General features: G+C 43.5%; 2 protein-coding genes across 7 annotated transcripts; both read right to left on the bottom strand.

Annotated features, from left to right (window-relative positions):
* Positions 1-3,281: 3,281 nt before the first annotated feature.
* On the bottom strand, positions 3,282-14,099 carry TCEANC (transcription elongation factor A N-terminal and central domain containing). 2 transcript variants are annotated; one of them, XM_045582273.1, is made up of 5 exons: positions 14,008-14,083; positions 11,944-12,273; positions 11,417-11,535; positions 10,983-11,058; positions 3,282-4,651 (listed from the first exon to the last, which is right to left on the bottom strand). In XM_045582273.1, exon 5 carries the CDS (start codon positions 4,641-4,643, stop codon positions 3,585-3,587), a length of 1,059 nt encoding a protein of 352 aa, XP_045438229.1. In that variant the 5' UTR covers positions 4,644-4,651; positions 10,983-11,058; positions 11,417-11,535; positions 11,944-12,273; positions 14,008-14,083; the 3' UTR covers positions 3,282-3,584. The 2 variants fall into 2 exon arrangements, with proteins under 2 accessions (XP_045438229.1, XP_036295925.1); XM_036440032.2 differs by lacking the exon at positions 11,944-12,273 and having other exon boundaries at positions 14,008-14,099.
* A 6,225-nt stretch (positions 14,100-20,324) lies between these two features.
* On the bottom strand, positions 20,325-47,935 carry EGFL6 (EGF like domain multiple 6). 5 transcript variants are annotated; one of them, XM_045582269.1, is made up of 9 exons: positions 47,779-47,935; positions 36,639-36,745; positions 36,060-36,152; positions 33,851-33,970; positions 29,971-30,090; positions 29,386-29,520; positions 28,040-28,162; positions 24,431-24,754; positions 20,325-22,293 (listed from the first exon to the last, which is right to left on the bottom strand). In XM_045582269.1, the coding sequence occupies exons 1-9, from the start codon at positions 47,850-47,852 to the stop codon at positions 22,283-22,285; spliced, it is 1,107 nt and encodes a 368-aa protein (XP_045438225.1). In that variant the 5' UTR covers positions 47,853-47,935; the 3' UTR covers positions 20,325-22,282. The 5 variants fall into 5 exon arrangements, with proteins under 5 accessions (XP_045438225.1, XP_045438228.1, XP_045438226.1 ...); XM_045582268.1 differs by lacking the exon at positions 20,325-22,293 and adding an exon at positions 22,341-22,534; XM_045582272.1 differs by lacking the exon at positions 28,040-28,162 and having other exon boundaries at positions 24,654-24,754.
* Positions 47,936-61,724: the final 13,789 nt, after the last annotated feature.

The following is a 61,724-nucleotide window of genomic DNA, read 5'->3' as shown; positions in this document are numbered from 1 at the left end:
ATTGAGCCACACCAGCATGGCCTCTATGAATGTTTAAAAGAGAAAAAAATCAGCTGCCACCACACAGAAGGCTGGTTGTGTTTAAACAATTACACCACTTGCTTAAACACTGCTTGCCAGGCCTCAAAGAAGTCCTTTCCTTTTCAATTCATCTTTTAGAGAACTGCTGGGAGAGTCAAAGGCTGAAGCAATGGCCTTCCTCTGACTAACTCCTGTTTTTACGTAAGTAGATGTAGGAGGTGTGCAGGAGGCGGCTGATGGATGCTTCTCTCTCATCGATGTTTCTAACTCTCTATCCCTTTACCTTCCCCTCTGTAAAAAAAAAAAAATCAATAAAATATATATATATATATATTTTTTTTTTTTTAAAAAGATGTGGAACTTCAGACCTAGAGGGGTTCAGAGTATGCCACCCCAGGATATGCCATCCTGATAGAAGGATCATTCTGATCTGAAAGCAAATGAGAAAAAGCAGACAGAGGACGAGCTTCCTGCTCTCCCTGAAAGCAGAACAGAAATTCCCCTCACAAATTTTGTACCAGGAAGCGGGTAACAACCTTATCGCTGGAGACGAGATGGCACTGAGACTACCAAACAAACGACTAAATAACCACTACCTCCCAATAGGTTCTCCTTAGATTTACTTTCCTTTGTCTTATCTACAAATTTCTTGTTCTTTGTTAAAATGCCATATAAGCCCAAGTTCTAACCATCCTTTTGAGTTCCTAATCACTGAGTTTCTTCTGTATCATGTAGCAAGTGGTAATAAATTGGCTTTCTCAGGTTAATCTGTCTTTTTCAGTCTAATTTGCAGCCTCCCAGGTGCTTTGTCTGAAGCATCCATCTTATATAAAAACTGCTGTTTGAAATTTTAACCCTGCTATTTGGCTTCTGTAAATGCTCGCTTGCTTAAATAATAAGGAAAATAAGACTACTCCCACTTCAGAGAGGCCATTACACCTTCCCCAGACAAGGTTATCAGTGCTGGTGCTAGGCCAGGCCTCTGGTTGAGGTCTCAAGGCCCAGCACATACGGGCTCTTTAAGAACTTGCAAAAGGGGCCAGAAATACCCCCTATTTGGGAGACAAAGAAGGTAAAAACATATAAATAGGGAAAGTTCCTGCATGTTAGGGCCCAGAATTTGAGAGACATTTTCCTTTGGACCAGCGTGTAATAAATGTAACTCCATCTCTCTAAGTATTGCTTGGTTCTTCTCCGGTTTTCTGTAACACTTTGTCTTCTCCATACAGACCTAAAACACATGCCCTTGAGAACATGAAGACTCCCTAGCATTAGAAACTACATGTCATGGTTGAAGAGTTTACACACCTGGAGAACTTTGCAAAGAAAAACCCCCATAACTCCTTCAACGAATCAAGGACTCAAAATAAAACACTGTAGGGTTATAGGGTAACTTTCATGGCTTAAGGGAGACCTGTAAACTGAGAAAAGAGAGGGGAAAATAACAAAGCTCTAGTTACACAATGTTAGAGCCTAAAGCACATGTGTCAAACACAAGGCCCGCGGGCCAAATCCGTCCCGCCAGGCCTTGCAATGTGGCCCGCACCGCGCTGTCATCACTGCACTCTGCTGCGTTTCCATCACAATGACAGTTTATGACTGTTCAGTAAACCATTCGGCCCGCGATTTAGGCTGGATTTTAGATTTTGGCCCCTTCTCTGATTGAGTTCGACACCCCTAAAGGCACTATTTAGTCCTGCAAATCTGGGAACACATTTCTCAGAAGTCAAAGTAACCTGGCCGGTGTGGCTCAGTTGGTTGGAGCTTCGTTTACTGCACAGAAGGGCTGCAGATTTAATGCCTGGTCAGGGCACATACCCGGGTTGTGGGTTCGATGCCTGGTGGTGGTGCATATGGGAGGCAACCGATTGATGTTTCTCTCTCACATCAATGTTTTTTTCTCTCTCCCTCTACTTTCCTCTCTCTATATAATGCAATGAAAAACATGTTCTTTGGTTGAGGATTAAAAAAAAAAAGTCATATTGAAGCAGTTGCTTACAGTGAATTTGGAGGAAGAAAATCTGGGAGCAGCTCGAGTTGGGCTATCTGTGCTGTGTAGCTTGGGCAAGTCACAGCCCCTCTGTGGACCTGTTTCATCACCTATAAAGTAAACAGAACAACAGTCTTTGCTTAGAGCCGTGAAAAGGGTCAAGTGAGAGCCTAGGTATGAGCAGTTCTCAACTCTGACAGCGTCTCAAAATAACTTGAGAAATTAAAAAGGAGCCTGGCCCCTGTGGCTCAGAGGTTGAGCATCATCCCAGGAACCAAGAGGTCACTGGTGCCATTTCCGGTCAAGGCACATGCCTGGGTTGCAGGCTCGATTCCCAGTAGGGGCGTGCAAGAGGCAGCCTATTGATGTTTTTCTCTCTCAATCCCTCTCCTTTCCTCTCTAAAAATCAATAAAACGTATTTAGAAAAAAAGAAATTAAAAAGGAAATGTTGATACCTGGGTTGCAGCCCACAAATTCAAATGTGATTGTTCTAGAGCCGTGGTCGGCAAACTTCGGCTCGTGAGCCACATGTGGCTCTTCCACAAAATACCACAGCCTGGGTGAGTCTATTTTGAAGAAGTGGCATTAGAAGAAGTTTAAAAAATTTGGCTCTCCAAAGAAATTTCAATCGTTGTCCTGCTGATATTTGGCTCTGTTGACTATTGAGTTTGCCGACCACTGGTCTATGGTTGGCTCTTAGCTTCGGTGGAGTTTCAAAGTTCCCCTGTGATTCCAATATGCAACCACTGTTGATAACTACTGGCCTATTGCTCAACTAGTGCTTCTCAAACTATTTTGGACAGGATCAACTTTTAGTGATAATGGTGTGGACTTCAGCAAACGACTTTCTTAGGGTTTTTAAAATATATTTTTTATTGATTTCAGAGAGGGCGGGGGAAAGATACAAACATCAATGATGAGAAAGAATCATTGTTTGGCTGCCTCCTGTATGACCGAGCCTGAAGCCTGGACATGTGCCCTGACTGACTTATGGGTTCATAGGTTGATACTCAACTACTGAGCTAGACAAACTGGGCTTCTTAGGATTGTATAGGGTTTTAAAAACAAGCATAAAAGGGTGATATAAATAAAAAGTTTCACTCCAGTTATCTGTTGTTCAGAACCTTTATTTATTTTACTTAAAAAAAATAATTTTATTAATTTTGAGAGAGCCGTGAAAAGGGAGACAAAGGGAGGGAGAGGGAAAGAGACACATCGATGTGAGAGTGAAACATCAATTGGCTGCTTCCTGCATGCATGCCCCCTACCAGGGACAGAGCCCACAACCCGGGCAAGTGCCCTGGCAGGGAATCCAAGAAGATGCCCAACCAACTGAATAAAGCTGTTATTTAAAAAGTCATATACTTTACTTAATCACACGTGAAAAGGCCCAAAATAGATACACAACATTTTAGACTGGGATTTCCTGAATGGCAAGATTTAGGTGATTTTTGTTTGTCCTCTTACTCTTTCCTGATTTTCATAATCGTCAAGTTATTAGTCTAATATCAATTCCTGGCAAAATCTATATACATTTAGGATATGGGCCAGGCCCAGAGCACTTATTTACAATTACAAGCACACCCAGTTGCTATGGTACCACTGTTCGCCACATTCATTACAGATTACATAGGTCATCATTTGTTCATCTGGGGTTGAATTCCGCACCCAACTCGGGAGGAACAGTGCTCCTCTGTCAATCACAGTGACCTTGCAATTGAACTTCTCACAGCGCCTGCATTTGATTTTCTCCGTCTGGGTGCCCTCCATCGCTTGCGGAAGGCAATGCTCCTGGATGCCAGACTCCGTGTACAAAGCTCTCAGCTGTTTCAACTCCTTGCTTGCCATGTCCATGACGGTCATTTCGGCAAACTCCCTTGGCGACATGGTCCCAGAGAGCAAGTCTTGTTGCAAGTGAGAATTTTTGGGGTTCTTCAGATTGGCCACTTTGCTTCTGATACAACTTTTATATCTTTTGAGGTTCTTTGGATACAGGGTGAACACATGCTCTTCAATCTCTCTTGCAAAGTTCTGCCACAGCTCAGCTTTGGGCTCATCTGTGGAAGAGCTAGCTAAAGCTTCATACAGAAGCTCTGTGCATTTCGTTCTCACGGGCACTGCGGGATGTGGCAACTCACTTGATCTCTGCTCAGTGGATTGAGGGTCGCCACCCTTGCCATGCTCTTCCTTACGTTCCATTTCACTAGGGCTATTTTCAGGCACAATCATTGCAATGGCTTTTGCTATAGCATCTTGGGAAGATGGCAGAGAATCAGAACCGGGGCCTCCCACTGTCTCATCTGGACGTGAGCCATAAGAAAGTCCTGAAGTTTTGGCCTCTCCACCCTCAGGGAAGAATGTGGGGCTGTCCCTGGGTTTGAAAGAAGGTTCCTGATACGCAACTTTCCATTTTGACAGCAGATGCTTGGCTTTCTTCTTCAAAGTCACGTTGGGGCAGTTTTTGAGGACACAGTACACAGCCCTGACCACATCTGTCTGCGGGAGATGCTCCTTGGTCACGTGCAGAGTCTCTAGCTCCATCAGGTGGTTGCCAAGCTCCTCAAAGTTCCCTTCAGACACCAATTGCTCAATAAGGGAAGCTCCGGCAGCTAGCTGGGCCCAGGCAGACATTTTCACAGCTGCAAAGAAAAGAGTTTTCCATTTGTGTTTGCCAATCACAGCTCCCTGATAGTAGCGTGGCACTTTCTGCCAGTGACCTATGTGGTGTTTGCTAAAGGAGTTGGGTAATAAAAATGGGTGTGGCATGTTAGAAAAAGGGATCTGCAGCGTGGCATGGTTTAGTTTAAAAAGTTTGATTCTCAGTTGTTTGTTTTTTCTTAAAGCAGCACTGTAAACAGCTTCTGCATGAATGGCTGCGGAAAGATCTGCTATAACTTTCGCCACCTCTAATTTTACAAATCAGTGAGCTTCCCGAATCAAGATTTGTCACTTCCTGTGCATGGAACCTGGAGGTCATGCTGGGGATGAAATCATGCCAGTGTCAACATCAACAGGGTATGGCTGAGCAAGTCTGGAAACTTCTTCCCATATTCAGCTGTATAAGGGAACTACTTGCTCATTTTATAATTTTTTTTTTTTTTTTTTTTTTTTTTTTTTTTAGAAATTAAAAAAATATTTGTATTGATTTCAGAGAGGAAGGGAGAGGGAGAAAGACAGAAACATCAATGATGAGAATCACTGATTGGCTGCCTCCTGCATGCCCCGCACTGGGGGTTGAGCCCACAACCTGGGCTTGTGCCCTGACCAGGAATCGAACCGTGACCTCCTGGTTCATAGGTCGACGCTCAACCACTGAGCCATGGTGGCCAGGCTAATTTTATAATCTTTACATGGTACTTTTCTGAATATAACAAAATGAGAAACAGGGAAAAAGATGTCCCAAAGAATCTAAAGAAGTCATGAGCTAACACAGGTGGGGAGGCAGCCAGAGCCAGGTCTGATGGGCCCTCCTGTGCTGACATCTGAGTCTTCTGAACAACGGGTAAAGGTTTAGACCAGTGTTTAGCAAACTGTGGCTCGGGAGCCACATGCGGCTCTTTGGCCCCTTGAGTTTTTAGCAAAGGCCAGCTTAGGAGTACCCTAATTAAGTTAATAACAATATACCTACCTATATAGTTTAAGGTTAAAAAATGTGGCTCTCCAAAGAAATTTCTATCATACTGTTGATATTTGGCTCTGGTGACTAATGAGTTTACCGACCACTGGTTTAGAGTAAGCGATCCATAGGATTTATGACATTGGACTAACTGGTCCTTAGGCTGGAGTTAGGCTCTGTTAACTTTTTTCTTTTCTTTTTTTTTTTTTTACTTTTTAAAATTTATTTATTAATATTATTTTTAAAAAAATATTTTATTGATTTTTTTACAGAGAGGAAGAGAGAGGGACAGAGAGTTAGAAACATCGATGAGAGAGAAACATCGACCAGTTGCCTCCTGCACACCCCCTACAGGGGATGTTCCCACAACCAGGGTACATGCCCTTGACCGGAATCGAACCTGGGACCTTTCAGTCTGCAGACCGACGCTCTATCCACTGAGCCAAACCGGTTTTGGCTTTTTTTTTTTTTTTTTTTTTACTTTTAGGTGTAAAAAGTTGCTTGCTGATTATATCTGAGTGAATCTCATCCTGGGCAGGCAAATGTGTACTCGACCTCACCAGTCTATGTTTGTCTCCACATAATGTACACCATCTTGCCTACATGACACTTGTGGATCTACGTAGATCTGCCTATTTGGCTAAATGTGAACATAAGCACCTTGAAGGCAAGGACCCTTTTAAAAAATTCATGGATTCCTCCCTGACTGGTTTGGCTCAGTGGATAGAGTGTCGGCCTCAGTTCAATTCTGGTCAAGGGCATGTACCTTGTTTGCAGGCTCAATCCCCAGTAGGGGGCATGCAGGAGGCAGCTGATAGGTGTTTCTCTCTCATCAATGTTTCTAACTCTCTCTCCCTTCCTCTCTGTAAGAACAAATCAATAAAAACATTCATGGATTACTATTTTATAGCAATTGGTATTAAATGACCATCACTGAACATACACAGGCTAATAACACTGAAGCGATTACAGAGAATGAATGTAGTCTTCCTAGAAACCATCTGACAAGTGCTGTGACATGTAATGTCCTTTTGGACAGCAAATCTACTTCTATAAATTACTTTAAGGAAATGAGAGATGTGGAGGCTGGATATCTAATAATTTTCTTCAAACTAAGCAACGAGAAGGTCCCAAATGGTTAAATATGAATGTTCATAGCAGCATCCTACACAATAAAAGCCTAATATGCAAATTGTCCCCTCAACCAGGAGTTTGACCAGAGGGTGGGGCCAGCCCACCAACCACCTGCAGATCCCCCGCCCCTGCTGGCTCTGGCCATGATTGGACCCCCTAATCAGGCAGGACCAACTGGTCAACCACAGGAAGGGAGGCCCCAGCCAGCAGCCACTAGGGACCCTACCTGTGCACGAATTCCATGCACTGGGCCTCTAGTGATTCATAACAGACAAAGAGTAGGAACAACCCAAATGTCCATCAACTGATGGATGAATACACAAAATGAAGTACATCCATATAATGGAATTATATTTGGCAATACAAAGAAATGAGATTCTGCCTGGCTGGTATGGCTCAGTGGTTGAGCGTCCACCTATGAACCAGAAGGTTACAGTTCAAATCCTGGTCAGGGCACATGCCCAGGTTGTGAGCTCAATTCCCAGTGTGGAATGTGCAGGAGGCTGCCAATCAATGATTTTCTGTTACAATTGTTGTTTCTCTGTCTCTGTCTCTCTCTCAGTTCCTCTCTGAAATCAATAAAAATATATGAAAAAGAAATGAGATTCTGATACACACTACAATATGGATGACCCTTGAAAACACTACGCTATGTTAAAGGCACAGAGGATCACATCTTGTATGGTTCCATTTGTACGAAATGTCCAGAATAAGACAAATTCATAGAGACACAAAGGAAACTGGTGGTTGGCTAGAGCTGGGGGGTGGGGGCAACAGTGGGTGGAATGAGAAGGGGAGTGGCTGTTAATGGTGTTTTTCTTGGGGTAGGTGGAAAAATCTTCTCTAAAGGTGATTGTGGTGACAAAGTTGTGCAACCATCTATATACTAAAACCCACACATATCATTATAATTAACCTTCTTAACCCATTTCAAGTGGTGAGTTCAGTAATGTCGAGTTCATCCTGTGTTGTGCAACCAACCTCTAGAATGCTTTTCATCTTGTACACTGAGGTGTACATGCCAAATAGGGAAATTGTATGGTACATAAATTATATCTGAATAAAGCTGTTATTTAAAAACAACATATAGAGTCTGAACCAAATTTTACTCAAAACTCACATGTGAAAAGGCTGAAAATATATACACAAAAATTTTAGACTGGGATTTTCTCAACGGCAAGATTTAGGTGATTTTGTTTGTTCTCTTCCTCTTTTTGGGTTTTCTATAATGACTATGTATTATTTTCATAATCACAAAAGTTATTAGTCAAATATAATTTCATGATAAACTCTCTATACATTTAAGATATGTGTCTAGCCCTGTTGGGGTGGCTCAGTGGTTGAGTGTTGACCTATGAACCAGGAGGTTACGGTTAGATCCCTGGTCAGGGCACATGCCTGGGTTTCAGGCTCTATTCCCCAATAGGGGTGTGCAGGAGGCAACCAATCAATGATTCTCTCTCATCATGGATGTTTCTCTCTCTCTCTCCCTCTCCCTTTCTCTCTGAAATCAATAAATATATATATTTTGAAAAATATTTTAAAAATATATGTGAGTCTACTGAAAATTGGCCATGTAAGTGGGCCAACCAACCTTCCCTCTGGAATTGGAATACCTTGAAGATGCTCCATCAACATGGCTTTGCATTCAGATTAGCATTCATAGTTTCCTCAGGAGTCTACCCTGATCCTAACAGTTGACTCTCCCCTCAAACTTTACCACCAAATATAAGAATTAAGTACCCTTTAAAACATTAAGTACTCTTGCCCACAACTATGAGGTTCCTTTTGGTGTTTCCCTGTTCAAGATTCCCGAGTCTTGCATTTTTACCACCAGAATGTAGACAACCTTGGCAGTTTTGTGTGTGTGTTTTCCCCCCTAGTCATTTAATAGTCATGAAATGGGCCATCAATTCAGGATCTTAAATGCCTATTTTTCTAATTACCCATTCAATACTTCACGGCCACTACTTGTCCTTTTTTAAGATTCCACTTCCCCCAAAAGCAAAGGCTCAGTAAACAAAGAACAGGCAATACAGCCCAGAAAAATAAAAAATACACACCCTCAATTGTTGGATATTTGTCTCAAAACTGTCCGCCTGACACCTTGGGATCTGGAGGAAGTCAAGCAGCCACGTCATGATGATGAGATCTCAAGCCCTCCCCCACTTGCTGGAAAGTTTCCTAAGCAAGAAGAAATATTCATCCTGCCTGCCTTCTATATTCACTCTATATGCATGAACACCAAAGAAATCAGGATGGAAATTAGCTGGAGGTTAGCAAGGTGGTTAATAAGAGACAGGTCTACAGTGCCCTCATGGCAATTAGGCAATATTTAACTCAGGTCAGAATTTCTCAACAAAGGGTCAGAATCTCAAGGAGACTCTCAAGGGGAATTCAACTGCAGCTTCAGGGCGTCAGTGCCATGAGAGCACAGTCTGGCATCCCAGCAAAACTTGTCCCTTACTCACATAAACCTACAGAAGTGAATGCATTCATGTGTAGGCACTTTGCTCTTCGTTCCATATGTCTCTCTATTTAGCTCTCCTCCATATTTATTCATTTTCTATTTTTAATTGTGGTAAATTACAGACCACAAAATGTGCCATCTGAACCCATTTAGAGTCTCCAGTTCAGAGGTGTTAAGTGCATTCAGTGTTGTGCAACCAACCTCTGGAACCTTTTCTTCATCTTGCAAAACAAACTCTGTGCCCTTAAACACTAACACCCCATTCCTTTCTCTCCCCCTTCCCTGCAGCTCTGGGAAACCATCATTCTACTTCCTATATCTAGGAATTTCACTACTTTATATACCTCATATAAGGTGAATCATACAGTATTTGTCTTTTTATGACTGGCTTATTTCACTTAGCATAATATCATCAAGGTTGATCCATGTTGCAGCATGTGCCAGGATTTCTTTCCTTTTTAAGGCTGAAAAATATTCCATTGAGTACAGAGGCCACATTTTGCTTATCCATTTATTTATTCATAGATACTTGGGTTGCCTCCACCTTTTGGCTCTTGTGAATAGAGATGCTATGAACACAGGGGAGTACAAATACCTCTTCGAGGCCCTGCTTTCAATTCTTTGGGTATATACCCAGAGTTGGAATTGCTGGATCACCTGGTAATTCTATTTTTAATTTTTCAAGGATCTGCCATACTGTTTTCCATTCTCCATTTTTTTTAAAAAAATGTATTTTTTATTGATTTCAGAGAGGAAGACAGAGGGTAAGAGAGACAAACATAAATAATGAGAGAGAATCATTGATCTGCTGCCTCCTCTTGGCCCTCTACTAGGGTTCCAGACTGCAGCCTGGGCATGTGCCCCTGACTGGAATCGACCCGGGGACCCTTCAGTCCGAAGGCTGACACTCTATCTACTGAGCCAAACTGGCTAGGGTTCTCCATCTTTTTAACAGTATTTAAATCCTGTCAAACTTTCTACTCCCCCAATTCCCCTTCCCCCAGACAATCAGGTGAATATAAAGCACTTATTACCCTAGGGCCGTGGTCGGCAAACTACAGCTCACAAGCCACATGCAGCTCTTTGGCCCCTTGAGTGTGGCTCTTCCACAAAATACCACGGCCTGGGTGAGTCTATTTTGAAGTGGCATTAGAAGAAGTTTAAGTTTAAAACATTTGGCTCTCAAGAGAAATTTCAATCGTCGTACTGTTGCTATTTGGCTCTGTTGACTAATGAGTTTGCCGAACACTGGTCTTAGGTGACCCTGTGGGTCGCCACTTAACGATGGTCTTAGGCTCTACCCGTGGGTCGAGACTTAACAATGGTCTTAGGCTCTACAGTTGCAACCCACAGGTTGAGAACCGCTGCTGTAGAGCCTAAGACCATCGGAAAACACATATTTACATTACTATTCATAACAGTAGCAAAATGACAGTTATGAAGTAGCAACGAAAACAATTTTATGGTTGGGGTTACCACAACGGGAGGAGCTGTATAAAGGGCCGCGGCATTAGAAAGGTTGAACATATCTTACCAAGATATCCCCTCCTTCTCCCGCTTAGAGCCCTACAGGGATTCCCTTCTGCTCTCAGGATGGAACCAAGGTCCTTGGCCAGGTTACGAAAACCCCCCTTCTAGCCCCCCTAAGCCCTCCCCGTGCCCAGCTGACCCACCGACCGAAAGCACGGCCAGCTTCCCAGCTCCGGGCCTTTGCTCCAGCAGCTCCCTGAGCCTGGCCTGCATCACTCACCATGAGCAGTTCTCAATCCTCACTCAAATCCGAACCATCTGGAGAAAGTCAGCAGCAAACACATCAACGCCAGGCCCTTGTGGGATAGAATGATATCGTAATAAATTAGAATCTCCGAAGGCAGGCCTGGGGATTCTGTCAGCTCTCCAGCGATTCTGATTGAAACCAGAGCTGCTGCCACTGCACAGGCATAACCCCTGCCCGCAGCAGGAATGTCCCAGGGTCGCTGCTATCAACACCCCGTCCTGCTCCTAGACTGAATGCAGGGAACCTCTCTGACTGCGCTTTTTCTAGATGAGCCCCATTAAATCAGGAAATATTGAAAACATCTGCTGGGCACAAAGAATCGAGAACATTCTCTATAAATTACACGTGGTGACTGCCCTGTTTTAGGTGCCAGGGTGCACCCAATTCCCGTATTCATTTCCTCTTACCACGTAGCAGCAGAAGGCAATGCATATTTACTGAGCAATTCCACCTGCCGTTCACTCATGTCCTCTCCATCCTCACAATAAGGGATACAGGCTTCTCTCCATCTTACAGATGAGGAAACCTGTTAAAAACATCAGGTATTTGCAGATTTTTTCATGCTGCTTATCACATTAAATTTTCTTTGTTGTCTGTCTCCCCTGCAAGACCCTAAGAATGACGTGTTTCACTCCCTGACACACACTGGGCAAACCCCTGGCCAATGCTCAGAATTCCTCAACAAACGCTTTTTGTTACAACCAGGAGGCTCTGACCCCTCTGCTTGTGAGCTTCACTCTTTTCATACAGCTCACCTGCTGGTACCCATGGCACCTGAGCCCAGGGCCCCTCAGCTTCTTCCACAAGAGACTAATCTCATCTCAATTTTAGTATAAAAAAATCATTAACAGCCCTAGCTGTTTTGGCTCGGTGGGAAGAACGTTGGCCTGAGGACTTATGGATCCTGGGTTCAATTCTGATCAGGGGCACATACCTCGGTTGCAGGCTCGAGCCCTTCCCTCTGTCTCTTCCTCTTCCTTTCCACTCTCTCTAAAGAATCAATAGGAAAATATCCACAGGTGAAAATTAATAACATGGGTTTAAAATGAATGAATGAGTGAATAAAAAAATAAAAAAATAATCATTAACAGAATTCTAGTTAAAAACAAAAAGAAACATGGTGTCTACTGCAGGCTAATCAAGTGGGGTCCAGGAGTCAAGCCATGTGGGATAAGGAGGTTCAAGAAGGCACAGTTCCTGGAAATGAGGTATGTTGAGCATGCTGGGTAAGCTTCATGACCATTCTGTGCCTCATTTTCCTCATCTACAAAATAGGGGAAATCCAACATCCTAGGATTAATAAGAGAATTAAACGACATAGTCCTTATAACATCCTTAGAACCACTGTGTCATACAGTAAGCCTGAGTGCAATTACACAGGACTACAATGAAGAGCTTTACGTATAGCTACCGTAATACCAGGCACTGTTCTAGAACAGGGGGTTGGCAAACTTTTTCTTTAAAAGGCCAAACAACAGATATTTTAGGCCTCGCAGGCCGTCCGATCTCAGTATGCACGACTCAAACTCTGCTGTGCTTGCAGCACAAACAACAGCATTGCCAGTGCCTGAATGAATGAGCGTGGCTTTGCTCCAGCCAATCTTTTTTCCAGAAGCAGGCGGGCTGGACTCAGCTGCAGGTCCCAGTTTGCTGACTCCTTTCTAGAACATTGCTGTCCAATAGGAACATAATGCAAGCCACAGATAGGATTTCTTTTTGTTTAAATATATTTTTATTGATTTTACACAGAGAGGAATTGAGAGGGACAGAGAGTTAGAAACGTCGATGAGAGAGAAACATCGACCAGCTGCCTCTTGCACACCCCACACTGGGGATGTGCCCGCAACCAAGGTACGTGCCCTTGACCGGAATCGAACCCGGGACCTTTCAGTCCGCAGGCCGACGCTCTATCCACTGAGCCAAACCGGTCCCGGCCACAGATAGGATTTAAAATTGTCTAGCAGCTATGTTAAACAGACAGGTGAGCCCAGCTGGTGTTGCTCAGTGATTGAGCATCGACCTATGAACCTGGAGGTCATGGCACATGCCTGGTTACAGGCTGGGTCCTTGCAATGTGGGGCTTGCAAGAGGCAGCCGATCAATTATTATCTCTCATCATCGATGTTTCTAGCTCTCCCTCCCTCTCCCTTCCTCTCTAAAATCAATAATAATTAAAAAAAACCCAGACAGGTGAAATTAATAATACATTTTACTTAACCCAGTTTATCCAAAAATACTGCTACTTTAACATGTGATGTTAAAAAAAAGATTGAGCTACTTTATATTTTTCATACTAATTCTCAAAAACTTCGCTGTTTTATGCTTACTGCACAACTCAATTCGGACCAGGCACATTTCAAGTACTCAATTGTCTATGTAGCTGGTGGATATCAGTTGTAGAACATATGCTAATACAGATAATGCTTAGATACATACCTATACCTCTAGTTTCTGAATACATACCAAAAACAGATGTATATAGCGCCAGGAAGAGTATGCATATAAGAGCTTGTCATTGGTAACTACAGTAGGTGCAGGTGCACGCATTTGGCCTAAACCCCAAAGAGTGGAAGGCCAGAGAAAATTTTCCAAAAGTTTACAGATTAGCAGTAACTTAGATCTGCTGAGAACTTTAGATCTAAGATCTCATCCAGCTACACAGGGAGCCCCTTCCTCAGGAGAGACATGCCCAATGTCCTTGGGGGCTGCTTGGTTTCTGAACTGTCAGTACTGCGTTAGGGGCCTCCCCAGCAAAGGTGCAGGGCCAGCGAATGAATGGAAGGGACGACCCAAGGGCCGGCTCTGGCCCGGGTTTGGGTTCCAGCGGGTGGGGTGCAACGACAAGCAAAGCCTGCAGCAAACCGTTCTGGGGTGACAGCCTGGCACCCAACACAAGCAGGGGCGGCCCCGAGGGATCTGCCGCCCTGGGGGCGGAGGGGACAAAGGAACGTGCGGGCCTGCCCCGCCCGCGCACCCGGACTCCCCGGGCGTGGCTCACCTAGAAGAGCCGGCTGAGCGCAGAGCCCTCCGTGGCCTCCGAGTCTAAAGTGAACTTCCGGTTCCCAGGGCGGGACCACCAAGGTTCAGCCAATCAAAGCCCGCGGACTGGAAAACACTGCCCGGAGTCAGCGCTTGCGTACTCGGGAAATGGCGCCTGCGCACAGCGATCAGCGGCCCGGGGCCGGTAGGAGGCGGCTGGCCCAGGGCCAACAGTGCAGCATGGGGCCCGGATTGGAAAAACGGGTGCGGGTATTGCTTTTCAGCAGCAATTTGTGGAACTACCCTGCCATGTTCCATTGCTGCTTCCAGTCAAGACAGTGCTCAGCTAAATGTCGATTTAATTTAAAACTTTGGACAAAATGTTAATTACCCATTTAACGCAGAGATGAATTCCACGAGTATTTAATGCACCCCTAGCATGCAACAGCTAATGCGAAAGGAGTAGACGTTCATTATGTAGCCATGACCATCCCGCACTAATCCCTGTGCACATCTTCCCTGCAAAGGTTCAATAAAACCAAAGCGATGGCACAACTAGAGAATGTGGCTCCCTTCTTTGCTGACCCCTCCTATAAGACAATTTGGGGGAGGGTTCAAGGAAGCAGGGGCTTGCTCTAGGTTGCATGCTGTCAGGAAGCAGGGCAATTCTAAGAAGGAGCAATGCAATAAACCTTACCTAGAAGAAGGGAAGACAAGACCAAGACTAAGGCTGCAATTAGGAAAAAAATTAAAATATAAAGAAGAGCAGCAGTAAGTCAGTTTTAAAAAAACCGTTGAAATACTGCAGGTCCTTCTGGATGTAACCTAAGAAACTTTAGTTTCAAAAGTTGATTGCTATAAGATTGTTTCTATCACAAGAACAAAGTGAGACATCTGTAAATCAATTTTATTGCACAGGCTGGGCTCTGTAGGGTGAATGGAAGAAGAAACATTTTTCTCTCACCATTCCCCTTTCCTATGGCTCCTCTACGGCTGGATCTTGAGGCTTTTCCAATTCCTTTCAAGTATAAAGAAATCATCTTAGCCCTGACCAGTTTGGCTCAGTGGATAGAGCGTCGGCCTGCAGACTGATGGGTCCCAGGTCAAGGGCATGTACCTTGGTTGTGGGCACATCCCCAGTGGGGGGTGTGCAGGAGGCAGCTGATCGATGTTTCTCTCTCATTGATGTTTCTAACTCTCTATCTCTCTCCCTTCCTCTCTGTAAAAAAAAAATCAATAAGATATTTAAAAAAAGAAATCATCTTAGTTTTTAGGTTACTATTATAAAATCCATTTTAACCTAATGTAAAAAATTCAGTTACTCATCCCATTCAAAGCTCACCCTTCCCTCAGCTCAGGTGTAGCTTGTAATTCTGGAACAGCAAAGAGAAACACATGTGAAGGGCTAAGCAAGCCTGGCTTTAATAACTTCTTGGTATAGCTCACAGGATGGAAATTTAGAGGCAATGAAACAATATTTATACTACTTGGTTACTGGGGATGCTTCAAAATTCCATTTAATCAGAAAAATATAGGAAAAGTACACACAAAAAAAAGAAATGGATGAAAGGATGCCAACTCCACTAAAAGACCTGCCCACTCGATTGCCTTCTGCACTGTGGTTAGGAAATCTGAGCTGAAGCCTACCACTGGGATTTCATTTGGTTCCAGTGGCTTCTTACCAGGAGGAGTACAGTCTGCCAGCGATTCTGGACGGACTGTTCCATGAAACGCCTCTTCATTTTGGCTCTCAGCAGTTCATCGGACTAGGAAGACATAAAACCTGAACTAAAAATCACTGCTCCATGCTGCTTCCTTGTCTTTTGATCTTGTACCATGTAGCCTCAAGGCTCATTCTCATGGACTAACTGTACTCACCACCCTCAGCCCCTTTCATGGTATAATCTGGGAGTGCTGCCACAGAGGCCACTGATCAAAAATGACAAGATAGCAGATGACATGATATTGTACACAGAGAACCCTAAAGACTCCACCAAAAACCTACTGGAACTGATAAATGAATTCAATCAAGTAGCAGAATACAAAAGAAATATCCAGAAATCACTTGCATTTTCATACACCAATAATGAACTATCAGAAAGGGAAACTGAGAAAACAATCTCATTTATAATTGCATCAACAAAAAATACCTGGGAATTGCCCTAGCCAGTTTGCTCAGTGGTTAGAGTGTTGGCCCATGGACTGAAGGGTTGAGGGTTCGATTCTGGTCAAGGGCAGGTACCTCGGTTGCAGGCTCAATCCCCAGCCCATCAGGGCACGTGTCTGAAGCAACCAATTAATATGTCTCTCACACACACAAAAAATGTCTCTCACATTGATGTTTCTCTCTGTCTCTCTCCCTTGCTTCCATTCTCTCTAAAAAGCAAAGGGGAAATATCCTTGGATGAGGATTAACAGCAACAAAATACCTGGGAATAAATTTAACCAGGGGTGTAAAAGACCTAAGGACTAGTGTTTTTTTTTTTTTGTTTGTTTGTTTGTTTTAATGTTTTTATTGCTTTCAGAGAGAGAAAGGGAGAGTCAGAAACATGAAGGTGAGAGAGAATCATGGATCTGCTGCCTTCTGCACGCCCCCCACTGGAGATGGAGCCCAAAACCCAGGCATGGGTTCTGACTGGGAATTGAATTGTGTCCTCCTGGTTCTTGGGTCGATGCTCAACCACTGAGCAACACTGGCCAAGCTCATATGCTAGTTTTTATTTGTTGTTCTTAGTTTCAAAACTGACCCAAACATCAACTAAATTTCTAGTTGCTAATGAAAACAAAGGCATCAATTCGTTTGTCATGATGGGTACATCATTTAGACTGGTATGTTGGCATGTACTTAACCCCAGCTTTTATGTGATATGGTCCATGTGGGAACTTCGGTGGGTTTGGGTTAGCAGCTTTTAGCCCACTTTCTGAAAAGCTAATTAGTTACCCCAATCTGCCCTAGCAGGGAGAAGCCACATGACCCAGGCTGGCCCAACTGCACACCCCTCCCCAGAATGTGAATTTTGAGCAGAAGATTTGAGGGCCATCAGAAAATGTCAGTAAAAGTTATATGTGCAACTGTTTATTCCTGACACTTAAGTTATTTTTTAAAGGTAGCATCCCTTCATTTGTCAGAGACTAGCAGAACAGGACATAGGACCAGTAAGTTGATAGAAGAGAATGAAAGTTCTGCAATATTGGAGAATATATATATATTCATTCCAGAGAGGAAGGAAGAGATAGAAACATCAATTATGAGAATCATTGATGGGCTGCCTCCTGCACACCCCCCACTGAGGATTGAGCTCGCAACCCAGGTATGTGCCCTTGGCCAGAATTGAACCTGGGACCCCAGGGACCCTTCAGGCCACAGGCCGACACTATCCATTGAGCCAAACTGGCTAGGGCAAGATTGGATTCTTCAAGATCTCAGGGGTGACTGAGTGGTAAGGTTTTGGGTAACCAGAAAGATGCATGAGTCCACCAGACACTGAAATAGGGAGAAATGGAGCAATGGGGGTGGGAGAGTGGGTGGCTGTTGCTGAAGACAGTCCTTTTAGCTCTAAGTTTCCCTGGTGACAACCACATACATATGCTCATAGGCTGCCACAAGGGGGCACTGCTGGAACTCTGAGAAAGGGAGTCTCAAAAGTGAATGGTGCAAGTGGCAAGTGTCACTTTGAGCAGGAGCGCTGTGTGACTGTAGCTTGGACTCATGAGGAAAGACTTTTAAAAGGACAGTGACAGCAAGGAGGTTGATGGGAACTGGAATAGAGGAGGTCAAAGACCTGTGAGGCCAGGAAAGAGGATGAGTCATTTGCACAGATTGATTGATGACAATGGCTAGCAAGTAGAGAGGGCTGTAAAGCTATTAATGGCACCTCCAATGAACAGTGGCTTTTACATGGAAATCAAGAAATAAAGAGACTGTAAACAAGAGTATGGCGAAGAGAATGGCACCTTCAACTCCAGACCCTGATATGTGTGCACTGTGGGAGGATGAGTGGCAGCCATATGATCAAGCTACAGGGGTAGAAGTGGCTATGGGAGACTCAGTTCAGCTAAGTCTGAGAGATGGAGGAAGACATCATTAGCATGAATTAAGATGTGGCAGAGTTTGTTCACCAGACTGTGGAGTATGTGTGATGGGGGAGGGGCAGAAACAGTGGGAGATAGTGTCCAGAAGAGGAGGCTCATAACAGTGTGGGGATGAGAGAGTGGGAGAGCATGGATGACACGGGGGGTTTGGACATTGGATCATGGCCAGGGTCAACAGATAGGTGAGTCATGGCTGAATTAGCTGACCTTAGATTTCCCCAAAGGAAGCAAAGTATGATTTGGTGTGGTGCAGGTTGGAGCTCCATGACACTACAGTTGATTGGAATTTAAAACAATATGCTGGTATTTTATTTATTAACTGTATGAGAATATTTATTTGGTAAACCACAGAAGTAGAAATAATTCCTATCCCTGTGGATGTAGCTCAGTGGTTGAGTGTTGACCTATAAACCAGGAGATCATGGTCTGATTCCTGGTCAGGGCACATGCCCAGGTTGCAGGCTCGATCCCCAGTAAGGGTGTGTAGGAGGCAGCCGATCAATGATTCTCTCTCATCATATCTCCCCCCCCCTCCCTTCCCTTCCTCTCTGAAATTAGTAAAAATTATTTTAAAAAAAAGAAATAATTACTAGAAGAAATGGGGTTAAGAAACAAGTTATAGAGGTAGGAAGGGCTCTTGGAGCTTGGGAGTAAGGGAGGGATGGGGGGAGAGGGGGAAGGGAAAGGCATGGGCATGCTCCTGGAAGGGAGAGAGCCAATATGTTGGTAGTTAAAGTTAATCCCCAAGGCTAGGGTCTTGTGTTGAAAATGGCAGAAGTAGCCCCCAGGGAGCAGGGAGAGTGGTCACCTGAGTCTGGATTGTGCTTTTTAAATTTTTTTTATTTTAAAGCATTTTTTTTTTTATCAAAGTAAAGGTTATTTTTTTATTAAATTATTATCTGTGTACATATTTTAACATTGTTCCCCCCTCCCATACATACCCTCTCTCCCCAGAGTTGTGTGTCCATTGGTTGTACTTATATGTATGTACACAAGTCCTTAGGTTGATCTCTTATCTCCCCCAGATCTCCCCCTCCTCCCCGCTGTAATTTGACAGTCTGCTTATTGCTTTACTGTCTCTATATCTATCTTTTGGTTCATTAGTTTATAATGTCCTTTATTATCCATAAATGAGTGAGGTCATGTGATGTTTCTCTTTCATTGACTGGCTTATTTCACTCAGCATGATGTTCTCCAATTCTATCTAGGTTGCTGCAAATGATGAGAATTCCTTTTTTATGGCAGCATAGTATTCCATTGTGCAGATGTACCATGGTTTTTTGATCCAATCATCTGCTGACGGGCACCTAGGCTGTTTCCAAATTCTAGCTATTGTACAATAGATTGTGCTGCTATAAACATTGGGGTGCATATATCCTTTCTGATTGGTGTTTTTAGTTTCTTGGGATATATTCCTAGGAGTGGGATTACTGGGTCAAATGGAAGTCCCATGGATTGTGCTTTGTTTGAAATCCTAGGTAGGCAAACAAAGGGTGATTTTTCTTTCACTTAATAAAATATTGAGCAGTGACTTGTCTGAGCAGCGGTAGAGATGCCACAATGTCATCAGTGACCCAGGCTTCCTCCAGCTATGCACTCCTTTATCACCTTGCCCTCCTGATCACCAAGTACCTCAGAGTTGCTGCCTTCACAACCACATTGAAAGCAGGAAGAAGGAAGAAGAGAAATGGCAAAAGTGTGCTGCCAGCTGAGAGCCCTCTTTAATGATCCCTTCTGGAAGCCTACCAATGCTTCAGTGGCCTCTTCCAACTGAAAGAGAGTTTGAAAAATGAAGTCCTTCAGTTGAGTACATTGCCCTCTAACCCCCAAATATATTTATATACTAGAGACACAGTGCACAGATTCATGCATGGGTGGGGTCCCTCAGAGTGGCCTGCAGAGATAGGGTCCCAGCTTGTGCCTCCAGCCTTGCAGCCCTGCAGTCCTGCCTTGGCCTGGCTCTGCCCCTCACCTGCTCCACTACCCCCACCACCCCGACCCTGCAGCTGGTCGCCATCTATGGGGCGATTGGTGGGGCTATTGAGCCCCACTTGCACCCACTTTGACCCAGGCCTGCCCGCTCACCTGCTCCACCATCCCACCACAGCTCAACTCTTGTTGGGGCCCATTGGGGCTGGCAGCGCCTCCACTACCGCCTGCCATGTTTTGCGCCTCCCCCTGGTGGTCAGTGCACGTCATAGAGAGCAGTGGCACTCCTGGTCCAATAACCACCCGAGGGGACAATTTGCATATTAGGCTTTTATTATATAGGATGGTTACATTAGTAAGGGAAAGGGTGAGAATGGATACTGAATATATAACTAGAAGTCTCTGCTACACAAATTAGAGAAACATGAAATATTAGCTTTATGCATTGTTTTTATCCATGCATAACATGATTCATAGGCCTCCCTATTTCATTTTTGGTTCAACATCTCTTTCTTCATTTCAAAAATATTTTTTGTTGACTTGAGAGAGGAAGGGAGAAAGAGAAATAGAAACATCAATGATAAGAACCATTGATTGACTGCCTCTTGCGCACCCCCTACTGGGGATTGAGCCTGCAACCTGGGCATGTGCCCTTAACCAGAGTTGAACCTGGGACCCATCAGTCTGCAGTCTGACACTCTATCCACCGAGTCAAACTGGCTAGGGTATCTCTTCCTTTAATCTGGATCACTGGGACACTATCTTTTATTACAAATTCTCCCCCCTATCTTTTATTCTAAGGCACAACTATGGTCTCAAATTTCCTTGATCACTGAATAGATAGAAAGTCTTCTTCGGATTCTACACCAGTATTTGAAACCACATGTAACAGTTAGCTTTTGCTGTGTAACAAACCACTCCAAATTTCAATGTCTTAAAATAACCATTTTATTCTCTCTCATAATTCTGTGGGCTGCTTTGACATAGCTGGGGCAGGTTTTCAACTGGTCTCACTAGAAAAACTGTGTTGATGGTTTCTATAACTACCAGTTCTCAAACAGACACAGCTACAGTCCTGTGTAGACCTTGTGTGCCAAAATTACTGCACACCAAAGAAAAATAATGTGTTCCTCTACCCCCCACCCCACAAGAGTTTCAATATAAAAAAAGTTGGAGAGTGAGACTACAAATTTTAAAGATTAATAAGTGGGCCACCTTCTCTCTTTCCTTACTCTTATGGCCCAATGCCTTCATTGCTTTTAGGGGAAGGCAAGAAAATATCTGGAGAACTTTCTATTTGGGAGCTATCTTGGAGATATTTGTGACTGAGAATCTTAAAGCAGAGTATCCTTTCATCCTCAGAGAATTCATTACCATACAAAGCTGTTACTGGATTTGGAAGAAAGATATTAAATAGAAAAGAGGGTATCCATCTTTTTTTTTTTTTTTTTTTTTTTAATCTTGCTACTTGCTTAACTTAGTTTTAGGTTCTCTGAGGCCTTGAATTCAACAAATTATGCTAATTTGCATTGCAATTATGAAGCCTAATAAGCAGCCATGTGTTCCCATAATAGAAAGTACTTTTAAGAAAATAAAGTATTTCCATAGAGAAAAGAATAAAAACCACATTTCCACAAAGCAAATAATCATACACATAACTCAACATAAAATAAAATTAGCACATTTTCTTACTTAGAAAAACAAACCATGGCACAAGGTGATTATTTGGATATTAGTACAAAGAATTTAAACATACAAGTTTGGCTATAAAAGATCAGGCTAAGCAACTTAGGTAAGTCTATCTGTGATGTCATGGTTTCCAAGAAGTGCTCTAAAAGTCACACAATTAAACATTTATCTGTGCTTTTTTTTTTTCTTGGTAATTCTAGAAATGTTGTATAGAGAGGTTCATCAATTCATGTAGAAATGTAAAATATATTGGGAGGAAAAGCTGAACTGACATTTCCACATTTTATCAATTCAGAAATGAATTTAAAGCATGTGATGATGCATCTATACAAGAAAGGCAGCTTACAATAATGTTTCTAATGGTACATTACAATTTTTCAGTTTGTATTTTTTAAATGGAGGGGCATCTATGACATCATATCAAAAAACAGAGAATTGACGTTAAAAGTCAAATATAAGAATATAAAAGACAACAGTAACATCCCAGCATCCACTGATAAAAAGGCCACCAAGGACATTAGCCTGACACCAGCATGACACCGTCTACAGCAATCTCTCCGGTTTTGCCTTTGTCAGGTTTTGCTTCAAAAGTGATCTGATAACGGAGAGGGAATAAAAAATTACTTCAAAATGTTCAAAACAATGAGATAATCAAACCATTGAACAGATTTTAAAGAGGACTAACTCATGTGTCCCTATTGCACAGGAAGTGGCTTTGACATTGAGTAGTAGGAATAGATTTTACTTTCCAGATGCCAGTTATCCACGCTGAGTGAGCCATGTTCAGAGGAAACAGTCACTGTAACACCTAAATGAACCTGAAGAGCCCAGTGAAGCTGAGAAGGGCAAGATTTAAGAAGAAATTCTTGAATTCCCATTTAAAGAAATAAAAAGCAAAAATAAGCCACGACCAGTTTGGCCCAGTGGATAAGAGCGTCGGTCTGTGGACTGAAAGGTCCCAGGTTTGATTCAGGTCAAGGGCATGTACATTGGTTGTGGACACATCCCCAGTAGGGGGTGTGCATGAGGCAGTTGGTCGATGTTTCTTTCTCATCGATGTTTCTGGCTCTATCTTTCTCCCTTCTTCTCTATAAAAATTCAATAAAATATATTTTTTAAAAATAAAAGAATACGAGTTTCTTAAAAAAAACACACCACACCCACACAAAAAAAAACTGCTTGCCCAGCCAGTGTGGCTCAGTGGTTGAGTGTCGACATATGAACCAGGAGGTCACGGTTCGACTCCCAGTCAGGGCACACGCTGGGGTTGTGGGCTCCATCCCAAGCGGAGGGCGTGCAGGAGGCAGCCTATGGATGATTGTCTCATCATTGATGTTTCTACCTCTTTCTCCCTCTCCCTTCTTCTCTGAAACCAATAAAAATTATTTTCTAAAAAATAACTGGCTGGAAGAAATTTAATATTCCCTATGAACATTTAATAGGAAACTAAATAGTTGAAAGGGAATTATTTTGACATATTCAGATTATGGTAGTTTGTAGTAGTACAGTTATTTTCCTTAACATATTGATTCACATATTCCAAAACTATCTGGCATGTCATTGTTTTCATGTGTTGACAAATGTTTCAGAATAAATTATGATCACCTTAATCCAAGATCTTTTTTAATAATCTACAGAGAAGCAGCAAGGTAGGGGGCAGTAACATGTCCCTTCTCACCAGGTTTTGGAAATACACTTTGGTGAGATTCTCACTCTCAGGGGTGATGTTGTCACTGGCACACTAGTTCTTGGATGGGTGGTCCTGGTCTACTCCTCACATGGTTAAGTCCAACGGTCATGGGGCCAAGAACAGACAAGGCAAAATATAGAGGGAGCAACAGACGCCCAGTGAGAAGGGGATGGGAAGTCTCAGTATGGGGTTCAGGGAGGGTTAATGGGGAAACTGTCCTGTATGGGCTGGACTTAGGGTGGGTTCTGTCGTCATCCAGTGCGTGGAGAAAACTAAAGCTCATGCTCTACTTACAACATTTTCTTCCCTACAACGGACTCCTTTGGCTTTTATTTTTTTTTATTTTTAAAAATATATTTTATTGATTTTTTACAGAGAGGAAGAGAGAGGGATAGAGAGTCAGAAACATCGATGAGAGAGAATCATCGATCAGCTGCCTCTTGCACACCCCCTACTGGGGATGTGCCCACAACCAAGGTACATGCCCTTGACCGGATCGAATCCGGGACCCTTCAGTCCGCAGGCTGATGCTCTGTCCACTGAGCCAAACCCATTTCGGCTCCTTTGGCTTTTAAAACAATAACCACACAACTGTGAAGTTCTCCTTTCACTGAGTAGGCCTGTAAAAGGAACCTTCCAGAAGGAAAAATGTAGGGTTTGGCAGATCCATCTGGTAAGCGTCTCCCTTGTTTGGGGTTAAATTGCATGGAGGTCTGGGCAGCCAGCCAGACAACTGTGCTTGCTGGACAAGCAGGCTGTCTTTGCAGGGAGTGGAATGAGAGGGTCTGAGTCAAGCAGGACCCCCGCCCCCAAGGTAAGGGAAAGGACCCAGACTTCTTGTTGTGTTGCCCACAGGAGCAAATTTGATTGCATATCTGCAGAAGATGTTACTTTCCAGACTGAATGAGAACCCTGCTTTTTAGGACTTAGAGCCAAACCCATTTCACTTAATGCGTGAAACTGTCTTTTCTTATTTCATGTCCCAGAGAGACCACAAGTAATTTTTCACAAAATGTGTAAAAAAAACAGAAACGATACTCACAGAACACATCTCCCCGAAGGCTTCGTTCCTGCTCCATGTGGTTCTTCAGGGCTGTCTCCTCTCTTTTCTCTTCCTCCAGCCCCTCTTCCTCTCTCTCCTCATTCTTCCTTTTCCCTCCATCTGGGTCCCCATCTCTGGAAACACTCTCTTCAGAGTCAAAGGGCTGCAAGTTACCCTTCGGGCCAGGAGTCCCAGCAGATTCTATGCTGTTTTTTATTTTTACCTTCTTTTTCATGCTGTCTTTGTGAGCAAGCAACTTCTTGATTCTGTCTTTGATGGTACCAGGTGCTCTGAGGACTTCCTTCACAGACTTTTCAGGGATAACTACAACAAACAATAACAGGTGAGAAGTTCCACCTTGGCCGATTATTAGATAACTCACAAAACAACAGAGCATTTGAAAAGTGTTCAAGTGCTGGAAATGAATACTTTCAGAATCAACCCATTTGATATTTTCCAAAGAACTGTATCTGCACCTGTTTTAAGCAGTTATGTTATGGTAGTATCTTTTAAAAATATTTTATTGGTTTTTACAGAGAGGAAGGGAGAAGGATAGAGAGTCAGAAGCATTGATGAGAGAGAAACATTGATCAGCTGCCTCTCACACAACCCCCACTGGGGGATTGAGCCCGCAACCAAGGTACATGCCCCTGACCAGAATCGAACCCAGGACCTACAATCCAAGGTCTGATGCTCTACCTACTGAGCAAACCTGTTAGGGCTGTTATTGGTAGTATCTTAACTATCTTAGAGGACATACTTTTGTTATGCTTCAGAGACTAAGATGATGAAATACCTGCTCCTACCAGGTTGGGCTACAGCAGTGGTTGGCAAACTCGTTAGTCAGCAGAGCCAAATATCAACAGTACAATGATTGAAGTTTCTTTTGAGGGCCAATTTTTGTAAACTTAAACTTCTTCTAATGCCACTTCTTCAACATAGACTTACCCAGGCCGTGGTATTCTGTGGAAGAGCCACACTCAAGGGGCCAAAGAGCCGCATGTGGCTAGAGAGCAGCAGTTTGCCAACCACTGGGCTACAGTTTCTAAGGTGATGGATTTTTTTTCTGGGGTCCTCTCATATGTCTGCTTTCACACAGGAATTCTTTATAGCTGGTGTTGTCCGGGTAACCCTATTGATTTGTCCAAATTTGCTGTTCAAAGATCACAGCTATAGCATTAGGCTGGACCAGGACATTTGTGACCAACAGAAACTGTGCTTTATGGTTCAATGTGTACATACCTAATTTTTTCCCCTCTTCTTTCTCTGCTTTGAATTTCTTAACCTCAATCCATTAATATATAAAGTGAAATAATTTTATTTATTGAATACTTATAGAGGCTTTTACATTTGCTGTTTTACATTCATTTCTTATTTCTCACCACTAGGTTAAATTGTTTTTAAAAATGTACCTCTAGATTGATTCCTCATGCCCCCAGTGGATCAATGAATAACTCAAGAGATAGAAAAAAAGATCATTTAGCCCAACAACTTTGATTGATAGATGAGTCAACTAGGTCATGTTAAGTGACTTGCCCAAAGTCTCTCAGATACAAAGGGGCTAGGATTTGAGGGTGAAGCAGATGAGGTTTTTTTCCCCCCAGCCTATTTCCATGACAGCTTTATTCCTACTCTAGGGTTAAGGGTTACTTTTCTCTACACTGGTTCAAATGCCTTGAAATCTAGAACCTAAAGATGCATGCCTCCTTTTCAGGGATCTACTCATAGTAATTAAAGATATCCAACTAATGTAAGAAAAAGTAATTTTTAAAAATTAAAAACACTGCCCAGCCAGTATGGCTCAGTGGATAAGCATCGACCTATGAACTAGGAGATCACAGTTCGATTCCCAGTTAGGGTACATGCCCGGGTTTCTGGCTCGATCCCCAGTGTGGGGTGTCCAGGAGGCTCCCTTTAAAGTGAAATAAATAAAAATATTTTTAAAAAATTAAAGACACTAAAAAAATTAAAAACACCGATCTTTAAAATAAAATATATTGTCCTTTTATAAAACATCTAGGTATGTGCTGGTCTAAAACTAATAACAGCTGAACCAATTTATTCAATTCTACTACTTGGATGTAGTTTAGAGGAAAATGAAATAAGGGAGTAGACATCAACTTTGGTCCCTGAAAAGAATACTATCCAAGAAATTGGAAATAACATTTTCCTTGGCAATGTTTTAATCTCTTCTGTTCAATTCCTTCTCCATTACTTGATTGATTCACTCTGTATCAAAGTGGTAGAAAAATAAACATGAAGTCCACAATATTTTTGGGCAATCAAAAGGAGAAAGAAAAAATGCTTTGAAAATATGCATGCTCTTAATTAATACATTGCTTTTACTTTGAAATCAATCTAAGGCTGTTATAATATGAGCTACATTTCCCTATTCAATGAAATGTTCTAGTTATTTACCAATGTGACAGCCTATCGTTATAGATTCCAAATCAACTACTACTAATACAAGTAAGGCATCATTACTCATTCTCCTGACCTTCAGAGGGCCTGTTTTGACTTCTTTGCCGGAAGTCGCAAGCTAAGTTTTTATTGTAATATGCTGATCAGATATAGACCTTCCCCTGGAGGCCCCCCTGTGTAATTCTACGCATGGTTCCCTGAATCTTTTCCCAGCATCCAGCATGAAGATTAACAGGAAATACCCATTCCCTGGAAATTTCCTTTATGCAATCAGTCACGTAAAACTAAGGACCTTTAAAAATAATGAGGAGAGGATTGCAACCTACACCAGGCAAACTGAAACATCTGCTTTCAGTTCCTGCTTTGAAGCTTTGATTTTTTCCTTTTGGAAAGAAAAAATCAAGCCATAAGAACTTGGTGGTGCCAACAATTTCATTCCCTTAGTATGTTAAGAGGAAGCTGGGGCAAGGATAAGAAACCCTTGCATAGGCATGACCATGAATAGATAGATATGGCTTTACCTGAGTATTGCTGTTTCAAATATGACATAACTGATTTTGTTCGCGTTACAATTTCCTGATTATTGCATCATCTTCTCGAGAATATAAAAGTGTGGGAGGAAGTAGCGGTAGGAGGGCCTTGGACACATTGGGGGATCTCAGACATAAAAACAGGGAATTCCAGGGATTTTAGATTCACAGACAGTCTTCTGTAGATGAAGTTGGCAATTTCTCTGGGGGAGATTTGAGATTTCTGTATATACCCACTTTGCCCCAAGCTTGCATGGCTCAATGGTTGAGCGTCGACCTATGAACCAGGAGGTCATGGGTTGATTCCCGGTCAGCACACATGCCCAGGTTGCAGGCTGGATCTCTAGTGTGTGGTGTGCAGAAGGCAGCAGATCCATGATTCTCTCTCATCGTTGATGTTTCTATCTCTCTCCCTCTCCCTTCCTCTCTGAAATCAATAAAAATATATACTAAAAAATAAAAAAATAAAAAGATAAATAAATATAGTGCCTACAACTTCAGTATTGGAGTATTAGAGATGTGGTGTGATTAGCAGAGAAGACAAGGTTGAGACTGAGTTAAATTTTCAAACACTGCAGGCTAACAGATGAAGGAAGGAAGGAGACATGGAGAATGCTTCATCGGAAGAGCAAAGACACCATGACCAAATGCTACTTACCAGAACACTGAAGTCCACTGCCTTTATATCCCTGCTTGCACTTGCACTTGAAGGATCCTTGGGTATTAAGGCAATTGGCGTGGAGGCTGCACGTATGGGTATTTACAGCACATTCATTTATATCTAAAAACGTGAACAAGCTTGTAGTAACAGGGCATGCTGAAAGACTACCATCTTGGGCCAACCATCAACATTGCCAACAAACCAAGTGTGGCCACAGAACTGTGAGGTGTTCGTAACCACCAGTGCGTTGGCCCGGAGCCCCAGCTTGCCTGACACCTGGTAGGTAGGGAGTGTGTCTGTAGCTCACCACCCCAGCAATCTCATCTGCTTATCAATCCTGCTGAAATCTGTAAGATGTGTAGGTTGTTTTCTTCACTGTCCCATATGTCTAATTTAGAACTAAATCACAATATCAGGAAATACATTCTATACAGGGAAGTGTTTGGAACTCCTAACTAACAAAGGACGAGACTGTCCAGGGACCATTGACACCATCTGCATATACAGGCATTTTGTTCAAAGACTGCAGACTGCCAGGAGCAAGGTCAGGCTGGTCTGAGCTAGCCTGTTGGATTTAGACTAGGAAAGCTAACCAAATTCCACCCAGGAGAGAAGTGCATTAGCCCACTTCTCTGCCCGCTTTCTAGCTATGCTTTTGTTGTGGGCTCTATCCCCAGTAGGGGGCGTGCAGGAGGTAGCTGATGGATGATTCTCTCTCATCATTGATGTTTCTATCTCCGTCTTCCTCTCCTTTTCTCTCTCTTGAAATCAATCATATATATATATATATATATATATATATATATATATATATATGTATATATAAAAGCCTAAGTGACCAGACAGTAGCTATGATGCGTACTGACCACCACCAGGGGGCAGACGCTCAATGCAGGAGTTGCCCCCTGGGGGTCAGTGCACTTTCATAGCCAACTTCCCATGGTCCCTCCCCTGGCCGGCTGGCTGCCCCAATCGGCCCCAATTGCCAGCCAGGCCAAAGGACCCCCACCCTTGCACAAATTCATGTACCAGGCCTCTAGTAAAAACATATTTTATATATTTTTTTTAAATGCCACAAAACTTATCTCAAGATATTTGCCCCCATAACAGAGCTATCCAGACTGAAGTTGCTTAAGTTTAAATCTTTACTGACCTGACTTCCTATAATTCATGGTGTCAGAGTTCCCTAAATGCCAGACTTGTAAAAAATGTAACTGTTTCTGTCATTCACCTGGTCGGTACCCTAGATTATTCAACTAATAGACTGAATTGAAATAGTTGTAGAGAAAGCCTCCATGTTTGGTGGGGACAGGGAAAAGGAAAAAGGTGCCACCAGACCTTACCTACACAGTCATACCGGCCACCGATATATTTCAGTTCAAAACCAACATGACATTTGCAGTAGTAGCTTCCAAATGTGTTCACACATCTCCGATTGTAGGGGCAGACAGCTTCGCCAGAAGCACATTCATCGATATCTAGGATGGAGAACCAGGAGGTGTCAGTGACAGCAAGAAAACACTCTCCCTCTGAAATACACACGTGCACGTGCACGTACACGCACAATAAATGTTTGCTGAGTGGACTAATATTTTTTCCGCTCCGTAAACTGCATAGCATACAATTTTTGAAGTCCTGAAATACTGACACAAATCATAGATATGTGGTTTCCTAAGAATAGACTTATACACAAATTGTGGGTCAAGCCCGGCTGGTGTGGCTCAATAGTAGAGTGTCGACCTATGTATATACATACACACACACACACACTGAGTGGCCAGATTTTTATGCATTCAGAGATCATAATAATCTGGTCATTCAGTGTACATATATATTTAAAGTTAAAAAAAATAGAAAAAGGAGGAACTGAATAAAGGGATTGGTCAAGGACAGGGGACAGGGCGTGGAGGTGATGCCTGCTGCCTTACCAATGCAAATTCTTCCATTTGGGGCCAGGTGGAGTCCCGAGGATGGACACAGACACTGTGGTCCTTCCTCCGTGTCTTCACAGCTGTACTGGCAGTATGTCATGGCACATGTCCTCGAGTCTGGAAAAATAGGCAAGGATGAGCCTCCTCCCGAGATGCTAAATAGTGCTTACTGAGAAACCACCTCTGAGTTCTGGGATGTTACATGTAACACGTGAAATGGAATCTATATATGTAAAAGCCTAATATGCAAAGTATCCCCTTGGGCATTCAACCACCGGGAGTTCCATTGTTCGCTATGATGTGTGCTGACCACCAGGGGGCAGTACGGAATGAAGGAAGGCCCTGGCCAGCAGCCAGCAGCCGGGGAAGGGAGACCCTAGCTGGCAGCCAATAGGGACTCTACCCTCGCATGAATTTCATGCACTGGGCCTCTAGTTATAGGATAAACTTCATTGTTTGAGACCCAAATGGAATCTGGGCACAGCAGTGCCTTGGTGGCCACGTGGTCTGTTTTGATGGCCAATGTCTTGAATTTGACTGTCTTTGGGTAGGACATGCATCCCTCAGTTACCAGCCTGCATCTGCCTCTCCTCCTGCCTGAGCTCTAATCACACCTTTATGTGACCTGGCTGCTCTCTACAGGGTTGAAATGCAACCTCCGATGCAGGTGATCAATCTGAGTAATTAGAAGAAACCATTCTAAACAGCTCTCCATGCATGTCTCGTCTCAATGAGAGAGTCACTTGAGATATGAGACTTGGTCTTTTAGGTACCAGTTTTAAAGCATGTGGCTTTATATTAACACTAGTAGCCCTGCGCACGAATCCGTGTGCCAGTAGCTCGCCAGTAGCTCTCTGCTGCCCTCCAGTAGCTCTCCACCTGCTGCTCTGCCCTCCTATAGCTCCCTCCACTTTTCCATACTGCCCTGCCCCCTCCCGTAGCTCTCTGTTGCCTGCTTGTAGCTCGCTGCCCCACCCTCCTGCTGATCCATGATCCTATTGTTATGTGGTTGGTCATTACACTTCACGCACACTTCATGGCATAACGACCATTTGCATATTACATCTTTATTATATAGGATCAATGAAGCTGAGAAGCCAGATACTTGTCTTTTCCCAGTTTCCCTTGCAGCAAAGAGGAGTGACCATGTCACCCAGTTGTGGCCAAGGAGATACACAGATGAGTCTGCTGGAGGGAGTGGGGTTTCTGGAAAAGATGCTGCTGCACAGTAAAAGGGACAGTCATGACAGAGGTGTCATTCACTGGCATCACTCCTTTCCCCTTTGTCTTGCCTCCCTTAAATGCATGTGTGATGTCTGGAGCTGTGGCAGCCATATTGTGACTCGGAGGCAACAGGTATGAGAATGAAATTGATACCCTGAGGATGGCAGAGACTCAGTTCTTGTTGAGCAGCTGTGAAGCTGCCTGCCTTCGGCTATTTTAGCAAATAAGATGACTTAGCTGGGTTTGCTTGTCGCTCATTGCTAAACATAACTTATCTCACAAAAATGCATTTGCTCAGCAGGAGCCGAGTATGTGGGGTTCATAAGCTTCTACCACAGGCGAGCCTGGCGAATATACTCCCTTCACTCACCCATCCATGCCAATCACCAGCTGCACCAGAGACTGCAAGGAGCCAGGTGCAATACAATCAGCATCCAGGAGAGCAGTCCAGGCCCCCCGGACACTCTGAGCTATAAACAGAGAGGCCCAGGCAGCCTTTACATACATAGAAACAGACAAAGAGGGGGCAGGGCCAGATACACAGGCCGAGGTAATGTCACAAACACCTATGGATGGCTGTATCTCTAGTTTACTCTTCCTTCTCTTTAGTTGTCGTCTTTTAAAATTAATCTTCAAAGTTATCTAATTCTATCTTTCCATTTGGAGAAAGTTATCTTTTTTGGCACTGCCCGGGCCTTCATGGAATGTTTTAGAAACATCCATTGGCAAATATCTTTTCAGAAATGTTAAGTGATTACTATAAAAGCCCAACTAGTGGCTCCCATGAGGGTGGGGGGAGGTGGTTCCGGCAAAGTTCTATTTGGTAGTAGTTACATGGGTGCTCACCATATAAAAATTCATTAAGCCATGTATTTGTCTCTGGTGGGTTTCTGTTTAACTTATAATAGTAAGGATTTTTAAAATATATATTTAATTGATTTTTTACAGAGAGGAAGGGACAGGGATAGAGAGTTAGAAACATCAATCAGCTGCCTCCTGCACACCTCCTATTGGGGATGTGCCCGTAACCAAGGTACATGCCTTTGACCAGAATCGAACCTGGGACCCTTCAGTCCACAGGCTGACACTCTATCCACTGAGCCAAACTGGTCAGGGCTAGTGAGGATTTTTTAAAAGCCTCTGAATGCCTGCTCCATCTCTTCAGCTTGCTGGCTAATGAAGGATCTAGATGAGTGGTGGTGTTGGGGCACTTTGCCAAGGAGGGACAGTCCATGAGTAAGCCAGGGGAGCCAGTGAGCCGTGCAGTAGCCAACTTTTTACAACAGCCGAAACCGGTTTGGCTCAGTGGATAGAGCGTTGGCCTGCGGACTGAAAGGTCCCAGGTTCGATTCCAGTCAAGGGCATGTACCTTGGTTGTGGGCTCGTCCCCAGTGGGGGGTGTGCAGGAGGCAGCTGATCGATGTTTCCCTCTCATTGATATTTCTAACTCTCTATCTCTCTCCCCTCATCTCTGTAAAAAAAAAAAATCAATAAAAAATTTACAACAGCAGGAAAGCCTAGGACCGGCTGGGGAGTCCCCAGACTCTGCCACCAGAGGAAGCTGGCACGAGGCACAGGCTCCAGGCTTGTTGGGGGCTGCGGGGCAGTAGAAAGAGAAATGGGGAGAGGGGAGGGAGGGAGGATGGGAGGCAGGCCAGAAGGATGGGTTTACCTTTCAGCTGCAACATCTCTCTGAAAAGCTCTCCTTCTCAGTAAATGAATGGATACAGACTCTCACCCTCCCACAAGACCTGGGTTTCTCTCCATCACAGAAGGGCTTTTCTTTCCAGGAATGTGAGCCAGAGTGTATTTGCAACAAGAGTCACTCATCTTTGAGCCTGGGGCAAAGGGCGTGAGAAAGGTAGTTGGTGGGATTGATATCCCAAGATGGAATTTAAATTTATCACCTTCCTGAAACAATATGCTTATTCTAGCCAACATGTTTATTTTCGTGAAGAAACCCAATACATCCCTGTATATACAGAGATACAGGAATTATTTTGTTCTTCAGCTACTCTTTTTATTTAGTATCCACATCCATAGAGACAGAAAGCAGATGTGCCATTGTCTGCGGAATGGGGGTGATTGCTATTAAGGATGGTTTCCATTTTGGGGTGAATATGTTCTGATTTTAGTGGTGACAGTTAAACAATATTGTGAATATATAAAATGCCACTAACCCATACACTTAAAATGGTTAAACGGTGCATTCTATGTCATTTATATTTTACCACAATTAAAAAAAAAGTACTCAGCCGAAACCGGTTTGGCTCAGTGGTAGAGCGTCGGTCTGCGGACTGAAAGGTCCTGGGTTCGATTCCGGTCAAGGGCATGTACCTGAGTTGCAGGCACATCCCCGGTAGGGGGTGTGCAAGAGGCAGCTGGTCGATGTTTCTCTCTCATCGACATTTCTAGCTCTCTATCCCTCTCTCCTCCTCTCTGTAAAAAATCAATAAAATAAAATAAAATAAAATATTTGAAAAAAAAAAAAAGTACTCAAAGATGTTTTTGCCTGGGGCAATGTTAGAGATTTTTTTCTGATTTTTTGTTTTGTTTGCTTTTAAATCACTCAAGTCAACTTTCCTCCAAGCATCAAATGGCAAAAGTTAAGCCTCAAAGGTTGACTGACAGCAGCCTGGCGGTTGACACTTACTGGCACATGTGGCATCCGGCATGAGCATGTGACCACTCAGGCAAAAGCACTTGTAGCTTCCGTGTGTGTTCACACATCTGTGTTGGCATGGCCTGGGTTTCTCTCCACACTCATTCACATCTGCAGGGGGTGGTTAGAACACGAGAAAGGTTGCCTGAATCCAGAAACATCCAGATGTGAAACTGGGTAATGCAAAGATGTTCAGTGAATGTTGTTAAATGAGAACAGGAGATTGCAAAACCACCTATAAAGATCAATACCAAACTTGTAAGAAATATAATATAAACCCAAGCCAGTTTGGCTCAGTGGATAGAACATTAGCTCGTGGATTGAAGGGACCTGGGTTCAATTCCAGTCAAGGGCATGTACCTTGGTTGCAGGCGCGATCCCAAGCCATGGTTGGTGTATGCGGGAGGGCAATCAATCGATGTATCTCTCTCACATCGATGTTTCTCTGTCTCTCCCTCTCCCTTCCACTCTCTCTAAAAATCAATGGAAAAATATCCTCAAGTGAAGGTTAACAAAACAAATATATATATATATATATATATATATATATATATATATATATATATGTAAAATAAAAATGCATTAAAAAAAAGGCTTGGGAGGCTGCGCTCAAATGCTAATGATGATTATCTCCTGATGGTGAGACTGAGGGTGACTTGCTTTTCTGTGCTTTTCAGTGTTTACTAAAAGAATTCTGAACATTAAGAATGAATAAGCTGCCCAGCTGGTATGGCTCAGTGGTTGAACCAGGAAGTCACGGTTTGATTTCCGGTCAAGGGTACATCCCAGATTGTGAGCTCGATCCCCGGTGTGGGCCATGCAGGAGGCAGCCGATCAATGATTATCTCAAGGGTCCCAGGTTCGATTCTGGTCAAAGGCATGTGCCTTGGTTGCAGGCACATCCCAGGTGGGAGTTGTGTAGGAGGCAGCTGATCGATGATTCTAACTCTCCCTCTCCCTTCCTCTCTCTGTAAAAAATCAATAAAATATATATTTTTAAAAAGAACCTTACATGGGGGTTTTCTTTCTTTGTTTTATTTCAGAGAGGAAAAGAGAGATAGAAATGTCAATGATGAGAATCACTGATCGGTTGCCCCCTGCACGCCCCCTACTGAGCATGGAGCCTGCAACCCTGGCATGTGTCCTTGACCCGAAACGAACCTGGGAACCATTCAGTCCACAGACTGACGGTCTAGCCACTGAGCCAGACCAGCTAGGGCACATCGGGATTTTTCTGATGTCCTAGTTCAGTGGTCTGCAAACTTAACTATGGCAAGAGTAGAGACTGGGGGTGGACACTCACTTTAAAAAATATATTTTTATTGATTTTTAGAAAGAGAGGAAGGGAGAGGGAGAGAGAGAAATATCTAAACTGAGTGGTCAGATTATAATGATCTCTAAACGCATAATCATCTGGCCACTCAGTGTATATCCTATAGAATAACAGGCTAATATGCAAATTGTCCCCTTGACCAGGAGTTCGACCAGCAGGCAGGCCAGCCAACCACCCATGTCCCCTCCCCCTGGCCAGGCTGGCCAGACCCCACCCATGCACGAATTCATACACTGGGCCTCTAACACACACACACACACACACACACACGCACGCACGCACGCACGCACACTGAGTGACCAGATTATTATGCGTTCAGAGATCATAATAATCTGGTCACTTCAGTGTATGTGAGAGCGAAACGTCAACCGGTTGCCTCCTGCAAGCCTCTTGCCAGGGATGGAGACTGCAAGCCAGGCATGTGCCCTGGCCAGGAATTGAACTGGCAACCTTTTGGTGCATGGGCCGATGCTCAACCAACTGAGCCATACTGGCCAAGGCTGGACACTAACTTTTTTTTAAAAAAAAAAACCACACATGTTTTTATTAATTTTAGAGACAGAGAGAAGAAGGGAGAGGGAGAGAATGAGAATCATCCATAAGCTGCCTCCTGCACGCCCCGAACTGGGGATCGAGCCTGCAGCCCAGGCACGTGCCCTTGACCGGAATTCAACCTGGGACCCTTCAGTCTGCAGGCCAATGCTCTATCCACTGAGCAAAACTGGCTACGGCCTGAGACCACTTTAATTTGAAGATCGGAGTTAAATCCTGAGGACTATATCATGCCACAAATCCCACTGCAATGATGAGAATGCTTGTGAAAGACCTGAGGTAGGTTTGGACTGGGACCTGGTCTGTCCCACTGACCTTGACTGCAGGTTTTCCCGGTGTATCCTGGGAAGCATCTACATTTATTTGGTCCCACACACTCACCAAACTTGCAGCCAGCTTCACATGTAGCTGTAGAAAGAGAAGTGTTTTAAGGATAAAAACAAAATAAAACAAACAAACAAAAACAACAACAGTAGTTAGCACAGTGAAATGTATGCATGTCAGACTCAGCCGCCTTGTCTATAGCAGAGAAATCCGTGGGGACATTTAGAGGATGATCTGCTTTTTCTCTGGTACATTTTCCTCTTTAACACTGGAAAGTTTAAAAAAAAAAATATATATATATATAATTGATTTTTTTACAGAGAAGAAGAGGGATAGAGAGTTAGAAACATCAATGAGAGAGAAACATCAACCAGGTGCCTCCTGCACACTCCCCACTGGGTATGTGCCTGCAACCAAGGTACATGCCCTTTACCGGAATCGAACTCATGACCTTTCAGTCCTTTCCTCTCTGAAATGAATTAAAATATAATAATGATAATTAATAATAAAAACCCAATGACCCTGAGCTACTGCTTGAGTACATGGTAGCCTGAGTTTTTACAAAGTTACCTTCACAGTCTCCTTTGCTGCCCCTTCTCCAGCCATAGCAGCAGGCCAGTTTGGTTCCATAGCGACAGAGCCCGGGCTGGAGGGCCGCCAACCCGTGACCCCTTGGACTGCAGACAAAGAGCCACATGTTAGTACTGAGAAAACAGAAAGAGCGCAGAGACCCTTCCCTGCTACCAAATGAACACAGAGATGTCAGTTACCTGGTTAATTTCAACAAATCTGCCCATTGGACTTTGAAAACCGGAATTCAGTGTGGCCAGTCTGTGCATTGTAGGATGCCCTAACCGGGAATTGAACCGTGACTTCCTGGTTCATAGGTTGATGCTCAACCACTGAGCCATGCCAGGTGGGTCCATTTTTAATTTTTTGAGGAAACGCCATCCTGTTTTCCATAGTGGTCACCAGTCTGTATTCCCAACAGCAGTGTACTAGGGTTCCCTTTTCTCTACGTCGTCACCAGCACTTGTTATTTGTTGATGGTAGCCATTCTGACAGGTGTGAGATGGTACCTCACTGTTGTTTTAATTTGCATCTCTCTGATGATTAGTAACTTTGAGCATGTTTTCATATCTCTTGGCCATCTGTATGTCCACTTTGGAGAACTGTCTATTTAGGTACTTTGCCCATTTTTAAATTGGATTGTTTGTCTTCCTTTTGTTGTTTGAGTTCCTTATATATTCTGGATATGAACACTTTATCAGATGTGTCATTGCCAAATATGCTCTCCCATACAGTGGGCTCCCTTTTCATTTTGTTTATGGTTTCTTTTGTTAGACAGAAGCTATTTAGTTTGATGTAGTCCAATTTATTTTTTTTCTCCTTAGTTTCCCTTGCTCTAGGAGATGTATTGGTAAACATATTGCAATGAGAAGTGTCTGAGATTTTGCTACTTATGGTATCTTCTAGAATTTTTATGGTTTCACAACTTACATTTAAGTTTTTTATCCATTTTGAATTTATTCTTGTGTATGGTGTAAGTTGATGGTCTAGATTCGATTTTTTTTTTTTGCATGAACCTATCCAATTTTCCCAGAACCATTTATTGAAGAGATTGTTTTGATTCCATTGCATGCTCTTGCCTCCTTTGCCAAATATTAACTGAACATAATGGCTTGGGTTGATTTCTGGAGTCTCTGTTCTGTTTCATTGATCTATATACCACTTCTTGTGCCAGTACCAGGCAGTTTTGATTACAGTGGCTTTGTGGTATAGCTTGTTATCTGGTATTTTGTTCTTTCTTCTTAAGATTGCTGCATCTATTCAGTGTCCTTTTTTTTTTTTGTCCCTTATGGTGACCCCTAACCTCCTTATATTCCATTGTAATACATTTGTATGCTAACTGAAACACCCTGCAGCTGCCTGAAGCCTATATAAGGACACAATGTGGTTGCTGAGGTTCTTACCAGAAATCTCCACCCCTTTCCCACCCGATTAAATGAACTTCAAAGAAAGAAGTGATTCCACTAGGGAGGGTATGCTCTATAGATAAAGTAGCCATTCTCACTGCTTCACTAATAAACTCTCTTTCACTTTAAATTCTATTCTTACTTGTATTTGAATTATTTCTTGCATGAAGCCAAGGTCCCTTGACCCCAGGAATGCCTGCATCTGGGGCTTTTCTAGAGGAAATAGGGCCTGATAAGAATTCTGGTGACTGGTGGAACTTACCCAAGTACCAGAGAGGAATCTATTTACTGGGGAAGGTGTTTCAGGCAGAGAAAATAGCCTGTGTCAAGGATGGAGCCACTAAGAACACAAGTTGGTGGCCTATAGACTTGAGAATAGAAAGTAGTGTGTTTGCACTAGGGAAGTGGGAGAGGAAGCAGAGAGAATAAATAGGATGGAGAAGGGGCATGGAGATTAGCAGGGGCCAGAAAGAAAAGACCTGTGTCCATGTCAAACAGTCTGTCCATATTGAAAGCTCTGGAGAGTTATGGAAGGATTTCAGCAGAAAGAAATATCAAAGATTTGACAAAACACAGGCCAGCCATCTTAGAACCTTGGTGAACTTGATAAGCTCTAACAAGCTTACTAAAACTGTTAGATGCAAAATATCACAAAAACAAATTGCAATTTGTTGAAATATGGTATTTTTCCAAAAGTCTAAGTAGAAACTTTGGTGAAAGAGCCCAGGGACCCCTGCACAGGTGGTCAAACCCATTTCATTTGTGTTGGGTAAAATCAATCACTTTTGACTTATGCAGAATTCTGCCTGAGATTAACTAACAGGAGAAAATTCTCAGAAGATGAAATTCATATACTGCTTGCACATTACCACAACTCTCCAGAGACATCATCTTTCTTGAGTTTTATTGCTTTCACATGCTTGCCTGGAGGTGAAAAGGTGACACAGAAATCTGAGTTGTAGTCATTTATCCCAAGCCATCGTTTTTTGACATTTTGGAGAGTTTTACAAGTGATATTTTCACTTGTAAAACTCTCCAAAATGTTACTGAGTAATCTTTGGGCCATCCAAAACGTGTTAATAAAGTAAGATTTCTTAGGCACTGGAAGAAATCCCTTTCTCAGTGACAAGTGCATCTTAGAATTCAAACTCTCTTAGAAAAATCCGAAACTGGACATTAAATCTAGCCTTAGTCTCATTTGTTTAAAAAATGAAAACAGCTAAGAATCTACTGATGATTAGGACTAGAAAATGGATTCTGATGTTCAGGCAACTATTCAAATCAGCCTCCAGCTACACTATGGATGCAGCGGCACGCTCTGTGCATATTTTCCAAAGACGACTGAGCAGCTTCAAACAACAGGGAAAGAAAAACCATGAGAGAACCATGCGAGTCCATAAATGAGCCACATGCCTTTTAATGAATGGATGGAATGGGCGTGCCATCCATGAATTCACTCAGCTTTGAGAGATGGCTTCAAACAAACAGCTACAAATGGGATTTTACTGGTTTGGTCATCAAATTCTACATCTGGTCATGAGAATGGAAAATTAGTTTAAAAGGGGGGGAATCACTCCTGGACAGAAATGCTACTAATTACTTGCTGGTTTAAAAAGATGCCAGAGGAAATTGATTTATTACCCCAAGAATCCAGCTCTGCATTTTATGCTTGCCAGCTTTCTTTTAATGCACATAAGCTGCTGTTTAAAACTACAAATAAAAAGAAAATAAATGACTAATTGTTTCTGTTTAAATTGAAACAATATTTTTGAGGGGAAGAAATAGGCAAGCATGATATTGACAATAATAGCAGGGCACACAAACTTATAAAATATTTTAAAAACGAGAGAGAGAGAGGGAGGGACGGAGGGAGGGAGGGAAGGAGGGAGGGAGAGAGAGAAGGAGAGAGGGAGAGAGGGAAGAGGGAGAGAGGGAGAGAGAGGGAGAGGGGGAGAGAGGGGGGGAGAGAGAGAGAGGGAGAGAGAGAAAGTCTTAGACATGTACAACAGTGTGGTGATTGTAGGGATTAGGGAGGGTGGGTAGAAGTGGAAGAGATAAATGGTGATGGAAAAAATAAACATTTTGAAAAGTTTAAACATCTGCTAAAAAGCTTGAACATTTAGTTTCTACATGATTTTCACATGTCATTCCATGTTAATGTTAGCAAATGTTTCCAATTACTTTCTCAGCAGCCTCTCCTTCCCACCTTTGCTCGAATATCATGTCCACTCACGATCTTTCCCATCACTAATTCAATTATTTTACTCTAATATCTGGTTGTGAGTATTCTGGATAAGGGCCTTAAACTATTAGGTTCAACTACATGAAACTACCATTTTTTAAAAGTTAAAAATGGCCAAAAGGTTTTAACTCCGTATGTTGCAATTTAACGGCGGTGGAAGAGATGGTTAAGTGCTCATTGGGCTGCTTCTGTGTCTCCTGGACACAGAGCTACACTAGACTTCCCAGCCAGCCAGCCAGCTAGTTGGGGCCATTGGACTGGGTTTGGCCAGTGGAATGTGGGTAGATCACTTCCAAGCCTGCTCACAGCGACTCCCAAGAGAATCCTGGAGCTGCTTATTTACCATCAACTCACTGACGAAAGAGGATTCTGTGGACCTGGAGGAAGATGGTGACTCTCAAGATGGATGGAGCCTGGCTCCATGTGAAGGCATGCAGCCATCTTTTAAACATGCCTTGGGCTTCAAGGCAGACAAAGAAAGAAACTTTGGCAGTGTTCAACCACTGAGCTTTGGAGACAGTCTGATGCAGAAGTTAGCCTACCATGATCAACACAGTAGTATTTCAAGAGTCATTTCTTTTCCTGAAGTCTTGTACACATGATTATGTTCTTTATATGTGAATCCATTCATACAAAAAAGTACACCTTACAAATTATCAATATGAACTGCATTTAGTTCCATATTTACTGAAGCATGTATTTTTTAAATGTATAAAATTGGACCAGTGCATTCTGGCATTATCAAAGATACATGGTTAAGGCATAATATCAATCATTGAAATTTAACAGATGTCTGAGTATAGAGAGCTTTTATGCATTTGGCTGGACTGACCCAACCCCATGGGGTCATCAATAAAAAGGAGTTTATGAAAAAAGAATTTCTGATCTCGATTGAAATGATTTCACCAATATCCACTGCCCTCTGCTACCTTGGGAGGTCTAGCTGGGATGGCCAACTTCTCACTCACTCTCTCTCTCCCTCCCTCCCTCCCTCCCTCCCTCCTTCCCTCCCTCCCTCCCTCTCTCCCTCTCTCCCTCCCTCCCTCCCTCTCTCCTCTCTCTCTCTCTCCCTCTCTCATTTCTCATCTCTTCTTATGTTTGGCACATAGAAGGCCCAGGGAAAGGGAACCTGGTCCTCAGGCAGGGACGTTTTAACGTAGGGGAGTAAAGTTAAATGCATTATACAGCTTGCTGTCTACATTGATCAAATTAATCAGAAAATTGCCATCTCCACAGCTGAAGTTAATTTAAAAACATTCCAGGAGTTGTGTAAATAGTGTAGTATTTCTTCATGGGATTCCTCATTTTCTGCAAAAAAATATACTGTGCCAGAATTCTCTGTATGCTTGTTTATGGTTCCAGGAAACTTCATGACATTCTCCAAGACAAATTGAAAAGTTAAAACTTCTTTTACTGATGTTTAAATCCATTTAAATATTGCCAAACAAATTGAATCTTTTTTTTTCCCTAAATAGGGATAACAAGGCCCAACCAGGAGGCAGCCGATCATGATGGTTTTTGTTGTTTTTTTTTTTTTCTTCTATAGCTCCTAGCATGGCAAGCCCATTGTACCTAATGGGTTAAGATCAATTCTGGGTTCCCATCCATCTTCAAGATACAGGGTTCAAGTCCAACAGGCTCAGGGATACCCCAAAGCATCTAACCTTCCTGAATATATAAGCTACCAAGCTCTCCAGACCCAGTGTGAATTGATGCATTTTCAAATTCCCCATGCCATGAGTGGTAGGGCAAAACTTGGAACTTTCCATTGCTTCCTCTACTTCTCTCATTTATCTTCCAAGCTCGGGAGACAGGCTAAAATTGGGGAAGAGGTATGTGTTAGTTTGGCCTCCTCCTGGAAGCAGACCACAAGATAAGATTTGAATGCAAGAAGTGGTTTATTGATGAGGTGGTTTTTTAAAGGAGAGGGAAAGTGAGACAAGGAAGGGAAGGTAGTGAAAAAAAAAGTCACTGTTATCAAGACAGCCATATTTATTTTCCATCACATTCATTCATTCATAGTGAACATGGGGTGAAATGACAAAATTTAAGAAATAGGCAAAGAATAGATCAAGTAGTCCCTTCCATGCCATTTTATATAGAACGGATTTTATTATTTTTCTTAAAATCTTTATTGTTGAAAGTATATATGTCCTCTTTTTCCCCCCAATGACTTCCTCTAGTCCACCCCAACCCCCACCCCAGGCCTCACCACCCTATTGTCTGTGTCCATGGGTTATGCATATATGCATACCAGTTCTTCGGATGATCTCTTCCCACCCACCCTACCAATCCTGCTTCCCTCTGAGATTCCACAGTGTGTTCCATGCTTCTGTGTCTCTGGATTTGTTTTGTTCATCAGTTTATTTTGTGCATTAGAGTCCACATATGAGTGAGACCACCTGATACTTCTCTTTCTCTGACTGGCTTATTTCACTTAGCACAATACTTTCCAGCTCCCTCTCAAAGGGTAAGAGGTCCTTCTTTTTTACTGCTGCATAGTATTCCATTGTGTAAATGTACTACAGCTTCTTAATCCACTCAGCTGCGGATGGGCACTTGGGCTGTTTCCAGATCTTAGCTATTGTAAATTGCACTGCAATGAACATAGGAATGCATACATTCTTTCTGATTGGTGTTTCGAGTTTCTTAGGATATATTCTTAGAAGTGGGATCACTGGGTCAAATGGCAGTTCCATTTAAAAAAATTTTTAAGGAAATTCCATACTGTTTTCCATAATAGCTGCACCAGTATGCATTCCCACCAGCAGTGTACTAGGATTCTCTTTTCTCTGCATCCTCACTGGCACTTGTCATTTGTTGACAGGTGGTACCTCATTGTCGTTTTAATTTGCATCTCTCTGATGATTAGTGATTTTGAGCAATTTTTCTTCTATTTTCACCACTCTTATTCAACATAGTCCTGGAAGTCTTAGCCAGAGCAATCAGACAAGAAGAAAAAATAAAAAGCTTCAAAATTGGAAAGGAGGAAGTAAAACTATCTTATTTACAGATGACATGATACTATACATAGAAAACCCTAATGACCCACCAAAAAACTACTAGATTTCATAAATGAATTCGGCAATGTCACAGGATAAAAAAATAAAATAAAATAAAAAAACAAAACAAAAAACACCCAGAAATTGATGGCATTTTTATACACCAAAGATGAATTCTCAGAAAGAGAAACAAACAACAACAAAAAATAATAATAATCCCATTTACCAATGCAACAAAAAAAATTAAGATACATAGGGATAAAATTAACCAAGGAGGTAAAAGACTTGTACTTGAAAAACTACAGGATGTTGAAAAAAGAGATAGAGGAAGATATAAACAAGTGGAAGAATATACAGTGTTCATGGATTGGTAGAACTAACATCATTAAAATGTCCATACTAATCAAAGCAATCTATAGATTCAATGCAATCCCTATTAAATGGTATATTTCCCAACTTTAAAACAAAATACTCCAAAAATTTATATAGAACCCCCCTCCCCCCAAAAAAAGACTCTGAATAGCCACAGCAATCTTGAGAAAGAACAAAGTTGGAGGGATCACAACACCAGATATCAAGTTATAGTATAAGGCCACTGTAATCAAAACAGCCTAGCATATAGATCAATAGAACAGAACAGAGAACCCAGAAATTGACTCAAGTCATTACACTTAATTAGTATTTGACAAAGAAGGCAAGAGCATATAATGGCATCAAGACAGTCTCTTCAATAAATGGTGTTGGGAAAATTGGACAGATAACATGCAAAAAAATAAAACCACCACCAATTTACACCATACACAAGAATAACCTCAAAATGGATAAAATACTTAAATGTAAGTTGTGAAAACATAAAAATCCTAGAAGAAACCATAGGCAGCAGAATCTCAGACAACTCTCATTGTTTGCTGATACATCTCCCAGGGCAAGGGAAACAAAGGAGTAAATAAATAAATGGGACTATGTAAAAGTAAAAAGAGAATTATGGGAGAAGCAGGGAACTATAGGACAAATGGGATTATGAAAGATGCAGGTAACTATGGGAAAGAATGGGATTATGGGAGAAGCAGGGAACTGTGGGAGGGGATGGGTTTATGGGAGCAGCAGAGTACTATGGAAGAGAATAGGATTATGGGAGCAGCAGAGGACAACAGGAGAGAATGGAATTATGGGAGAAGCAATTAACTATGGGGAAAAATGGGATTGTGGGAGAGAATGAAATTATGGGAGCAACACAATACCATGGTAGAGAACTTTATGGGAGTGACTGAGATTATGGGAGAAGCAGGCAACTATGGGAAAGAATGAGATTATGGGAGAAAATGGGATTATGGGGGCAGCAGAGTACTATGGGAGAGAATGGAGAATTATAGTAGAAGCAGGGGAGTTTGGGAGATCTAGGAATGGGCAAAGCACGTCTAGAGCATCTATATCCAATGCCCAAAGGGTATAGAAAAGTCTGCGGTTCAAGTGAAATATCGATGCTTAAAACTATGGAAACATATGCTGCTAATGATTTACTTACTGGTTAAGTGTTAATTGTTTACTATGTGTTAAGTATTATTTAAGAGGCATATCATTTTCTAGGTCACTAAAGTTATGGTGCAGATTTCCAATTAAATAAAAACTGGTGATTATATTAGAAATTTCTCTATAGCAGGGATAATTTTTTTCCATTTAAAAAAAATATATTTTATTGATTTTTTACAGAGAGGAAGGGAGAGAGATAGAGAGCCAGAAACATCGATGAGAGAGAAACATCGGCCAGCCGCCTCCTGCACACTCCCCACAGGGGATGTGCCTGCAACTGACATGCATGCCCTTGAGCGGAATCGAACCCAGGACCTTTCAGTCCGCATACTGACGCCCTACCACTGAGCCAAACTGGTTTCGGCAGCAGGGATAATTTTTGCTATAAGTGTGAAACCTCAGAAAATAATCATGCCCTGGCTGGTTTGGCTCAGTGGTAGAGCGTCAGATTGCAGACTGAAGGGTCCTGGGTTTAATTCTGGTCAAGGGCACATTCCCAGGCTGTGGGCTTGATCCCCAGTGGGGGGTGTGCAGGGGGCAGCCGATCAATGGTTCTGTCTCATCATTGATGTTTCTATCTCTCTCTCTTCCTCTCCCTTCCTTTCTGAAATCGATAAAAATATTTTTTAAAAAGAGCATACTTTTCTGCAGGGAATGCCTGGCTTTTTGTTTTAGTGTGTCTCTGTAACGCAGAGTCTGGAGTTGATTAACCACGGCCCCCAGCAGTTCTTGAATAGCTGACCACTGGCCATTGCCAAGCATGCTGAGGAGATAATAAACACGCCCGCTGGTGAACCTGATACGGGTAAGGAAACCATGTTTCACATCTTGAAAACTGCAGAATCCTCCACAGCTTCTCCATTTTCATATTCTTTGGCTTCTTTGGGGGCTTTTCAGCTTTGCCTTTAATTTGGTGGCACTTTGAGAGTGACACTTTTAGGGGTCGGGTTGCTGGTTGCTAGGGAACTAGTTCTCTCATCTCCCAAGAGACCTTGGTCTTCCCAAAGCGGGCTTTCTAGCAATAAAAGACCCGAGCAGTTCCAGGACAATGTGTCTATGAACAAATTACATCTGCCCACATTTTTATCCCGAAAAGGAAATTGAAACTTGTGACCATACATTCTAAAAACCTGATTTGAGGTCTGTTCTCTGAACTTCAAAATCCCTTAATACCGTGGCAGACTCTGATGAAAGTTTTTCCCCCTCAAAGTCAGACAGACAGGCTCACCTTAAAGCAGCCCGCACCAAAGCAAGGCTCCCAGCCTGCTCTGCCCAGGAAATGTCCACGAAAAAAATCCCAAGCCTGGCTGGTGTGGCTCAGTGGTTGAGCATCGACCCATGATCCAGAAGGTCACAGTTCAATTCCCAGTCAGGGCACATACCAGGGTTGCCGGCTTGATCTCCAGCATGGGGCGTGCAGGAGGCAGCCAATCAATGGTCCTCTCTCATCATTGATGTTTCTATCTCTCTCTCTCTCTCCCTTCCTCTCTGAAATCAATAAAAACATATTAAAAAAAAATCTCAACAGTGAAGTGGTTCTCACTCAGCTGGAGGTAATTCAGCAGGGGACCTTGGACACGTCCAGGGAGATTTTTTGGTTGTTATAGCTAGGGAAGGTCACAACTAAACGAGGGAAGTTTGCTGCGGCATCTGGTGGTTAGAAGTGCCACAGGTGCTTCTGCTAAAAATCCTACAACACACATAACAGCCTCTCTACCACATAAACACGGTCCACCCAGCTCCATGGGGCACCAGTCCCACAGTGGAGAAGCCCGGCTTAGGGACACCTCGGAAAGCAAGATGTCGCAGCCAGGGAACAAGGACTCTGTTCCCAGTGAGTGATCCCCAAAAGGCTGCCCTTTTGGGGGCGCAAGGACTCTGGGCCAGACTGGCCCTGTCTGAATGCCCGGGAAACCCCTTATTGGCTGTTGCTTCTTGTGCATTTACCGCCCTGTCTGTACCTCATGTTTCTCCTCTACAACTGAATAGTTATGGGGCTTTATTTCATTTCTAAAAATATAGTTTTATTGATTTCAGAGAGGAAGGGAGAGGGAGAGAGATAGAAACATCAATGATGAGAGAGAGAGAGAGAGAGAGAGAGAGAGAGAGAGAGAGAGAGAGAGAATCTTTGATCGCTGCCTCCTGCACGCCCCCCACTGGAGATCGAGCCCACAACCAGAGCATGTGCCCTTGATCAGAATCAAACCCGGGACCCTTCAAGTCCCCAGGCCAATGCGCTACCCACTGAACCACACCAGCTAGGGCCATTATGGGGCTTTACATGGGTGTTTTGAACAGTGCCAGGCTGCAGGGAGCACTATATACGTGTGTCTTTCCTAGATCTCTGCTGATCTCTGCAAAAGCAAGTCTTGGGGCTTGGAGAAGCTTCTGGGCAGCAAAGAAACAGCTTCAGATTCTGAACTGCCACCGCAAGAAGAATGAGTCCGTTTCATTCACACCCATGTTCCTTCTTTCCAGTTCACCAACCCTAAGGAGAAAGCCACCGCGTGGGAACCCCCTTCCCGGAGGGCTCAGCCCCCAAAGTCCCCGTCCTCCCCATTTCTCTCCCTTCTCCCCCACCAAAACTAGCGACTGGCAATCCGTTGGTACCGGTCAGAGAGAGTGGCAAACACAAAACTACACAGGCACAGAAGCTGCCCGCCCATGGACAGACCCTCATGCGTGGCCCCACAGCTGCCTGCAGATCGTGAAGCCCGTACGCGCCCTCGGGGTGCGGAGAGCCTCCCTCCTCCGGGACCCACTGGACGTCAGGTGGGTGCCTCCATGCAAAGGGAGCTGGAGCGAAGCCGAAGCCTTGGTGGCTCCGGAACTGACATCCTGGTTAAATCCTGTCTCAGCACGCGCACACCCGCCCCCCTGGGGGGGGTGCCAGGAGGGACGGGGACAAAGAGTAGGGGCCCCATGGGGCGCTCAAGCCAGGGCGATCGCCAGCCACTCACCTGGCCACCTTCTCCAGTCCACCTGCCATCCAGGGGAGCAGCAGCGGCAGCGCAAGGGCCCAGGGCCACCGCATCTTCCCGCCAGGCCTGCAGCTGTCGCCTGCCTCCTCCTCCGGCCCCCTGGGAGGGCGCGGGACTGGCACAGCCTCCTCTCTCCTGCTCCTCCCCCGCGCGGCCCTGCGGTTGGGGGCGCTCATGGGCTCTGGAGAGGTGGGGGCGCCCTGGCCAACCTCTCAGGCTCCTCTGAGGGTGAAGGGGGGGCCATGCACATCTGGCTGGGACCCGCCTCCAGCGCCCCCCTCACCCCCCCCCCCATGGGCATCCTCCGAGCTAAGTTCACCAAGAAACTTACCCGACTCAGTTTGCTTCACTCTAGTTGGGTCACCGTCTATTTCAGACCTGGGGCAGCTTCCATTGATACCTGTGCTGGGGGATTTAAGAATTTGCCTGAAAGGTCGAAGCAGGAATGAAGGATGGGGTTCCGAATGATGCTTCAGCCTTTGTCTGACTTTCACGCTGCAGAGTTTTCTCCAAAACCTGCAAGCCACAGGCTGCTACAGCTGCACGGTGCAACCCCTTCCTTTGCCAAGCGGCCTGCCAAGCTCAGCTGCGACAGTTACTCAAGTGGGACCGCCAGGGGATACAGTAATGTAGTCACCAGCGGAAATTAATGCAGAAACACGAATGCTCGATGAGTTCAGAGAATTCACTTGGTACTTAGTATGTTCTTTGTTCTGACAACTTGTAGTAGAATGAATCGCTGGTCCTTCCTTCACCCCCTCCCTGCATCCACACCCTGTGTCTTTTTTTTTTTCTTTTAAAAATTGATTTCAGAGAGTTAAGAGGGGGAGAGGGAGATAGAAAAATCAATGTCTGTTTCTTTCCGTTCCTTCGCATTCCAAGAAAATAGTCAATGAAGCATAAGACTCTCAATGCAGACACTGCTGCATTCTGTATGGGATGGCATAACTTGAGATATAAACTGATTTTCTTTATTCTGTGCCTGTCAAAGACCGTGTTCTTGGAGCTCTATAGAAGCCAAATCCCAGCCATGTTCAGTCTTCCTTCCCCTCCTCACCCTGCTCCCTTCTTCCCTCTCTCTCTGTCCTCTTCCTCCATTATATATATATATATATATATATATATATATATATATATATATATATATATACACACACACATATATATATATATATACATATATATACATATATATATTATTGATTTTTTACAGAGAGGAAGGGAGAGGGACAGAGAGCTGGAAATATCGATGAGAGAGAAACATCCATCAGCTGCCTCCTGCACACTCCCCACTGGGGATGTGCCTGCAACCAAGGCACATGCCCTTGACCAGAATCGAACCTGGGACCCCTGAGTCTGCAGGCCGACGCTCTAGCCACTGAGCCACACCGGTTTTGGCTCCTCCCTGGTGACTTGGGCTGGACAACCAGCATGTAGTTTTTAGAATGTCTTTTTTTTTTTTTTTAACGTAATGAGTCTGACCTCTTGGGGGACAATCACTAAGGTGAAATTAAAAGGGAAAAAAAAAAAAACAATGACACGTTAATTCATTTCCCCCTTGGACTTTGCCAGCTCTTAGAACTCTCTACTTTCTCCTTGAGGAAGAAAAGGGAATTGATATTTGTGGATGATTACTAAGGACTAGACATTTTATAGAGAGTAATGATTTATTCTGACACCTGTAAGATAGGTATTATCATACCATTTTACAGATGAGGAGTGTGAGGTATAGAGCAGTTAAGGATCTCATGATCATCTATCAATCTAATAGAAAGAACATGGATTTATAAGTCAGACCTCACTGGAAATTAATTTTGCCACTGGATTTCTTTTTCTTTCCTTTTTTTTGGGGGGGGGGGGGCAATCCTCACTCGAGAATATATTTTTCCATTGATTCTTAGAGAGAGTACAAAGGAGAGGGAGAGACAGAGAAAAACATCAGTGTGAGAGAGACACATCATCTGGTTGCCTCCTGCATGCACCCTGACTAGAGTTAGGAAACCTGCAACCAAGGTATGTGCCCTTGACTAGAATCGAACCTGGGACCCTTCAGTCTGCAGGCTGATGCTCTATCCACTGAGCCAAACAAGCTAGGTCCAGATTTCATTCTTCCGAGCAGATTCATAGCCTGGTGGTGGTGGGCTGGAGTCAGTTCGCCACCAGAAACAGCAAATAACGTTTTACATGAAAAGAAGTATGTTCTGGTGAGAAACAATATGGCTTTCATCTGATTTTTAAGGGAGGCTATGACCCTTTAAATGTCACTATTACATAGAAAAGTCCCCTGGCCGGGAATGAACTCTCATTGTCTGAATGTTAGCTCCCTTGACTTTTACCAAATTCTTAAGTTTCCAACTTAAGGCACTCAATCATCAGGGCCCTTTCTTTTTTGTCTCTGTTGGGAGTAGGTATGGCTTGAGTCCATCTCGTACACTTCCTTCCTGCTCCACGTGTAAATATCCTTTGCTGCTTTCCTGTTCTCAATTGAATGTAATAATCACTTAGCATACCCTGCAAGGCTTGTCTATTTCTTTTTCCTGCATAAAGCCTACACCATGACTTGTGAGAACTAAACCCAGGCAACTGAGTTTAGATGGGCCTTAAACATAAAGCCTCTTGCCCTGGCTGGTTTGGCTCAGTGGGTAGAGCGTCGGCCTGTGGACTAAAAAGTCCCAGGTTCGATTCCGGTCAAGGGCATGTACCTTGGTTACGGGCACATCCCTAGTGAGTGGTGTGCAGGAGGATCGATGATTCTCTCTCATCGATGTTTCTAACTCTCTCCCTTTCTCTCTGTGAAAACTCAATAAAATATATTTAAACATAAAGACTCTTACTCGAAATCACTCCAACTTAATTTGGGAAAGTTTGGTTGAGAGATGTTCTGTGGACTATAAAATTGGAACTACATTTTTTGAGCCCTCTTTTTAAAGAATAAAGATAGAAAAACGTTATGAAACAAAATTATTTTTTCTTTTCTTTCTTTTTTACATATACATTTATTTCAAAAAGTTCTTATACATGGTTTACACTTATTCCTTTAACAAACATTCGCTGTACCCACGCCAATCATGTGCCAAACACTGTGTTTGATGGGATACAAAGATGAATAAGATATAATCCCTTGCCCTGGGTGACAGAAATGTGAATATATTATTAGAATTAATGGCAGAAGTAGTAACAAAGTACTCAGGGTGCTGAGGAAACAAGGAAGGAAGAAGATAAAATACAGATGAGTGTTTGTCCCTGTTTTATCCCTCCTTTCATGAATCATTTTATAAAAACAATCTTTAGAAAGTAGAAAATCTTCACAAATTGTATATAAGCAGATAACAAGTTGCCTCAAACCACAATGTTCTGATCCACAGCTCTGCTACTTTTGAGTGAGGCATAAGACAAAGGAAAGTCATATTAAAGTGACTTTTAAGTGTTATAGTGGGTTGTATCTGATAAAAAAAAAATAGTTAAGGTTTTGCAAATGTTGGCTCCTGGGCATCATAAATGTTGACATTTAAAAATCAATCATTTAAGCGGCAGAAAGCAGCTCAGGGGAGCTGTTGGAGTTTAAATTGCCAGAAATATACATTTGGAGAGAATCATAGTGGCAGAAAGGTTATAGTCCTAGACTTTGGGGACTTTAAAAGTTTTTTTTTAAGGGAGCTTAGAGTTCGCCAAGGCAGACAGGACTGGTATTTTAAGTAAAAGATGGGTTTTGACAGTGGCCTAAACTTTATATATTGTAAAAATGCTGTTTTGAGTTTAGAGCTGTAGAGTTAAGGATTTTTTTTCCTGCATTTTACTTCTAGAGAAACACAGAATAGATTATTTCACCCTGAAGTCTAAGAAGCAATAATAGCTCTAAGAAGACCACATCAAGGTGTCCAGTTTCTAGAATTGGAATCCAGGGACCATAATCCATAAGTATGGAGAGCTTAGACCTTGTTTGGAAAATGAAGTCTTGCTGGCCAGTGTGGCTCAGTGGTTGAGCATGGACTTATGAACCAGGAGGTCATGGTTCCATTACCAGTCAGGGCACAGGCCTGGGTTTTGGGCTCCATCCCCAGCAGGGGGGCATGCAGGAGGCAGCCAATCAATGATTCTCTCTTATCCTTGATGTTTCTATCTCTCTCTTCCTTTCCTTTCCTCTCCGAAATAAATAAAAAAGATATTAAAAAAAGAAAAATGAAAAATGAAATCTTTAGGGTTCTGGCAGTAGGAATTAAGGGGGAAGTATCAAAGGAAAAAAACACACAAGCATTGTGGGAGAGGCAGGCAACGATGAAACTGGGAGCTGTGGAAGAGAATGGAAAATTGTGGGAGAAGCAGAGAATCGTGGAAAAGAATGGAGAATTATCCAAGAGAAGGGAGAATTGTGGGAAGCTTCTCCTGAGAAACAGAAATTTGTAGGAGAGACAAAATCTTGAGAGTAACTGGAATTGTGGGGGAAGTGGGAATTTGGGAAGAAATCTGGGAGAGAATGGAGAACTGTGAGAGAATATAGAATTACTGTGAAAGAAAATGAAATCAAATCATAGAATTGTGTGGAAGAACAGAGAAAAATAAAGGAAAACAAGAAATTGTAGAAAAACATGGAGAAGGGTGGAAGAGACCAGGAATTGTGGGAGAGCACAGCCTTGTGAGTGAGATGTGGAATTGTGGGATGGATTGGGAACTTTGGAAGATACAAGGAATTGTGGGAGATAATGGAAGGCTGTGGGAGAGAGGGGAGAATTATGAGGGGGAAGAGAGAATTTAGGAGAGACTGAGAATGTGGGAAAGGATTCAAATTATGGAAGAGAACAGAAAACTGTAGGAAAGAATAGAGAATTCTGAGAGAGACAAAGGGTGGAAGCTGGGAAGAATACAAAAGCAACACTGATGAAATGACCAGGTTTGGAAAGGTGATTCATTTTGCCAGAACCAAAAGTAAATTCAGTGTGCAATGTACAGAGCTGCTGATTTTTTGAAATTATTTTTAAATATATGTTTTTATTGATTTCAGAGAGGACAGGAGGAGAGAGAAACATCAATGATGTGAGAGAATCATTGATCGGCTACCTTCTGCATGCCCTCTTTTGGGGATAGGGCCCGCAACTCGGGCATGTGCCCTTGACTGGAATCGAACCCAGGACCCTTCAATCCCCAGGCCGACGCTCTATCCACTGAGCCAAACCAGCTAGGGCCAGCTGCTGATTTGAACTCTCTACTAAACCCTCCGACAGCAGCAGTACCTATTGCATACCATGGACTGGCAACCTCCTAAACACTGCCTTGCATATTCCAAGGTCTAGGGTAGGGGTGTCGAACTCAATCAGAGAAGGGGCCAAAATCTAAAATCCAGCCTAAATCGCGGGCCGAATGGTTTACTGAACAGTCATAAACTGTCATTGTGATGGAAACGCAGCGGAGTGCAGTGATGACAGCCGGTGCGGGCCACATTGCAAGGCCTGGCGGGACGGATTTGGCCCACGGGCCTTGTGTTTGACACATGTGGTCTAGGGGTATTATTCTAGAACATCTACACCTCCTCTGCAAGCCCTGTGGTTAGGACCTCTCAGCTTTGTTATACCGGAGAATCTCCCCTCAGGAGCCCTGAGGTGAGGTCCAACTCAGATGGTTGTATGACACCCATTTTTCATGCAATTTTTGTTTGTCAGGCTGGAGAGAAAAGGTGCAGAGATGCTTTGCTGAGGGCCATTTTCCCCCTTTTGTACTTTCCTTGCCAATGAATACTAGCAAATCTGCTCATTCATAAAAAAATGGCCCATTTATCATTTTCATTAACAAATGCAATGAGAACGCTGGTTTCCGTTTGTGAGTGTGACAAATAGAAATCATTAGCTTGGGAATGAAAAAAAAATCTCTGCTCCCCTCTGGCCAAGAGTCGATGGCTTCGTATTGCTGCACTTACACATCAGTGATTTCATAACTGTTTATAATTATCACCAGGGAGTTCTCCTGGATATAATTCAGGATTCTATCCCTTCTTGGCGTGTAATACTTTCCATATGTTGGTTAAAGATATGTTGTACCTCTCTGATATCAGCTTTCCCCCCTGAAAAAACCATAATCTTTTAAGCCATTAGGGATATTTAACTTTTAAGTGGGAAGAGTATTGTAATGTTACAGACAGTTACTTTCTCTTTGAGATTCTACATCATTGCAAAAAGAAAGACACTGGAAGAGAGGAAAGGTGGTTAGTCAAGGTAGAGGTGACAATCAGAAATGTCACCCTCCAGCTTCTATGGCAACAGACCAAGCATAGAATTCAATCAGTGGGGTAAAGCTAAATGGCTAAACAATCCAAGGAGAATCACATTTTCAGTGTTTGGATGATTATTATGAGTTAATTCATTTTTTATTGTAAAAAAAAGTCTAGCCCCGCTGGTGTGGCTCAGTGATTGAGCATCAACCTATGGACCATGAGGTCACGGCTCGATTCCCGTTCAGGGCACATACCTGGGTTGTGGGCTTGATTCCCAGTGTGGGGAATGCAGGAGGCAGCAATTCATGATTCTCTCCCATCATTGATGTTTCTATGTCTCTCTCTCTTCCTTCCCTTCTGAAATCAATAAAAATATATTTAAAAAAAGAAAATTTTGACTAACTTTCCTGCTGTCATTATGATACCTTTAGTAAAACAACCCTTTCCATTATTATTACTAGAATTGGACTGGTGAACTTCTGCGATTGAAATCAAGCTTCTGGGGCTCAGAAGGAGCAGATCAACTTAGCAAATGCTCTGTGCAGCCTGGGTCCTCAGAAGGCCCGCAGCTCTGGGCATGTGAGCCTCGCCTACGGCCTGGAGGGCAAAAGGCTAGGCCCAGAGGCTGGTGAAGGAAGCAGATTCTGGCTGGAGCTGAAACTGTGGAGCAGAAAAAGAGCAGATTGAGGGGTGAGAGCAAATCCCCAACACTGCCTCACTGTCCCCAGCGGCCCCTACCAACCCAGGGTTCCCTGTGACAGAAGCAGGATCCCTTTGGGCAGAGCAATGGAATAGCAAGGCTCCATTTGCATATGTTTGGGCTGGAGTCCTCTCCTGTTTCAGGATCTGTTCAGGTTTGTGTGAGAAGCAGAGATTAGAAAACAGTGCATTCCCTGCGAAGCAACACAATGCCTGCCTGTGAAATTAAAGCCACAGAGGGGGGAGGTTTCTGCAGCGTGGGGTTGCAGGCTTCGGAACCTCGGTATCAAAACACGGGAAACCTTTCTAAGCTCTCTGCGCTCTCAGCGGAGTTGCCCTGAGCACTGCCCACGACTTCTTTCTACAGTCAGCCATTGGGAAGAACCCGAAACCCGGCCAAGAGCTTCTGGACTCTGTGCTTTTCTATTTATTCATTGAACATTTATTTGAGAAGTTAGGATCTGTTTAAATGGTTAGTTTATTTTTGGATAGAATTCAAAAGAATATGCCATGAAAACACACACCCTGTTCCTTGTCTCAGCAATGACAACACTGAACTCTACCGGAGCAGGGCCCCTGGGAAACTGCTGAAGGGCAGAAACCCCACAGTGTGCTCACTAAGGTGACTACACTGAGTGGCAGATGATGATGATCTCTGAATTCATGCATGGGTGGGGTCCGGCCAGCCTGGCCAGAGAGAGGGGACATGGGCGGTTGGCCGACCTGCCTACTGGTCAAACTCCTGGTTGAGGGGACAATTGGCAATATTAGACTTTTATTATATAGGATATACACTGAGTGGTCAGATGATTATGCTTTCAGAGAGCATCATAATCTGGCCACACAATGTATATTCTGTATGTGAAAATTGCTGAGACAGGAAGTCTTAGAAGTTCTCATCATGAGAAAAAAATTTTCTAACTATAAGATAAGAGAAATTAACCTGATATTATGGTGATCATTTCACAATATATAGAAATATTGAATCATGTCTTCCACCTGGAACTAATAGAATGTTACATGTTAATTACACGAGAGAGAGAGAGAGAGAGAGAGAGAGAGAGAGAGAGAGAGAGAGAGAGAGAGAGAGATGGAAACATCAATGGTGAGAGAGAATCATTGATCGGCTGCCTCCTGCACGCCTCCTACTGGGGATGAGCCTGCAACCTAGCATGTGCCCTGAGCAGAACTGAACTGTGATCTCATGGTTCACAGGTTGATGCTCAACCACTGAGCCCACTGGCAGGGCCCCATGCTTTTTGTGTTCTGGAAATGGTATAGAACTACCTTTTGCCAAATGACTCCGATAAGATTTACAGATAATCCCCTTGTTTACCTAGTGTAAGGCCAGACCTGGACTCTCCCATATTCCCATTCTTTGCCTTAAAAATTATTCACTGAGCTGATTTGTACCCACTGATCAATCAGAACAAAATGCTTGATAACCAATATTTGGTTAAGCTCCTCTCCTCCCCCTAGATCCTGGAACTCTGGCCCACACTCAGTCTGAGCCAGCAGACAATGTCTCCTTTGGATACACTGAGAGACTGTCTCCTGATGCCACTCCCAGTCACCCCACTTCCTCACACTGGTTCTTGCTAGCCTTGCATGTGATGGGGAACTCAGGAAGTTAAAATGTCTAGCTTTATATCTGTAGTTACTAGGGTTGATCGCTGACGCACATAGAATGCTGTTGCCCCAAGGACTGGGATGTACGACTGGATCTGCCCTGACTTCAGGAGATGCACTAGCATTTCAACCTCTGTGCCCCAGGAGGACTGCAAGTGATCACTATGGTATCTGAGCCATCGTGCTTCAGAGAGAGAACATCCACTATCCAGGACGCAGATAAAGAATCATGGGACAGGTGCACACACACGCACAATCACAGGTCAGCAGAAGAAAAGATGCTCAGAAAATCACGGACTGTGGCTTTTATCTGATTAACCTTTCCCCCCACATTCCAAATCCCTTACCTACTTTCTCCTGAATTCCAAACCATTTATCTACACTTTTCTTCTTCTAAACAGAATCAGCCTGAGATAAAATGTAAGACCACCTTTTTAGGGCACATAACCCACCGTCTTCTCGGGTCGCCGGCCATCTGAATAAAGAGCCCATAAAGACTTGACCCTTGTTTCTACTTGTGCCATGCCAGCACAGCCAAGGGTTCGGTGAGCCTGAGGGAGGACCGATGAAGGATGAAGAAAAGACAAAGAGAATAATATGGGTCTAATAGGTGACCAGATCATCCCGCTTTTGGTGGGAAAGTCCCGATTTTTAACAATTTTTCCCACGTTCTGGGCCTGGAGGAGGCCACAGAACAGATCCAGACTGCAAGCTGAGCCTTTATTTTATAGCCAGAGGTAAACAAAGTAATTTACAATGTTCTTGTAAGTTTTACTTGTTTTGGCAGCACTTGCTGCACCTCCCACAGCCCATTAGCTACCCAGGAAAGTCACAAGCCCAAGCTTAATTATGCTAAAAGGGCTGTGTCCTCCAAGCTGGGACTTAATATTTGCAGCTTTGTCAGCAGGTCAGTCTGAGGCTTAACCCTATAGCCACTCCCTACATCTACTTATTGATTCGATTCCCTCTCCTTACTCCTGACTTCCCTCCACCCCAACTACTGTGATATGTATTTTATATGGCGCATGCATTTCCTTTGGGAAGAAAAGAATGACATTCTGTGAATATCTGCTTTGAAGCTGGACTTATTTTCTTCTTCACCCCTGTGCGATCCGTTATAATATGCTATGAAATGAGGCCCCAATTTCCTCAGCCTATAACATATGCAGATGTAGTCAAAGCTGCCTTCACAATGCTGGAAGCCACCCATTTGAGCCCATCGGCAGCTACTTCCTATGTCCCTAAGCTGCAGTCCCTACGGCTCTGCATCACTCAAACTCAGCATGTCTGCTCCAGCTTGTCCATCCCTGCCATTCTTGCTATAGGCTCCCCCTTTGCAAGTAAACTTGTTTGCTTTCTCCCAGCCTGTTTCTAGCACTGAGAGCCAGGAGATGGGGCTGCCTGCCAGCACGCACCCCCAGCGGAACTCAGGACAGTGAGGCCGGTCCCTCGGGGAGGATTTGCAGAGACAGACCTCTCCAGATGAGGGCTGGGGCCGCCGCCTTGCTGCCTTGACAACACAGTTCCCTTCCCCAAACAAAATGCCAGGTGAATGTAAATTACTTACAGATGAGGAATGTAGGTCAAGGGCAAGGCAGAGCCTGAACGAATTCTAAGCTGCCAAACAATGATTTCTAGGTGCACTGGAGCCGGGCTATGTGACAGCTGAAAACCAATGCAGGAGCCTACATTTGGGTTTGCTCACTAAGTCACTTTAATGCCGGACAGTGGCAACTCTGGTGGGCTTAAGCCCAATGAGGAACTGGCCCAGAGCACAAGCAGTGGTAAACCATCTTGACCACATTTTATTTTATTTTTAAAATATAATTTTATTGATTTCAGAGAGGAAGGAAGAGGGAGAGGGAGAGAAACATCAATGATAAGAGGGAATCATGGTTTAGCTGTCTCCTGCAAGCCCCACACTGGAGATCGAGCCCACAATCCGGGTGTGTGCCCTGACCAGGAATCGAACCGTGACCTCCTGGTTCATAGGTCAATCCTCAACCACTCAGGCATGCCGATTGGGCTGTGACCACATTTTAAAGTTGAGACCCTCTCAAACCCCAAATCAGATGGTAGCAACTAAAAACTAGGTCCAACGTGCATGAAAGACAACAGTGATGTATCTTTGGCTACCATGATTAAAGAGCATGGATTAGTGGTTACTGCATGCCAGGCCCTAAGCTAGGAGCTAGCTGGGAATACAGAAAGAAAGTAAACCAAATGTCTGCCTTCAAGTTGTTCACCTTCCAGTGGAGAAAATACCAGAAAAGACTCCAATGTTGTAATAGACTGGGATAAAGACTCTCACAACAGAGTGACAGGAGATGGTGATCACAGAGCCCAGGTTTAGCCTGGACTTTCCCAAGGAGACTTCCTGTAGGAAGTGGCATGGGAGATGGACCTGAAAGCTGAGGAAGAATTTGCCAAGTGGGCAAGGGCATGTGGGCAGATGCTTTTGTCCAAAAGCAGGAGCAGCGGGTGTTTGAAGCAGGCCGGAGGGTATGCGCTGGTCTCCGTATGGAAAGGACACTCACTGCTGTCCTGGCTGGTGTGGCTCAGTGGAATCGATGCTTTGTGTTTCCAGGACCCATAACAACGAAAAATAACTGAGTTGACCTCCATCAGCCCATCTTCCCACACATACACCTGACTGGATAAGGAGACACGGGTTCCAATTTCCCAAGGATGGCATCGCCTGAACCACGCCAGGACAGTGGCCACTCCTGACAGTTCAGAGAAACAATGTTTAGATCACGTATCAGGTTAACTTCATCAAACTAAGGGGGGGGGGGCTGGTTGGAATGAATGCAAATATTCCACATCTGAGAAGCTGGACCCCAGCAGTTCTCACATGTCTGGGTGGTCTCCACTTGAGCAATTAAAAAGCAAAGCTTTGGTGCCTTAACACCTGTGAAGTGATTTTGAGCCCAGGGGAGTGGAAGTCCGCACTTTCAGCAGGAAGCCGTCCCAGGCTCCCTCATCAGACGCCACTGCTAAGAGCGGTCTCTAAGGGCAGGGAAGTTTTTTCTGAAGCTCGCTTTTATTTTCATTACCCAATTTCCCAAGATAGATGCAAAATCATTCTGATTTACACTGATCTGGATGTGACCTTCATGTGGCCACAGATGTGTCAGGGGGTTACAGAAGATACTTTTCTCAAATAAAACGGTAAAAGAAATGAAGAACGGTACCCCTACTGCGACTCCCACGGCCAGCAAAGAAAGCATTTTCCAGCCGAAACCGGTGTGGCTCAGTGGATAGAGTGTCAACCTGTGGACTGAAAGGTCCCAGGTTCAATTTCGGTCAAGGACATGTACCTTGGTTGCGAGCACATCGCCAGTGGGGGGATGGGGGGGCGGAGTGCAGGAGGCAGCTGATCGATGTTTCTGGCTTTCTGTCTCTCTCTCTTCCTCTCTGTAAAAAATCAATAATATATATTAAAAAAAAAGAAATTTCAGTCGTTATACTCTTGATATTTGGCTCTAGTGACTAATGAGTTTGCCGATCACTGCTCTAAGCTGTCCACTCTCCTAAAATCCCTATTGTTCACCAACCCAGAAGCTTTATGGAGGTATCATTACATTATTGATCAAATTATTGGACTGATTGAGCTGCAGCCCAACTCCACTCCCCTGACTGTGCCACAAATAGGACCAAGAGCAAACATACATTTCTTATTATAAATCACAAGATCACATATGCCCTGTGTGAAGCACCAGCTTGAAAGGATGAGACTGTTACAATATGTCAGCCTATGTAAAGAAACTGAATTTAGTTGCATCATTTATTTTGTACTTAACTGAGTTAATACAATGCTACAATCATTATTTGCAGTTTTCCGCTTAAATTTGGTAGGTGGTGAATTTCCTGTTTTTATGTTGGTTCCTCATCAGAAGAATGCATGATGTTTGTAATAAAAGTTCTTAGATCAAGCTTCTTTGAGGCCTTGCTTTCCTAAAGGCTCAAAAATCTGAAATTACCTGCGAGCGGATTACAGATCTCCTCTCCTGCATGCAGCTAGAGCGCCATCTGCTGACCAGTAGTAAGCATCTTTAATTTTGAAAGTCACAAAAATGTTTCACCTTTTTAAAAATTAAGTCCTCTTGTAGTTGCTGTTATGTATTTTTAAATTAGCTTCTCACGCTTATACAGAGTTCTGAGTAGATAGTAAGTCTTGGGCAAAAGGCTTAGGTTAGAATCCAGCTTCTACAAAGGATGAAGGTGGGCGGGATATATCCTTTGCGGACGCCTGGTATAAATGCAAACGTGAGGCCCTTGGTTCACAAGTTAAGAATTTCAAGAGAGCGACCACAGAGCCTGAGGCTAAGTGCGGGGTCCTTCTGAGTATGGGGTCCTGTGTCACGTGTGTGGGTCACGTGCTCTCGAAGCAGGTCCTAGGTGTAGGGAGCTGTGAGAATGAGCCCAGCTGTCAACTACAGCAGGTAGAGCACGCGGATGACAACCCAATGACCTTGGAGCCTACAAACAGACTCCACATTTCATCCCACTGAAGAGGGACTGAGGGAACAGTGGTTTAATTAAAGGGGAAGGGGCTAAGTTAGCCATTAGGGACTATCATGCAGACCACACATTCTTATATGCCTCCTCCTTTATTTATTAAATATATATATAGTTTTTATTGATTTCAGAGAGGAAGGGAGAGGGAGAGAGAAACATCAATGATGAGAGAAAATCATTGATCTGCTGTCTCCTGCACACCCCATACTGGGGACCAAGCCTGCAACCCAGGCAGGTGTTTTGACCTGAGATCGAACCGTGACCTCCTGGTTCATAGGTCAATGCTAAACATCTGCCTGACTCTGCATGCTCTTGTGGCATAACAGCCATAGATAATCCGTAAATAAATGGGCTTGGCTGTGTTCTAATAAAAGTTTACTTGCAAAACCAGCTCTTGGGCCTATAGCTCTAGAACCAGTGGTTCTCAAACTGTCGTGTGCACAGCATCAGCTGGAGTAAGGCCTGGGAATTTGCATTTCTCAGGTGCTGCTGGTGCTGCTGGTCTAGGGATCACACTCCTTGAACTACTCCTAGAGACAAAAATGGGTCAAGTGGTTCTCATCTCCCAGTGGGAGGAGTTTGTAAGTCTTTTTCCCGGCTGGGATCACAAATTGGGCCTGAGAAATTTGGCAACTGAAAACTCAAGGATGTTTACATTGCTCCATTGCTGGGTATTTATACATTGATAAGAGTGCTTGGTTATTTAAATGTCAAGGGCCATTAATCTGCAGGAGGAATTTAGGGAAACTTTTAACACTGTATTTTTATCTCATTTCTTAAGCAAGAGCAAAGCTGGGAAGGAAGGTGGAGGGTGAGGGGAAGAGGTGGTCTAAGCATAGCAGATTTAAAAAAATATATATTTCATTGATTTTTT

Source organism: Pipistrellus kuhlii, unplaced genomic scaffold, assembly GCF_014108245.1.
Source record: "Pipistrellus kuhlii isolate mPipKuh1 unplaced genomic scaffold, mPipKuh1.p scaffold_m20_p_16, whole genome shotgun sequence".
In the NCBI taxonomy this organism is placed as follows: domain Eukaryota; kingdom Metazoa; phylum Chordata; class Mammalia; order Chiroptera; family Vespertilionidae; genus Pipistrellus; species Pipistrellus kuhlii.
The sequence above is the reverse complement of the archived record's forward strand: the minus strand, read 5'-3'. Positions and strand labels throughout refer to the sequence as shown.

Excerpts from the sequence above, each read along its gene's own strand:
- TCEANC (XM_036440032.2), bottom strand. The coding sequence starts at position 4,643 with ATGTCTGCCTGGGCCCAGCTAGCTGCCGGAGCTTCCCTTATTGAGCAA.
- EGFL6 (XM_045582268.1), bottom strand. The coding sequence starts at position 47,852 with ATGCGGTGGCCCTGGGCCCTTGCGCTGCCGCTGCTGCTCCCCTGGATG. Across the intron at positions 30,091-33,850 it reads GCCGGATGCCACATGTGCCA|ACTCGAGGACATGTGCCATG; the intron begins GTAAGTGTCAAC and ends CTATTTTTCCAG. Across the intron at positions 24,755-28,039 it reads CAGTGGACTTCAGTGTTCTG|TTATCCCTGAAAAGTCTGTG; the intron begins GTAAGTAGCATT and ends TGTTTGTTGTAG.